Source organism: Phocoena sinus, chromosome 1 (genome assembly GCF_008692025.1).
Source record: "Phocoena sinus isolate mPhoSin1 chromosome 1, mPhoSin1.pri, whole genome shotgun sequence".
In the NCBI taxonomy this organism is placed as follows: domain Eukaryota; kingdom Metazoa; phylum Chordata; class Mammalia; order Artiodactyla; family Phocoenidae; genus Phocoena; species Phocoena sinus.
In genome coordinates this window covers 84336198-84408286 of record NC_045763.1, presented here as the reverse complement: position 1 = coordinate 84408286, position 72089 = coordinate 84336198, and the positions used below count along the sequence as shown (strand labels likewise).

The window sequence follows — 72089 nt, the reverse complement described above, 5'->3', positions numbered from 1 at the left end:
ACCGCAAAAAAAAAAAAAATGTTTAACACAGGCGTTGAGTTTCTCAAAGGATAGGACTTAAATACTTCAATATTTGATTTCTCTGAAATGCCTCATCCCCTGATGGTCCCAGATAAATGAGGTGTTACATATATACCTACTAATCTTCCAAACCTAAGTTCCAGCACAATAATTAAAAAAAAAAAAATCTATTCAAAGTTGCCACTAAACAACGAAAAATTTACAAAACTTCCCAAAAGCCTAAAGTATTTTATTCTATTAAAACAAAAATAAAGTCTTCTTTTCCCAGTAAGCCTCCAAAATTCTCAAATTGTTGGCAATGAATTACATATTGATGTGAATTACTGCTTTCATATGGTCAGTTCAACATTTTACTCTTTTTCATGTCCATGCACCATACTTTCAGTGAGTGCCAGAAGAAATAAACAATATTTTCTGGAGTAAATATGTTTAAAATAAAATATATTCCTAATTCTTAGGGCTGTGAGAGAGTGGAGAAGTCCACAGACCAGCACTCAGTTCCCCACAGCTGGCGGCCAGCCCACAGGGGCCCGCTGGGGAAGGAGACAGGGTCTGGCATCTTGATCAACATTCAGAGTTTTGATTGCTCTCCTGGACTGACATGCTCGTTGCTGAATCAAGTCGATACTTACTGCCTAAAATGACTCTCAGATTGTCCCTTACCTAAAAAATAAGCAACACGTTCTTGGGGCCTGCTGGGAGTACTCCTTCAGGGACAGGGAAGGGTTACCAGTAGTAAACAGATCATAAAGAACGCTGATGGAGAGACTACAAATAAAGATGCATTTGGAATTACTGTATGAGTCTGCTGTGCATCCCACAGGCGACTTCCTGTTGATATGTTGCTGCTCACACAAACACAGCCGCCCTGCAGCAAATCAGAGGCGTGTCCTCCTCAGGAAGGCCTCAGGTGTTTACGGTAGGAGGGAGCCACTTTGAGCTTGAAGATGTCATAAGTAATGTGCCTGGCTGATCATCGGAGGAAGCCGATCCCCCGATGACTCTCTGTTGATTTTTTTCCTTTGGGCCAGTTTCCTTCTAACCCACAAGGAGGCCCAGGCAAGGAGCCCTCTACAGCTGGTTGAGGCTGGGCCCAGGGCTGCTTCAGAAGTAGACCTGGGGGCAACAGTACTGAAGCCTGGTTGTAATATTCCTGAGGTCATGAAGGGTTATGACTTGAGACCCATGGAGCTTCAAAGCGCACACTGGGGTGTTTCCTGTCGAGCTTACAAGAGCTTTTCCCCTTGGAGGACTGCTCATTTCGTCCTTACTCTAGTCGGGGGTAATGGAGCTGGGAAACACCTGCATTTGAGCTGCCTTGAAGGAAAGATCGCAGAAAGGAATTGCTGTTCTTCCCAATTGTCTCGCCTTGACTGCTAACTCTGCCCCAACCCTACCGGACACTCTTCCATCTGGACCAGCACTATGGCTGCCACCACGGGGCACCCGGGGACTTACCTGGCCAGGCTGTGAGCAACACATTCATCACACCTGAAAACAGGGTGTTTTTAAAAATTACAAAGATTAAATAAATAGAAATCAACTAAGAGCAAAGCATCTACACATGGAGAGTGCTACCGAGCACAGGGTTTTTCTGGAATAACCAGCCTCTAGACATACGTTGTCTGGGCTGCTGGTACTGCTTCTGGTCCTGGCTTCTTCCCTTACTTCAATAAGCACCTGACAGACCACATCCCAAAGCCCATTTTTCAGTCCAGAAAGATTATAGATAGAGTTTGGGGGAAGAAGAAGGAGTCCAGTCAAGTCCCAGTTTGGAACAATAGATTGCTTGAGGGGATAACAGAAATGCATACTCTTCTAGGAAGGCAGTGATAAATAGAAGACACCGAGGGAGGTTCTCCCATCCATAGGCAAACAGTCTCTCAATTCCTCTCATCTCACAATGGCTTTTATGTTGACATTCATTCATCCACAAACATCTCTTAAGTACCTAGTGTATGCCAGGGCCTGGGTTAGGCACTGTGTGTTGGAAATAAATAAGGTTCAGCTCCTGCCTTTGAGAAGCTCAGATCTAAAGGGCAAGTCACTGTTAATCTCTGGATTATTTTACCGGCTTTCTATCTAGTTTTCATACTTCTCAACTTTTCCCCTTCAGTACATTCTCAGATAGTAATCAGGGGGATCTCATTAAACGTAGTCACATCTTGTTATGTATTTTGCTACCATGTCTTTCCATCTCAACTTACAATAAAACCAGCGTCTTTATAATGGCCTAACAGCTGAATATAATCTGGCCTCCCTATTGCCTCTCAACCATTACAGCTGCCCAGGACGCTCCTGCTTCAGGATCTTGCTCTTACACTTTTCTTCTTCCTTGAATTATCCTTTCCCACATGAATCCCCTGGATCATTCTGCTACATACTTCAGATATGCCCTTAAAGCTATCTTTTCAGGGAGGTCTTCCCTAAATCACTGCTATGGACTGAATGGTGCCCCCTCAAAAATCATATGCTGAAGCCCTAAATGCTTATGTGACTACATTGCAGGTAGGTGCCTTTAAGGAGGTGATTAAGGTTAAGTGAGATCATAAGAGTAGAGCCCTGATCTGACAGAACTGGTGCCCTTATAAGTAGAGGTGGAGACATCAGAGCTCTCTTGCCACCGTGTGAAGGCACAGAAAGAAGGCAGCCATCTGCAAGCCAGGAAGAGAGTCCTCACCAAAACCTGACTGTGCTGGTACCCCACCTCAGACTTCTGGCTCCAGAACTGTGAGAAGTGCATTTCTGTTGTTAAGCCACCCAGTCTCTGGTGTTTTGTTACGGCAGCCTGAGCTAATTACTATACTCTCCTACCCTATTTAAAATTTTAAATTTCTGTATCATCTCCTAACTTTGCTCCTTTATTTGTAGCATTCATCATAGTCTAATATACTACCTATTTTGTTTATTGTTTGTCTTCCAGCACAATATAATATGAATGAGAACATAAAAATTTTTTTTAAAGAAAGAGCAAGATAGTCATGCACAGAGAAAGTCTAAGGGAGAATGTGGCAGCTGTCCCCCACCCCAAGCCCAGGGAAGCAGACTCTGAGATGGAGCTGAGCATGGAGGTGCCCTTGGAATCAACATCTGTGAAAGGGCAGAGGAGGAAGAAGGATGAGCAGAGGGAGAGGTCCAGCCTGCGATGTAGGCCTGATGATAGTGTCAGTGACCCACAGGGAGCCCTAGAAAGGCCCTTCAGAGTTAGGCTGAGATTCACGTCCACGCTCTGCACTGATCCACCACTGGCTGTGCGCCGCCAGAACGGGGCACCGACTTGGGCAGCTGGGGCAAGCCCTGGGGAGCCCGGACTGCCGATGGCTGTCTGCCGACAGCACTTCCAGCAGCCGGGGCAACAAGCCCAGGGACTAGGGGATCAGGATGGTGTATTGCAGTGCCCACCACAGCACCCAGAGGGCTCTGAGAGCAGGGAGGGGAGGAACAGACTGCCCAGAAGAATCGTGAAGGCTTCACTGAGAAGAGTCTCAGATGATAAGTTGCTTTCAGGCAGACAAAGAGGGGCGTAAGGGCTTCCCTGGTGGCGCAGTGGTTGGGAGTCCACCTGCTGATGTGGGGGACGCGGGTTCGTGCCCTGGTCCGGGAAGGTCCCGCGTGCCTGCGGAGCCGGCTGGGCACGTGGGCCGTGGCCACTGGGCCTGCGCGTCCGGAGCCTGTGCTCCCGCGGCGGGGGAGGCCGCGACAGTGAGAGGGTCCATGTACCGCCAAAAAAGAAAAAAAAAAAGAGGGGCGTAAAATTTGAACTACAGCGCACATGGGTTATTGTTGCATGGTGGACTGGGGAGGGTGTGTTGAGGGGAGGTGAGAGGGTAATTGTCTCCTCACCCACCATGAAGACCTCTGTGTGAAGCGGGGGAGCCTCAGCTTGTTCCATGAACACTAGATGAGCATAACTATGTGGATAAACAGTAAACTCCTGCGGCCAGAAAGAAATCAAATCATGATCGGCTGGTGAGTAACTCAACAGGATTTTTTCAATCTGCAAATATTTCGTCTGTTAATGAACACCGGTACCTGTGTAGTGGCTGCCGCACTCCTGCCCCACAGTGCTGCCAAAGTCCAGCAGCTGCAATGGACGCCGAGGAATGGCCCTGCACCCCTGACTGAGCAGCTCGTTCTCTGTGTGATCTTAGCTCAGTCGGTTCACCTCTTGGGGTCAATCATCTGTAAAGCAGAGCTAACATCCTCTTCCCGGGGATCGGTGGCTTAAAGGCAATACCGTATCTAAAGCTGGTGCTGTACGCGGTGGGCCCCTGGTACTGCTCTGCTGCCCTGGACAGCTCACGAGGGCTGCAGCAAGTGCCCCCAGCATGCCTTGAGGCCACCGCTGATCTTGGCCGCTCTGTCACCAAGACAACATTAGGGCCAGAGCAAGCCCGAGGACATCGTTACGTAAGCCGTCTGCTCAGGCAAGGCCGGGACTGGTAATGAGCAGAGACGGGGAAATGAGCAGCCTTGGTGCTTCTCCTCTTGAGGGCCCTCGGCTGGGGTTAGGGATGGTTGTTTAGCGACAGCCCTAATTCATCCAGGGGACCGTCGAGCCAAGGCCCCCAGTTCCCACCAGGGAAGGAGTGCTGAACTCCTCAGTGCCGGTCAGAGCTTTCATTTGTGAGGATTTATTTGGACACTTTTTCTTGAAGGGGGTTTTGTTCTGAGGTAAACTAGGGACATTCCTCTGATGGGAATTACCACTGGAATGAAAGATGAGCTATGAGAGGTGGGGGGGGATGGGATGGGAGCTGCAACTTGGGGCTCCTGCCCACCCTATTCATGGATCAAATTATTCCAGAACAGAGGCAGGATGACCAAAGAGAAGCTGCAGAAATGGGCCTTTGTTTCATACTTGGCAGAGAGTACAGGAGGCCTTTTTCTCTTTTTCTTTTTAAATTAATTTATTAATTAACTTATTTTTGGCTGCATTTTGTCTTTGTTGCTGTGCGTGGGCTTTCTCTAGTTGCAGCGATCGGGGGCTACTCTTCATTGCGGTGCTCGGGCTTCTCATTTCGGTGGCTTCTCTTGTTGTGGAGCACGGGCCCTAGGCATGCGGGCTTCAGTAGTTGTGCCGCACAGGCTTAGTTGCTCCGCGGCATGTGGGATCTTCTCGGACCATGGGCTCGAAACCCGTGTCCCCTGCATTGGCAGGTGGATTCTTAACCACTGAGCCACCAGGGAAGTCCCATTTTTCTCTTTTTCAAGTCTTCCTAAGTCCCAGCCATTGTGCTGCCCCCCGACATGATCCGCTCCTGAGCCCCTCAGAAGTGGGGCTGAGGGAGATGAGTCAGATTGCCTGCAGGCACCTGCCCTGGCTTGTTGAGTTAGGAATTTCTGCACTGTTTCCATTGAGCTGCCTCCCAGAGCTGTCCTGTCCCATCCACTCTGGGGAGGGAACACACCGTTTAGTCCTGCCAGTTGCTTTTGACGGTTGAAAGCACTAAGCAGTAAGGCCATAACAGTCTGATTTTCCATAAGATTAAAAGAAATGAGCTGCAGCATTTTAAGGAAAACATGATTTCCTCGGTCAGTTACTTCAAATGCTTTTCAAGGAGGAAAGCAATGAAAGAAGCAGAGCCTGGCTTGTTTTAAATTCATCTCACAATGTGAGTTTACAATTAGAGGACCTCTTCTTAAGGGCAACTAAAGAAATCAATTTTCAGTGAACTTCTAAGTGGAAAAAAAAACCATAAAGCATTCAACTGCACAGTAAACCCCACCTTGAAGATAGAAGAATGCTGAGCCCACTGGGACATATCCCGGTAGCACAGGTCCTGGCAGCCCTGCCCTTAGCAGGTGTGGCACTCTGCTTTCCCTGCTCAGGGTGGAATTTATACCCATTCAGCTGGGACTGTCCCTGATGGATATCAGTCTGATCTGTAGGCACCAGGTGAGCTGAAACTGCCCAAAGTTCACAGCTTCTACCTGAGCCTTTTAAAAATTTTTTAATAATGTCCAACAGCCTGATATACAAAATCAAAGACTAGTCTGTGTCATGGGGTGATGAGCCTTTTCTAGTTTCCATCTCCTATAGTCTAGAAATCCAAAATGCCTTCTTGAGGAATTTCCTCCTCTTCTTTCTTAAAAATCCCAAGGAGAAAAAATCGGCTGGGGTTCAAGATGGTGGACTAGAAGGACGTGCGCTCACTCCCTCTTGCGACAGCACCAGAATCACAACTAACTGCTGAACAATCATCGACAGGAAGACACTGGAACTCACCATAAAAGATACCCCACATCCAAAGACAAAGGAGAAGCCACAATGAGATACTAGGAGGGGTACAATCACAATAAATAAAATCCCATAACTGCTGGGTGGGTGACTCACAAACTGGAGAACACTTATACCACAGAAGTCCCACCCACTGGAGTGAAGGTTCTGAGCCCATGTCAGGCTTTCCCAACCTGCGGGTCTGGCAATGGGGGGAGGAATTCCTAGAGAATCAGACATGAAGACTAGCAGAATTTGATTGCGAACCTTCGACCAAGACTGGGGGAAACAGAGACTCCACTCTTGGAGGGCACACACAAAGAAGTGTGTGCGTTTGCAACCCCGGGGAAGGAGCAGTGACCCCAAAGGAGACTAAACCAGACCTACCTGCTAGTGTTGGAGGGTCTCCTGAAGAGGCAGGGGTGGCTGTGGCTCACCCTGGGACAAGGAACTGGCAGCAGAAGTTCTGGGAAGTACTCCTTGGCATGAGCCATCCTGGAGTCCGCCATTAGCCCCACCAAAGAGCTGGGCTAGGCTCCAGTGCTGGGTTGTCTTCAGGCCAAACCAACAGGGAGGGAACTGAGCCACACGCATCAGCAGACAAGTGGGTTAAAGTTTTACTGAGCTCTGCCCACCAGAGCAACAGCCAGCTCTACCCACCACCAGTCCTCCCATCAGGAAATTTGCACAAGCCTCTTAGATAGCCTCATCCACCAGAGGACAGAGGCAGAAGCAAGAAGAACTACAATCCTGCCAGCTTGTGGGGAAAAAAAACATATTCACAGAAAGATAGACAAGATGAAAAGGAGAGTGTTATGTACCGGTGAAGGAACAAGATGAAACCCCAGAAAAACAACTAAATGAAGTGGAGATAGGCAACCTTCCAGAAAAAGTATTCAGAATAATGATAGTGAAGATGATCCAGGACCTCGAAGGAAAATGGCGGCAAAGATTGAGAAGGTGCAAGAAATGATTAGCAAAGACTTAGAAGAATTAAAGAACAAACAACAGAGATGAACAATACAATGACTGAAATGAAAAATACACTAGAAGGAATCAACAGCAGATTAACTGAGGCAGAAGGACGGATAAGTGACCTGGAAGACAGATGGTGGAATTCACTGCCATGGAACAGAATAAGAAAAAAGAATGAACAGAAATGAAGACAGCTTAAGAGAACTCTGCGACAACATTGAACACAACAACATTCACATTTTATGGGTCCCAGAAGGAGAAGAGAGAAAGGACCTGAGAAATATTTATAGAGATTATAGTCAAAAACTTCCCTAACATGGGAAAGGAAATAGCCACCCAAGTCCAGGAAGTGCAGAGAGTCCCAGGCAGGATAAACCCAAGGAGAAACATGCCGAGACACATAGTAATCAAATTGACAAAAAATTAAAGACAAAAGAAAAATTATTCAATAAAAATTGAATAATTATTAACAAGGAAAATTATTAACAAGGAAAAATGACAAACAACATACAAGGGAACTCCCATAAGTTTAACAGCTGATTTCTCAGCAGAAACTCTACAAGCCAGAAGGAAGTGGCATGATATATTTAAAGTGATGAAAGGGAAGAACCTACAACCAAGATTACTCTACCCGGCTAGGATCTCATTCAGATTCAATGGAGAAATCAAAAGCTTTACAGACAAGCAAAAGCTAAGAGATCTCAACACCACCATACCAACTCTACAACAAATGCTAAAGGAACTTCTCTAAGTGAGAAACACAAGAGAAGAAAAGGAGCTACAAAAACAACCCCATAACAGTTAAGAAAATGGTAATAGGAACATACATATCGATAATTATCTTAAACATGAATGGGTTAAATGCTCCAACCAAAAGACACAAGATCGCTGAATGGATACAAAAGCAAGACCCATAAGTACGCTGTCTACAAGAGACCCACTTCAGACCTAGGGACGCATGCAGACTGAAAGTGAGGGGATGGAAAAAGATATTCCATGCAAATGGAAATCAAAAGAAAGCTGGAGTAGCAATACTCATATCAGATAAAATAGACTTTAAAATAATGTTACAAGAGACAAGGAAGGCAACTACATAATGATCAAGGGATCAATCCAGGAAGGAGCTACAACAATTATAAATATATATGCACCCAACACAGGAGCACCTCAATACATAAGGCAACTGTTAACAGCTATAAAAAAGGAAATCAACAGTAACACAATAATAGAGGGGGACTTTAACACCTCACTTACACCAATAGACAGATCATCCAAAGAGAAAATTAATAAGGAAACACAAGCTTTAACTGACACAATAGAACAGATATATTTAATTGATATTTACAGGACATTCCATTCAAAAACAGCAGATTACACTCTCTTCTCAAGTGCACACAGAACATTCTCCAGGATAGATCACATCTTGGGTCACAAATCAAGCCTTGGTAAATTTAAGAAAATTGAAATCATATCAAGCATCTTTTCCGACCACAATGCTATGAGATTAGAAATCAATTACAGGGAAAAAAACTTAAAAATACAAACAAATGGAGGCTAAACAATACGTTACTAAATAACCAAGGGATCACTGAAGAAATCAAAGAGGAAATCAAAAAATACCTAGAGACAAATGACAATGAAAACAGGACGATCCAAAACCTATGGGATGCAGCAAAAGCAGTTCTAAGAGGGAAGTTTATAGCAATACAATCCTACCTCAAGAAACAAGAAAAACCTCAAATAAACAATCTAAGATTACACCAAAAGGAACTAGAGTGAGAAGAACAAACAAAACCCAAAGTTAGTAGAAGGAAAGAAATCATAAAGATCAGTGCAGAAATAAATGAAATAGAAACAAAGAAAACAATAGCAAAAATCAATAAAACTAAAAGCTGGTTCTTTGAGAAGATAAGCAAAATTGATAAACCATTAGCCAGACTCATCAAGAAAAAGAGGGAGAGGACTCAAAACAATAAAATTAGAAATGAAAAAGGAGAAGTTACAACAGACACCAAAGAAATACAAAGCATCCTAAGAGACTACTACAAGTAACTCTATGCCAATAAAATGAACAACCTGGAAGAAATGGACAAATTCTTAGAAAAGTATAACCATCCAAGACTGAACCAGGAAGAAATAGAAAATATGAGCAGACCAATCACAAGTAATGATATTGAAACTGTGATTTAAAATCTTCCAACAAAGAAAAGTCCAGGACCAGATGGCTTCACAGGTGAATTCTATCAAACATTTAGAGATGAGCTAACACCCATCCTTCTCAAACTCTTCCAAAAGATTGCAGAGGAAGAAACACTCCCAAACTCATTCTCTGAGGCCTCCATCACCCTGATACCAAAACCAGACAAAGATACTACGAAAAAGTAATATTAAAGACCAATATCCCTCATGAATATAGATGCAAAAATCCTCAACAAAATACTAGCAAACAGAATCCAACAACACATTAAAAGGATCATACACCATGATCAAGTGGGATTTATCCCAGGAATGCAAGGATTCTTCAATATACGCAAATCAATCAATGTGATACACCATATTAACAAATTGAAGAATAAAAATCATATGATCATCTCAATAGGTGCAGAGAAAGCTTTTGACAAAATTCAACACCCATTTATGATAAAAACCCTCCAGAAAGTGGGCATAGCGGGAACCTACCTCAACATAATAAAGGCCATATAAGACAAACCCACAGCCAACATTGTTCTCAATGGTGAAAAGCTGAAAGGATTTCCTCTAAGATCAGGAACAAGACAGGGATGTCCACACTCACCACTATTATTCAACATAGTGGCTGAAGTCCTAGCCATGACAATCAGAGAAAAAAAAAGAAATAAAAGGAATACAAATGGGAAAAGAAGAAGTAAAGCTGTCACTGTTTGCAGATGACATGATACTATACATAGAGAATCCTAAAGATGCCACCAGAAAACTACTAGAGCTAATCAATGAATTTGGTACAGGATACAAAAGTAATGCACAGAAATTTCTTGCATTCCTATGCACTAATGATGAAAAATTTGAAAGAGAAATTAAGGAAACACTCTCATTTACCATTGCAACAAAAAGAATAAAATACCTAGGAATAAATCTACCTAGGGAGACAAAAGACCTGTATGCAGAAAACTATAAGACACTGATGAAAGAAATTAAAGATGATACAAACAGATGGAGAGATATACCATGCTTTTAGATTGGAAGAATCAATATTGTGAAAATGACTATACTACCCAAAGCAATCTAGAGATTCAATGCAATCCCTACCAAATTACCAATGGCATTTTTTACAGAACTAGAACAAAAAATCTTGAAATTTGTATGGAGACACAAAAGACCCCAAATAGCCAATGCAGTCTTGAGGGAAAAAAATGGAGCTGGAGGAATCAGACTCCCTGACTTCAGACTTTACTACAAAGCTACAGTCATCAAGACAATATGGTACTGGCACAAAACCAGAAATATAGATCAGTGGAATAGGATAGAACTCCCAGAGATAACCCCACTCCTCTATGGTCAACTAATCTATGACAAAGGAGGCAACGATATACAACAGAGAAAAGAAAGTCTCTTCAATAAGTGGTGCTGGGAAAACTGGACAGCCACATGTAAAAGAATGAAATTAGAACATTCTCTAACAGCATACACAAAAATAAACTCAAAATGGATTACAGACCTAAATGTAGGACTGGACACTATAAAACTCTTAGAGGAAAACATAGGAAGAACACTCTTTGACATAAATCACAACAAGATCTTTTTTGACCCACCTCCTAGAGTAATGGAAATAAAAGCAAAAATAAAGAAATGGGACCTAATGAAACTTAAAAGCTTTTGCAAAGCAAAGGAAACTACAAACAAGATGAAAAGACAACCCTCAGAATGGGAGAAAATATTTGCAAATGAATCAACAGGCAAAGGATTAATCTCTAAAATATATAAACAGCTCATGCAGCTCAATAAAAAAAAAAAAGAAAAATACCCAATCCAAAAATGAGCAGAAGACCTAAATAGACATTTCTCCAAAGAAGACATACAGATGGCCAAGAAGCACATGAAAACTTGCTCAGCATCACTAATTATTACAGCAATGCAAATCAAAACTACGATGAGGTATCACCTCACACCAATTAGAATGGAGGTTATCAGAAAATCTACAAACAACAAATCCTGGAGAGGGTGTGGAGAAAAGGGAACCCTCTTTCACTGTTGGTGGGAATGTATATTGATACAGCCACTATGGAGAACAGTATGAAGGTTCCTTAAAAAACTAAAAATAGAACTCCCATATGACCCAGCAATCCCACTACTGGGCATATACCCAGAGAAAAACCGTAATTCAAAAAGACACATGCACCCCAATGTTCATTGCAGCACTATTTACAATAGCCACGTCATGGAAGCAGCCAAAATGGCCCATCAACAGATGAATGGATAAAGAAGTTGTGGTACATGTATACAATGGAATATTACTCAGCAATAAAAAGGAACAGAATTGGGTCATTTGTTGAGACGTGGATGGATCTAGAGACTGTCATACAGAGTGAAGTAAGTCAGAAAGAGAAAAACAAATATTGTATATTAACGTATATATGTGGAATCTAGAAAAATGGTATAGATGAACCGGTTTGCAGGGCAGAAATAGAGACACAGATGTAGAGAACAAACGTATGGACACCAAGGGGGGAAAGCGGTGGGGGGGTGGGAGGGTGTGACGAATTGGGCGATTGGGATTGACATGTATACACTGATGTGTATAAAATTGATGACTAACAAGAACCTGCTGTATAAAAATGTAAATAAAATTCAATTTTAAAAAAAACCATGTGGGCTTCCCTGGTGGCGCAGTGGTTGAGCGTCCGCCTGCCGATGCAGGTGACACGGGTTTGTGCCCCGATGTGGGAAGATCCCACATGTCGCGGAGCGGCTAGACCCGTGAGCCATGGCCGCTGAGCCTACGGGTCCAGAGCCTGTGCTCCGCAACGGGAGAGGCCACAACAGTGAGGGGCTCACGTACTGGGAAAAAAAAAAAAAAAATCATGGGATGCAACAACCTCTATTCCCCTCAGTTGTTTCTCATCCGGAAGGAGAACCCTGTCCTAAGGGAACTGGAGATGAGGGGAGTGAATTATCATTATTCAGTCCCGTAATTTAGAGATGAATCAGTGTGAGGCCTGGAAGGTTTGTACGGTCACTGATGAGTTAGCAAACCCTATTAGCACTTAGAATCCATTACAAGAATAATGTGAGATCGTCCTCCCCACCTCACCCCCAACACCATGCCAATCACTGGAAAGAAGGAAGGGTGGAGGAGGGAGTCGGGCATCTGCTCTGACTCTTCCAGTTTGGAGTGCAAGAAATAAATATTTATCCAGGTCAAATCAAAAGAAGACAGGTTTATTATAAGAAGTGCGCAGTAACCTTGGAAAAGAAACAGAATATGCAGGGAATGTTCTCAGCTACTCTTCTTCTGCTCTTCTACCTTTTACCATGTTCTTCCCTCTGTTCAGGTCTTATTTTTGCTCCTGGCTTCATGCTTTGGGTTTTACCTCCCCCTCCTACCACTTAACTTTGGATTCTAAGACCACGGACCCTGCGTGGTCCAAGCTTCATCTGCTTCTGAATGTGCCCCTTCCGGGTTCCACTCCTGGTGCTAACTTAGCCTCTCGATATTTTTAGTTGAAACTCCTGGGTGAGCCCATCATCTTGAACTAGGTCATGTCAGAGTTTGCTGGACAGACTATATGTGACCCTGAGTCAACCGCCTGTCCTGGGCCATTTCCTGTGGCTGGAGGAGAGCCTTGGGGAGGGGCAAGAGAAAGAGAATCCTGTGTATCAGGTATGACTAAGGTGGACCCTTTAGCAGAAGCCCCCAATTGTCTAGTGTTTAATGTGAACAGCCCTTTGGCCCTGGCTGAATAAGACAGCACCAGTTTTTGGCAGTCTGTATTGGATTGTAGGCAAGCATCCTAAGAAATTATTTCATTTTGCATGAAATCTGTTTCACATCCAAGGGTACAGACGTGGACAAACTGAAATGCTTTTCAGTGTTCAGTGAATTGACCGTCTTTGGGAAGGACCAAATCTAAGTGAGGCGCTAGTTTGGGTAGTCGCACAGAACTAAAAGGCTTAGAGTGTCTCAACTTTTGACGTAGGAGTCCTGGTCCTGCGGGAAGGAGTCTTCTAGCTCTACTTTGGATCCAAGGAATTTTGGAGAAATAAGAAGACCTCTGGGTCAGGATCAAGGGAGAGAAACTGTCAAAGCTAAGGGTCCGGCCAAAGGAGAGCATGATGTGCTGTGCCAGACAGCCGGGGCTCTCCCCACCCTGCCCCTCCTCTCACTCCCACATGCCACACACCCTCGTCAGATGACTTCATCCATCCTTAAGGAAGGTTCTGACTATGACAGTTTGTTCTTTTAGAAAAATCACATTTGGGGGCTGTAAGTCCTAGCCTCCTTGTAGAGTTATGCTCTCACACTTCTCAGCCTGGTCCCCACAAATAAAGGAGAAAAACCTTGTGCTTCATAAAGGAGAAAAACCTCCTGTGTTTCTCCTCTCTACACTCTGCTGTCAATACTTCACTTCTGACACTCAGAACACTTCCTTTCTGGTCACTTCCCTTCCTTGCTGTGTGGGTTTTTCCCCACACCAAGAAATTCTCAGACACCAGCTGGGTGTCTACAATTTACTCAGTTCTGACACTCTCTCCCTGGAGATAGCGTCAGATCCCACAGGTTAAGGACTCAGTCCCCCGCTTCAAATACCAATCGCAAGTCCGGATTGTTACCTGTGTGTTACCTGTGCTAAACCAGAGGTTCCCGTGACCCCTACTCGGGTTCACTTAATTTGCTAGAGTGGCTCAGAGAACTCAGGGAAACAGTTCACTTACTGTTTACCCATTTATTAGAAAAGGATATTATAAAGGGTACAGATGAATATCCAGACGGAAGAGATGCATAGAGCAAGGTATGTGGGAAAGGGTGTGGAGCTTCCGTGCCTTCTCTGGGTGTCCCACTCTCCCAGCAACTCCGTGTGTTCACCCCAGAAGCTCTCTGAGCCCCCATACATTTGGGATTTTTATGGAAGCTTCATCACATAAGCATGACTGATAACTCTATTTCCAGTTTCTCTCCCTTCTCTGGAGAATGAAGGGGTGGAGCTGAAAATTCCAAAGTTTCTAACACATGGCTTGGTCTTTCTGGTCACCATCCCCCATCCAGGAGCCCACCAAGAGTGACTTCATTAGAAAAAAGATGCTCCATCACCCAGGAAATTCCAAGGGATTTAGGAGCTCCATGTCAGGAACTGGGGTCAAAGACCAAATATTAGATCAAAAGATGTTCCTAATGCTTTTCTCACTGAGGAAATTAAAAAGGTTTTAAGAGCTCTGTGCCAGGAACCCAGGACAGAAACCAATATATATTTTTTCTATTATCTCACACTGTGCTTCTGACCACTGGCTATAGATTGGAGGTTCCCATTGCCCCCTCTTTGGGTTCAATCATTTGCTAGAGCTGCTCACGAAACTCAGGAAAACAATTTACTTACTATATTAACAATGTATTATAAAAGGATACAACTCCGGAACAACCAGATGGAAGAGATGTATAGGACAAGGTGTGTGGGAAGGGGGCACGGAGCTTCCATGCCCTCTCCAGGTGCACCACCCTCCAGCACCTCCAGGCGTCCACAAACAGGAATTTTTCCAAACCATGCCTCTTGGGTTTTTATGGAGGCTTCATTCCAAGGCAACAATTGATTAAATTATTAGCCATTGGCAATTAATTAACCTCCAGCCTCTTTCCCCTCCCTGGAAGTGGGAGGGGAGGAACTGAAAATTCCAACCCTCTAATAGTGTGGTTGGTTCCCTTAACAACCAGCTCCCATCTTGTGTTATCTAGGGGCTTTCCAAAATTCGTCCCATTAACATAAAGTCAGACGTGGTTGAAAGTAGTTTGTTATGAATAACAAAAGATATTAGTTTCATGTTTTTACTCTGAAAGCTATTTCAAGAAATGAGGACAAAAATCAAATATTATGACAAAAGATACCAGGACTTCCCTTGTGGCACAGTGGTTAAGAATCTGCCTGCCAATGCAAGACACACGGGTTTGAGCCCTGGCCCAGGAAGATCCCATATACCGCGGAGCAACTAAGCCGGTGTGCCGCAACTACTGAACCTGCACTCTAGAGCCCATGAGCCACAACTACTGAGCCCGCATGCCACAATTACTGAAGCCCGCGTGCCTAGAGCCTGTGCTCCGCAACAAGAGAAGCCACCACAATGAGAAGCCCGCGCACCGCAAGGAAGAGTAACCCCCTCTCGCCACAACTAGAGAAAGCCCTCGTGCAGCAACGAAGACCCAACATAGCTATAAATAAATAAATAAATAAATTTATTAAAGAAAAAAAAAGCTGTAAATCATTAGGATTCCAAGAACCACAACCACCTGATTGTGTTTGCCAGAGAAGCCATCATGGAAAAGTTTGAAAAGTCTTAAAGGGCTTTGCCGCCACATAAATTGTAAATGCAGAAAGGGCAAAAGCATAAGTGGGGGACTGAATGCAGAAATGAATCTGGCCAGTGAATTGAGATACACTTTCCATATATCCCATTTTTTAAAAGAGCTTGCTTCTTAATTAAATGAAACGTACAGAAAGGGTGCATATTATTAGTGTATAGGTGGACGGCTTTTTACAAAGAAACACGGCTGTGTAACTGGCACTCAGAACAAAGAAAACCAGATTATCACCAACTGCCCGGAAGACCCACTTAGACTTCTTTCCCAAAGGGCGATCCCAAACTGATTATTTTGCCTGTTTTTATGTTTTCTGTAAAAGGAAGTACATAAAATTCCCCCTTTAGTATCTGTCTGCCTTCACTCACCCTCATGTTTGAGAGTCACCGTATTGATGCACCAGTGAGGGCTGTTCCTTCCAACCCCTGTAATGCACTCTCCACTACGGGGAACATGCCCCAGATAATTCACTCTATTATTGATGGGTGTTTGGGCCATATAGTGTGAACCAATGGTTATTGTTTGGTCTGGGAAAGTTTTAAAAAAATAATCATGTATTTGAGAGAGACAAGTCAAGCTTTTTTTTTTTAAACAGTCATTTTTAATTATTTTACTTTGGCTACATTGGATCTTCTTTGCTGCTCACAGGCTTTCTCTAGTTGCGGTGAGCGGGGCTACTCTTCATTGTGGTGCGTGGGCTTCTCATTGTGGCGGCTTCTCTTGTTGCGGAGCACGGGCTCTAGGCATGCGGGCTTCATAGTTGCGGTGTGTGGGCTCATTAGTTGTGGCTCATGGACTCTAGAGCACAGTTGTGGTGCACGGGCTTAGTTACTCTGCGGCATGTGGGATCTTCCCGGACCAGGGCTCAAACCCATGTCCCCTGCATTGGCAGGTGGATTCTTAACCACTGTACCACCAGGAAGTCCCAAGTCAAGATTTTTATGCCAACGTAGACAAAGAAAATAGAGGGGCCACTTCACTTGCTTAGATCTCTAGCTTTGTTCTGTTCTGCTTCCCTGCTCCAATTGCCAGACCCAGGAGAAAAAAGTGAGTCATGCTTCTGAGAACATAACTGTTACAAGGAGGATGAGATTTGGCATCCCAGAAAATGAGGGGAAACCTTGGGTCTGTAGGAGTGGACATAGGAAGTTGCACATGTGTGTAAACTTCAGAGAAGCCCTCTGGTCCCTGGAAAATCCTCTGCAAACATCTCAGAGAAGCTGGGATGCTTCACTCCACCCCAGGTTACTGTAACTTCAGTCTCCAGTGTGTCAACAAGTGAGGATATCCTGCCACCTCCCCGCTGCCGCTCCAAAACTCTCAAGAGAAAGTGAGATCATGAGATGCGTATTTGATTCAACAAACAATGAGGCTTAATGAGACAGATTTACCTTTCTATTTTCAACATACCTATGGCCAAAACCTTCCCTAGCATACAGCTCATATCTTTCTCCCTTCTTCAAGAACACAACAGTCACCCTGCTGGAGATCTCTTTTGGGAACTTGCTGTTCTCTGCTCACCACGTTTCCAGTAACTTGAGGTCAAGCTAGCTTATTTCCACACAGTTTCTGTCTGGGCAGAGCGGTTTAATATATTCCTAAATGCTTTAGTGAGGAAAACTCTTAAAATTTTACTCTCTGATCACCAGTATGTAAATTCAAAGTGCCTTTGGGATCTAAAGAAAACAAGAGTGCTCATTTGAAGGAGTGAGACTGGGAAAATACAAGGAAGTGTAGTGTTTAGATTCACTGGAAAGACTTTTAAAATATTTATATTAGTATCAAGAACTTACTTATGTTTCATTTCTTGGCAAGGCTTTGAAGAAATTATATGTATATCCTCAAAGATTTTAAGCATTATTTCACAAAGAATGTGTTACGGTTTATAAACACAAATGTATGAGATGACTTCTTTAAGAATTAAGGCTTTAATTGTATTTTTGGGTCTTCGTTGCTCCATGGGGCTTTCTCTAGTTGTGGTGGTGCACGGACTTCTCATTGCAGTGGCTTCTCTTGTTGGGCTCTAGAGTGCAGGCTCAGTACTTGTGGCACACTGGCTTAGGTGCTCCACGGCATGTGGGATCTTCCCAGACCAGGGCTCGAACCCCGTACACCTTTTATACTTGTTTTTTTCCAAACTTTGTAAGCACCCCAATGATGCATTGGTGGTTTCTAAAAGGACATCTGGAAGACAAATTAATGGCTTCTCAGGTTGAGCGGGTACCTATTCCGTGGTTCAGGAGCTTCCGTCTCCTGATAAAGTCCATGGAGGGGCTTAAAGTACAAAAATACAATGATAAGGTTTTTTTCCCAGTTTTACTGAGAAATCATTGGCATACATCACTGTATAAGTTTAAGGCATCCAGCATGACAGTTAGATTCACATATATTGTGAAATGATTACCACAATAGATTCTGCTAACAGTATCTTCTCATGTAGATACAATAAAAAGAAAAGAAAGAAGAAGACAAAAAAAGGAAAAAAAAAAGTTTCTCCTTGTGATGAGAACTCTTAGGATTTACTCTCTTAACTTTCCTATACATCATACAGCAGTGTTAGCTATAGTCATCATGTTGTAAATTACATCCCTAGTACTTAGTTATTCTGTAACTGGAGTTTGCACCTTGCCAACACCTTCTTCAATTCCCCCTCCCTCCACCCTCTGCCTCTGGTAACCACAAGAGTCTGATCTCTTTTTCCATGGTTCTGTGAGTTTGAGATCACATAGTATTTGTCTTTCTCTGTCTGACTTACTTCACTTAGCATAATGCCCTCAAGATCTATCCATGTTGTTGCAGATGGTAGGATTTCCTAATTTTTTTATGGCTGAATAATATTCCATTGTGTATATATATGTGCCACTACTTCTTTATCCATTCATTCATCAATGGACACTTAGGTTGTTTGATGATAAGATTTAGAATAGTTATAATATTGAAAAGAATTATAAAAATATAACAATAATTTATAATGTGCTGTGTGGACCCTGAAAACATAAAAGAAATAGAGAGTTCTCCTTCCTGCCTATGACTGTCAGTTCTTTAAGCCAACATCTTCTGTGCTTTTAACTTTCTGTGCCAGTCACTGTGTACTTTAATGCATTTTCAAAATTAATCTTCACAATGACTCTATGAGGTAGATAATAGTATCTTCCCTATTTTACAGATGAGGAAACTGGGCTTAGAGAGGTTAGCACCTTGCAGAAGTTACGAGGTCATGAGTGACAGAGCTGGAACTTGAATCCCACCCTGGCCTGCAGCTTGCACCTCCACCTCTGCTATGTCCACTGCCCTCGTACATGTAAACTGCCCATGAAGACTGACATTGAGGCCAGATTAGACTGAACACAGAGGCACCACCATGTCCGGGAAAGTCAGAAGCTTAAATAGCTAACTCCGAAGGTGAGGACAACTTCCACTGAATTTATTGAAAATAATGAAACCTAGTTCTCTAACAACTTAGGGGACAATGTCAGTATTAAAATTTGGTTGTTTTGTCTCTCTTTTTAAGCAGGTGACATGAAGGGAATTCCATTTGGAGAACAAGGACTATTATGTCCATTGAATGTCTACTTTGTGCTGCTAGGTGCTAGGAATAGAGAAATTAACAAAACTGGTTCCAACATCAAAACATATAAACATGGGCTATTGCATCTGTGACACTGGGCAAATGATTGTTTTGCCTCTTAAGACTGCATTTACTATGAATACCTAGTCAATCTCCTTAGAAAATAATTCACGATGGACCCCTCTTTGTTTAAACTGCTAACGTGAGTTCTTTCCTACCATTTATGAGTATAAGAATGCAAATATTTTGTTCCTTTAAAGGTTTATTTGCAAGTTTTCTGAGTGAACTATAGGATTAATTTTCTCCTGCAAAGTTTTCCCACATTTATGTAACTCTCTCCTCCCATCTTGCCAGGTAGAGCAGCCTTGAGGTAAAATCAAGCTCAGAAATAAACTTTTACTTAGGCAGGATCCACACTCCACTCCCAGTGAAACAGAATTCTAGAAGGTGAGAGCCAAAGTAGTAGAACTAACCATGTAGAACAGCTGATCCCATTTCTTTTTTTTTTTTTTTTTTTGTGTTACGCGGGCCTCTCACTGTTGTGGCCTCTCCTGTTGCGGAGCACAGGCTCCGGACGCGCAGGCTCAGCGGCCATGGCTCACGGGCCCAGCCGCTCCGCGGCATGTGGGATCTTCCCGGACCGGGGCACGAACCCGTGTCCCCTGCATCGGCAGGCGGACTCTCAACCACTGCCCCACCAGGGAAACCCCCCATCTCTTCTTTAGAAAATGGAATTACTGATACTCTGAGAAGCTAAGTGGCTTGCCTACTGTCAGAAAAAAATAGCCAACAAATCCAAGATTTAAACCCAGGCCATCTTTTTTTCTACAACCCTATAGTTCACATCAAGTTCAATCCTATGGTCAGAAAAGCCCCTGGTGTGAGCTCTGACCCGTCACTTTGCACAGTACTGGGAGCAGGCAGATTCTTAGTGAAAGTTGGTTGAGTAAATACAGGTGAGGGGACTCCCAGCTTCTGGTCTAATCTCAGCTGCCTCCCCATTAGCCCTCTCCTGTGCTGCATCTCCCCTACTTTCTTGGACTAAATTACTCAACAATGTTAATACCATCTTGCCTGAGCAGCCATAGCAAAGACAGCATCCAAAGAGATACATATATCACCTGGGCAGAGGTGGAGACCACTCAGAGCTATTTAACCAGCTCATTTACAAGGATATATTGACCCTTAGACATGCCACACAGATGCTGAAACAAGAATTTTTCAGTAGTAGGGGTTGGTGGCAAATCCAGGGCATAGAAGATAGAGAGAAGTGAAAGAGAATTGGACCAAAGCACCCAAGAATGCAGAAGCTGGAGAAAATTGGTGACTTAACGGACTTGGTCACACAGCTGGTTGGTACCAGAGTGGGGATCTGAACTCTGGCATTAAGATTAGTGTGGGGGCTTCCCTGGGGCTTCCCTGGTGGCACAGTGGTTGGGGGACCGCCTGCCGATGCAGGGGACCCGGGTTCGTGCCCCAGTGGGCACGTGAACCATGGCCACTGAGCCTGCACGTCTGGAGCCTGTGCTCCACAATGGGGGAGGCCACAGCAGTGAGAGGCCCTCGTATCGCAAAAAAAAAAAAATTAGTCTGGCAGCTTCACATGCTGCTGTTCTCCCAATAGACCAGAAGCCATAGTGCCTAGTTTGCGAAGTGCTTACCGAGGGGTAAAATGTGGTACAGAAGTATAAAGGGCAAGGGACAAAATAAGATGCATATAATCAGTGAAAATATTTATGGAGTGTTGGACCCTTGTTGTGGACTAAACTGTGTCCCTCCCAAATTCATGTGTTGAAGCCCTAATCCTCAATGTGACTGTATTTGTAGACAAGGCCTTTAGAGAGATAATTAAGGTTAAATGAGGTCATCAGTATGGGGCCCTAATCAAACAGGAACGGTGTCCTTATAAGAAGAGGAAGACACAACTGGAGCATGTGTACACAAAGGAAAGGCCGTGTGAGGACACAGCAAGAAGGTGGCCATCTGTAAGCCAAGGAGAGAGGCCTCAGGAGAAGCTAGACCTGCTGGCACCTTGATCTTGGACTTCAAACTTCCAGAGCTGTGAGAAAACAAATTTCTGTTGTTTAAGCCACCTAGTCTGTGGCAGTTTGTTATGGCAGCCCGAGCAAACTAATACAGCAAAGATGAACAACAGTGAGGGACTTCTGTGGACAAATTCTATCTCAGTCTCCTTCTGCTCCAGGCTTGCCTAGGCCCATGGAGGAGATGGGGAACTGACACATGTAACTGAACCTTAAGCAGGTATTTTCAAGTTAATCAGGTCCATGCTGAAACAAACAAGTAAAAAGACATAAGTAATGATTCATCAGTAGAAAGCCATGAACAATTTACCTTTTTTCTGTGGCTTATCTGTTTGAACATACTTTAATTGCCTTGTCTCCTTGGTAGTTTTACAAGAACAAATACTTGTCTCAGAAAACTCATTTCTTGAAAACTTAGAACAAATCTAAACTATTTGGGGCTTTAGATCGTCAATGTTTAGAAAATAATAGTTTATGTCAAGAAAAGGATGGATTTCACTGGAAGAATCTGTAGGAGATGTCAGCAAAAATGGCAGAGAAAAGACCTCTGTAATAATCTTTTCTATAAAAGCAATGAGAACACTGGCAAAAAATTGTCAGAATCAACTTTTTTTCAGAACTCTGGAAATTAATCAAAGACTTGTGGCAATCTGAGAAGAGTTTATTTAAGAAAAAGGCTGAATCTCAGAAAGAGCAGCAAGCTTTGTGACATTTTAACTTGCTCTCTTTCCCCTCCCCAACTCAACGGTAGCTTGATAATCAACAGCCCACAAGCACAGTGGCAACCACTGGAGGGGGCAGAATGGGGCTGGAATTCCTTCAAAGCCCTATTCCCAGAGAACTGTTATTATTTGATCTATCTGGAGGTTCTTGGAAGACCCCACTCACAAAGCTGTCTTTATTTAAATTGACTTGGAGCTTATTCATTATGAAAAGCCTTTCCCCAGAGGCATTAGTTGAAAACATTATAGCTGTCTAAGGTGGCAAATAACATTTGGGTCAAACAGTAGACTAACCAAATAGCTTAAAAGAAAAATCTGGGGAATGAGATGTTTGAAAAGCTCTGGCATGTTCCTGGGAACCTAGAATGTTACATGCATGCCCCAGGCTGTGCACATGCTCAGAAAAGACCCAAGAAGGCCCAGGCTGACCTTGAGGCTCTGCACAAGCAGGAAGTGAAGGCTGACAGAGTTGGACTCTTCCTGTTTGAATGTTGAAGGTGTGCCCCAGAGACTCACACAGAGCTCCTCAGCAAAGACTGTGAGACATACCGGTCCCAAGAATTGAATCACGTTTCTGTTCAATCATTAACTGACCATGAAGTTAAATGACCAGAAACTTTAGTAGCCACACAAAACAAAGTATACAGAACTAAACTACAGAATTATTTCAGAAAAGTCACTAAACAAATCAGCAACAACAATAAATGCTGAGAGGGGAGAGAATGATTTCTAGTTATCACATTATATTTTTTAATGTCCAATTTTCAACATAAAAATTATGAAACATGCAAAGAAACAAGAAAATATGGCCACACTTAGGGGGAAAAAAAATAGTCAATAGAGACTGTCCCTGAGGAAGCCCAGATGCTGGGCTTACTGGACAAAGGCTTTAAATCAGCTATTTTAAATATGTTCAAAGAACTAAAACATAACTACATAATAAATACAAAAGACAGTATAACTGTGTTTTTTGTTTTTAACTATTTTTTCCCATTTGACATAAAAGACAACTGCATAAAACAATAACTATAAATTTGTGTCTACAGGCATACCATGTATAAAGATGTGATTTGTATGATGACAGCAAAGGAGGTGGAAGAGAATGGAGCTATATAGGAGTAAACTTTTGTATACTTTTAATATTAAGTTGTTATTAATTCAAACTAGATTGTTATAAGTTTAAGGTGATAATTGTAACCCCCAAGTCAACCATTAAGAAAATAACTTTTGAAAAATCTGTGGTACAGATGATTAAATCCAGCAAAGCCTCACTAGTATATACAAAACAGTGGTAAAATCAGTATGAATTAGTGAAATCACTAAAGAAAGGAAATTCTTCATTGAGGACATCATTTTGTTCATTTCTCAATACACAGTAACTAGAAGAGCATACAAGGTATTCTTTCATTCACTTTAGACCGAGGGTCTTTGATGTGTCAGGTACCATTTGATGCTGCAAAATAGAGGCTTAGCTGAATCTGTATTACTGAAGGGCTTCTTCATGGACCCATAACTTCTAGCAAGTTGTCTATTTCTGTTCTTTAATTTCCTAATGGCTCGGGTCTCCCTTGATAGTCTCTCTCATTAACCATCTTCAGATCTAATCTAATCTATTTATTCACTCAGCAAATATGTGTTGAGCTCCTGCTATGTGCCATCCATCGGCGATAACAGTGGTGAACAAGGCACATGGAGTTCTTGCCCTCCGGGCCTCAGGGAACTTGCATGTACTGTCATGTTGTGCAGTATGTGTAATGTAACAGCAGCAGGTGAATGTGCTAGGAAGAAAAACAAAACCCAGGTATAGGGAGGGGGTGCTTTCAGATAAGCTGATCAGGAAAGAAGGTGACATATGAACAGAGACCTTAATGCAAAGATCTGGAGAAGGAGAGTTTTAGGAAGAGGGAACGACTGCAAAAGCTGAGGCGGAAATGAGCTATGCCTGTGAGGATTAGGAAGGAGGCGGGTGTGAGTGGAGTCTCTTCTTTCGACATATATCTTGGATTCAACCTGCCCTCTGTGCCTCCTACCGCAACCCAGTCCTTAGCTGTAGCATCACATCTAAGTCACTTTGAAAATCTTTCATTGTTCTTGCCCCAAGTCTGTGTCCCGCATAATTCATCCTAAACTCCACTACAGAAAAATTTTCCAGAACACTTTCCTCTTGTCACCTCACAGTCAAGGAGTCCCAGTGACCTCCTACAGCAGCCGAGCCCTCAGCTCCTCCACAGCATTTACTGGTTTACAAACTATGTGCTGGACACTTTTCTAGGCACATGGGGACACCAATGCACCACGAAGACCAGCTTCTTGCTCTCATAGGGCTTAATGTTTCCAAAGGATACGGCAGACACTAGACAAATACCAAGATAATTTCGGATGTAAGTGCCAAGAAGAAAACAGAGAATGGTGACAGAGGGGGTGACATGAGGAGGTCTGAGGTGGTCCGGAAAACCTGGTCTGTTCCAAGAGTGGGAAGATCAGGTGCCTAGGCCCTAACATGGGGCTCTGCAGGGGCTGGCCTCAACGCCACCTCCTTGGGGAAGTGTCCCCAGTACACCAGGGAAACGAGCCACCTCTCCTCTGAGTGACTAAAGCAGCATCCATTCTTCTGTCCAGTGACTCTCAGATGGACAAGTTTGTCTCCCTTCTGTAGACCACAAGTCCATCGAGCAAAAGAACCCTACCTAATTCTTACCAGGCCACATGGAGTACTGTGAGCCACTGATGACCACCTGGGAAACTGAACCGAATCAGGCGCAGTGTCCTAATCTGGCAGGTGGAGTCACGGAGTGTCGAGGTCTAATCCAACATTAATTCACATTCCCAGCTCTTGTTAGGCCAGTATCCTGTCTGCTCCTGCCCCTCTCCGGGAAAACTTGGCAAAGTTTACAAATTTTAACAAATCAATATTACGTGAATATAAATTTCTGGAACACAAGTTATTGTTTGCCTAGTTAGATAATTCTTTCAAGAATGAACATGCTTTACCTGCTGGATTGATTTAGTCAACTCTTTTCAAAAATCGTTTAAACTTTTGAAATTGATATTGACAACAGTGACTTGTGGACAATGCTTTATCTTGACTTAGTAGTTTTGTTTAAAGATGTTTACTGAAAGACTATCACTGATCTATTCATTGGATTAATATTATTAATAATATTATTTTTAAGCACTTCTATGTGTTAGGTATGGTACCTATTCCTGGGTATACAAGAGGGAATAAAATATACACATTCTGTTGCCCCTATAGAGTTTACAGTCTTGTCAGGAATACAGGTTAGGAGACAAGAAAAGAGACAAATAAATGTATAATTATGGCTTGTGATGCATACTATTAAAGAAACAAACAGAATACAGGACAGAGAATAACAGGGAGAATTTTGCATAGTGTGGTCAGGGAACACCTACCTTTTAAACGTTCACTCAGCTGTGCAGAAAAGAGATGGATCTCACAGGTTTTATTAAATTCTAAATAATTTTCTTAATCCTGACAGGTAGTTTCCAATGTCCTGTGGCCATTCTACTTTATACATTCTTTTTAAAAAGATGCTTTAGCTTTGCCCTACAACTAATCACCACTCACTGTGTGTTTATAGTATGTTATCATTATAAAGTAAGAATACTCACCAAGGAGATGATGCTCCGTTCTTCATGTCCCTGAAGCATGTTCTTTACCATTCACTTAAGCTGCATAGAGCGACAGTGTGTTTCCTAATGACATCCATCCCTCTGAGTAGTTGTAAGCATGCAGACTGCTGAGGGCTCACCGGTGGTCAAATCCCACAGCCATACAGAAGAAGCCCTTTAGGTCACACAAGTTCACCTGGTGAGAATATGGTGTCTGTGGAACATCGGGGGGACATTCAGGTTGGAGCTCCGTGACCACGTCAGTCCCATGGCCGCGGGCTTCATTCCACCCTTGACCAGTGGCTTCGCAGCTCTGTGCTATGGGTCCTGTGGGGACCACAGGAGAGTGCAGATTAATTAGAGCAGATGCTTCCTGACATCATGGAGTTAATACAGGAGGGTGCTTATGAGTCCAATTAAATGGTTCCTTCTGAAGCAGCTCCCCTCATCTTCTCAGGAGGAGGAAAAGGAAACACAGGAGCGTGAGAGGCACGAAGCAGCCATGGATAGCTGTGTCTGTGCACGCCCAGCCCAGACAGAAATTATTGTGAATTCCAGCAAGCAAAGAAACAAATGTGGAGCATCCCTCCCTGCATTCCTGAAGGGAATGTGGAAATACTAAGAAACAGAAGGACACTCAGATAGTCACAGAACAGGACTCTTTGACAGAGATTACTGAGCTGGTTTTAAGCAATTTGAGGTGCTATGAGCAGGAGCTATAGGGTTGTTGGACGACTAGCAATTGGTGGTTCATCAAATAAAAACAAAGTGTTTCTAATCTAGGTCTGTAACAGGTGAGGAATGACAAGAAGTGCAATTCAGGGAGCCGGGCAGAGACCCCTGCGTGGTGCTGAGTGACCAGCTGTGCGGCCATTGCATTTCTCTTCAAATAAGGACCTTAGATATAAATCTGTCATTGGTATGAGAGCCTATAATTCCCATAAACATTCCTCACCAAGGTTGGATTCTTCCCTTTATTCATTCATCAAAATTAGTTGAGCACCTACTATGTTGCCAGTACTATTGCTGCTTTGTCTCAGTGCCTCTCAAGGTAACAGAGGCAGTCTCTGCCCTCACAGAGCTCACATTCTAGTGGGGGTGGACGGGGAAGACAGAAAATAGACTAATAAGCAAGTGCTATGAAAAGCAATAAGCAGGTAGTAAGGGGTGGAGGGTACAGGGTGATGAGAAGGGGGCCTTCAGAGAAACCCTTTTTAAGGGCTATTATATAGAGGTCAAGAAGGGCCTTTCTGATAAGTGACATTGTATAGAATTACCAGGGTAAACCTGGGAAGGTGTAGGGGAGAGGATTCTGGCAGAACAGAAGCAAGCATAAAGTCCCTGGTCAAGACGTGTTCTTGGCACGGTCAAGGAACAGCAAGAAAGCTGTGTGGCTGAGCAAATGAGGGAGAGAATGGTAGGAAATGTGGTCGGAGTTGTAGGCAGGGGCCAGATCATGTGCGGCCACAAAAAGCCTGGGATGGGAGCTGTGGAAAGGTTTTGAGCAGAGAAGTGATGATATCTAATTCAGATTTTAAAGGGGTCACTCTGGCTGTGTGTGCAAAACAGAGAGGAAGCAGGAATAGCCCAGGGAGGAGACGAAGGTGGTAGATCATTAACATGTTATTAACATGAGATTCCCAATCCATACCAGGAAGCCAGGTCAAGGTGAGTAAGAATGAGTTCCTGAGTCACATTTCAAAACTGTAGAATTTCAGTTAATCAGAAAGTCAGTGGGATGCAATAGTCTTATATAGTAGCCACTAGCCACAATGTGTATACTGACAACTTGAAATACAGCTAGTCTGAATTGAGATGTTCTATGAGTATAAATCACACTGAGTTTCAAAGACCTGGTACCAAAAAAGAAAGAAAAGAAAAACCCCCAAACCAGAATGTGAAACATCTCATTAAAATTTTATACTACACTAATTACATATTGAAGTGATAACGTTTTGAATATATGGGGTTAAATAAAACATACTCTTTTCTTTTTCTCTCCTCAGAATCTTTATTATATAATAGCAGGCATACCACATGTTAGCCTTTTATTAGATATCGTATTGTTATAGGGCCCAGTACCCTGTTAGCCCCAGAGTGTAAATGCTTGATCTTGGATTGAAAGGAAGGTCATGAGTGCCAAGCTGTTGGCAAGTTGCTCTCAGAATTATCAAGTTCGTCTTAATATGGTCATTCATAGACCTGCAACCTGTAGACAAGTTGTGATAAAAGAATAATGGGCTTCTCTTCTCAAATGAGATAATTTAGCAAAGTAATGACAAAGGAAAGTAATCTCACTTATATTAGGACCACATTTTCCAAATAAAGTCAAAGCCTTTGGTTACAGGCTCTTCCTTTTTTTCCTGTTACCTCTGGCCCCAAGGCCTGCAAATCACTTTCCTGTGACAGAGTTCAGTCCTGAATATCCCCTGTTGTTGATGGATGTAACACATGACTTGCCTTAGGGCTCATGGAATCCAGATATTAGGACTAAAGTTTATCTCCTCAACGGGAGGAAGCAAGTCTCCCCAGACTTGGAAATATCTACTCTGGAAATTAACTTCACCTATTTCTTTTTACTTTATAAAATGGAGCTACTAGAAATTTTAAAATTAAAATTTGTGGCTCACATTTATATTTCTATTGGACATCACTGCTATTAGGAACTGAATTATACAAAGAAAATCCTTTGTGATTTAAGACTTGAACATTTTTTCTAAAATGTGTTGTCCATTTTCTGGTTTTAATAAACAAAGTTATGCAAAGTATAGCTAATGTAATTGGATTTACCTTAATTAATGGGGTGAGTGTGTCAGTGATTCTGCATCACCAAAGCTTTGTTCTAAATGTCTCTCAGTGGTCCCGTTGTCCGGAAGACGGTTTAAAATGGCCCTTCCACACTGACTTTTGCCCTTGGAAGGGCGCCTGGCCTGGGGTCCTCAGCTTCACAGGTTCAGGACACAACCTTGATAGGTCTCCTGGCTGAGATCCTAGGGACACACTTCTCAAGAGTTGATATGAGAACAGTGACTTTCCAGAGGGACAGGCTTTTCTGGGCCACTCTATCTGGCTTCTTGCTAATTTATCTTTTCACCTCCCAAAGGTATCTGTGTCATGGGTTGGGCCCCAGAGCCAGGTGGGGCAATGCAAAGCTACAGTGCGGATCCACTGCACAGGGGCCAAGGGGTTCTAAAGACGAATGGCTTTACACAAGCGAGGCTGTGGCATGGGAATGGAGTGGGCAGACCTCGCAGAGACAGCCACTAATGTGAGCTCACCTCAGTCTGCATCTCTCCCAATCCTACCATGACTTCCAACATCTCATTTCCCAGGAGTGGATCAAGCTCTAGAGGGACAAGGCAAACTGTTCAGGTTCTCTAGAGGTGGCCACACACACTCAGAAAACAACTTACCGATTTATAGGAAGAAACAAGTCGTCAGGAATCAGAATATTTGGGTCAGAGCATCACTTAGCTCCTGCTCTCCGTGAGAGAGACTGTACTCAGGGAGAGCAAATCCATCAGTATTTGGAGGTTGTTTGGTAGGCAAAGACTGAATAGGGGAGATAGAAGGGTGTCCCGAACATTTGGAAAAGGGAGAAATGGGTACCCTTCTGAAGGGTTAAACCGTAAAGCCAACTCAGTGGGTCAGAGAAGCGCCATTTCTATTGCTTAGCTTGGAGTAAATATTCAAGAAATATTTATGGTCTGCATGCGTGTTCCAGTCTAAGCGTTAGTGAGACAGAATGATTCCCAGGGCAGAGCAAGATTTGTCGGAAGTATTAACATACTTCACGGACTGAGATTCCTGTGTGTTACTGAATTCCACTGCCTTCCAGTATAGTCCTCAGCAAGTGAGTACAAAGAATCACGTATCCAGTCTAAGATGACCAATTTGGAATCTGAGAGTCCAATCAGCTGACCACAGCCTCACACCTTGGACAGTTGTGTGGACTATAGGTTGTAGAGAAGAGAAAGACACTAAGCTGAATGTTTACTTACCCAAAGACAGCTCTTGGATGTTTTTTAAATGTAAGTCTCTATTTATCAGCATTTTAATGTGTAAAAATATAAAACCAGTGTTGTGGTTTTATTCACACATGCTGTATGATCAGGCCACTCAAGATGGCTGTTCTCTTGTTTCTCTGTACATCCTCTGCTCGACCACTGCCTGCTTCACTTATGCCCCACTCACATCACTGACCTTCCTGCATGCTGACCCAGGCCCCAGCTACTGATTGTTTTTGTAATCAGTATTTCATATAACTTAAAAAAATGTTTTATTATTTCTAAATTTATTTTATCTTTATGAAGTATAGTTGATTTTACAATGTTGTGTTAGCTTCAGGTGTACAGTATGTTCTAGCTTTAGATCAGAATTCTCCACTATGCTTATCAATAGGGGTGGTGAGGGGCACGGCCCTCTGCTGGTTTCCCTGGTAACTGATGAGCCAATCGGTCATCAATTCCCCCTATAACTGATAACCATCCCTTCCCCGAAGGCTACCTCCCGGTCTGCCGCACACAATGGGGTGTCGCTCCAGGACCTTGCTTTCAGGCGTGTAAACTCCTCCATCCTTTAAACCACTGATGTCTATGTCACTGATCCTGGGCTCTTTCTTCTGAAGCTGGGCAAGTACAAGCCTTGTAGGCCTGTGGGGTGCAGCCCAACACGTGAGTTCCAGAAATATTTATTGAACATCTGCTATGTTTCAAGCCCTGTTTTAAGTGCTAGGGACATATGTTAGTGGAAAAAACACACAGAGATATCTATTCGCAAGGAAGTTACAGTCCAGAAGGGTGTGTAGGAAAGAGATGATCGTCTTTTAAGATGTCTCTAATAAATGTAAGTTTTAAAAATTATGTAGTATTTTGGAAAGAGATAAGTGTTAGTTTAAATTTTTAAATGACAACAGAGTAGGGTAAGGAGAATCAAGGTCCTTGACGGACAGATTGCAAGAACTTAAAAGGCTGGATTGAGTGCTGTCCAGCTTATTTCCATTTTTGAGCCAGGCCCAATGAGAGTAAAACAGGTGACCACACATGTTCTTTAAGGCTAATTTGCAAAACCTGCAGACCAGGGAAGAAAGCTGAAAAGAGAAGCTAAGTATATTGATCACATCTATTCTAAATAAGGGCAATTTCCTGTGGGTCCTCATTGCATTCTCATTAGGAGCTGCTTTGGGACCAGTCCCCACATACATGCTGCTTGTTGAACTACTGTTCAGAGTCAGAAGTACTTTGTCTCTGCTGCTATTTATCCATTTGCATTCTGACAGACCAGCAACTCCTCACACCTGTGGCCCACACTTTCCCACCTTCCCTTTTCAAAGGATAGGAAAGGGAAAGGCTCATTTCAGCCTCTGAAAAAGTCCCTTGACCACCTCCCATGGCTAAAGCCCCTCTTTGATGAGGGTTGAAGTTCTGTGCCTCTTAATCTCAGAACATCTCAGTCCTTATATCTGTGATAGCTCATTGATAAAGCTGTGCTCCAGATTATTTCCTAACCATGCTTTTCAAATCTATGCAAACCAGCACTTAATCATGTGGTCTGAGATAAAGGATTCCTCTTCTCCCACATTTCCCATTCATCTTCGTGGGTTTGTTTTTTAGAAGATCATAATGTGAGCTGACTGGCTTACATTTTCCCTTTTAAGAAGTAAAAACAATGGCTAAAAATATTTCAGAGTTATTAAATAAAATTAAGTGAATGCTATAACTTGCCCATTCCCCCAAACAGCAGCAATTAGTTCCTTTCAAGGGAAACTCAAAACAAAAGCATAACCCTAACGTGATGCTTTAGAGGTTTGGTTCAAGCTTGATCAAGCATATACTACCTCTCATAGTGGAAAACACCTGTCTAGTCCCTCAAGGTCAGACATTCAGGACCTGTATTGCTGTCAACACCATCCAATACTTATCAGACCTGAGCTCAGAGCTATGCAATTCTGCATAGCTATGATGCATTCCTGATCACTTCCTTTTATATCTACCCTGAACCTAGCTCTGGGTGCACACAGGTGGTGCTACTACATCCTGGGAGCAGGACTGCCTCCCTGGGTCCATGAAGGAGGGGCAGCCGACAGTGGGCACACTAGCCAAAGTGGGGGCGGGGAGGGTGGTGAGGAATACCCCAGCTTCTCCCTTCCTCTTGCCCGCTGGTCTTCTACCAGTTCCTCCCAACGACTGAATTTAGCAGCTAGAAGGCAAGGGAGCCTGGGAAATATACGTCCCTACCTTAAAGGGCTGCACAGAGAAGGACCAATCTTGAATCTAAGCGCAAACATGCGCTGTGCAAAAATCAACAACGTGGTGGTAAATACGCTGCAAATATGGCAAGGGGCGGGTTGGGATGGGGAAGGAGGGGCTGAAAGTTCTACTGTAGCCGCTGATTCGAGAGGAGTAGGTGGCACACAAAGCCTCTCTTCTTCTCATCCCTAGCAAAAGTGATTATCAAATACTTTAAAGCATTTTTAGGAAAGTGAGGAAGAGTGTCATAATGGGCTAAAATCCAGGAAGCATAAGCTCCAAGGAAGTATTAAAGAATAACGCATGCTTGGTGTGCAAAATAGAAGATTTAGAAGCAGAACAGAACTAACTGCTTGTGGATACAACTCATTATAATAAAGCTGGTCTAGAAGGTTGGAGACTAAAAGCAGCAGCTGACTGAGGAGGAGTTCCCAAATTAGGACAGAGTCAGCCCCGGCTCCACAGAGACTGGAAGGATATATGTCAGGACCCCCACGCGTCTCGCTCCAGGTTTGCAGAGGGCACTTCCCAGGCTGCCATTATGCAAGGCCTTCCCATCCCTGGGTGAGTAATCATCATTTAGTCATTCATTCCACAGACATTTCTTGAACCCCTGCAATGTACCGGGCACTATCCTAAGCACTGCAGAGAAAAAAGCAGACAAATAATAGGAACACCCCAAGCCTTAATGGGAGTCAGATCAATATAGTCCACCCTATATTGAGGGGAGGGAGGGGTGTTCCTGAAGGGTGGGGTCAGAGAGGACCCTCCATCCCTACTTCCTGGGTTACTCCTCATCTGGTAGACACATTTATGGCAGTTAAACATGCAACAGGGGGCTTCCCTGGTGGCGCAGTGGTGAGAGTCCGCCTGCCGATGCAGGGGACACGGGTTCGTGCCCCGGTTCTGGAAGATCCACACGCCGCGGAGCGGCTGTGCCCGTGAGCATGGCCGCTGAGCCTGTGCGTCCGGAGCCTGTGTTCCGCAATGGGAGAGCCACAGCTGTGAGAGGCCCGCGTACTGCAAAAACAAAAACAAACAAAACAAAAAACATGCAACAGGGACACATCTGTGTCATTAATAGAGATACTACTATAAAGAACAATATTTCCTCCTGGGTTCTAGTTTATTCAGTTTAATTCAACAGACGTTTATTGTGTGCCAATTCTACGCCTGGAACTGGAGCTACAGAGACAAACATTTTCTTCAAAAAGCATTGCTCCTGCCCTCAGCAGAGTAGGAATGGCAAATCCATGCCGTTTCAGTCCAGAAACTGCTGCCAGACACCTGAGTCCTCTGCAGGTTCATGCAGAGGGTGGGAAGTGATCTCCCCACCAGCTCGGAGTGGTGGCGATACTGGCCAGTGCAACGTGAAGCTGACCTGTGCCGGTTCTGCAGCCCTCTGCTCACTACGTCTGAGGGCTGATTTTCAAGAAGGGAAAGGCTTTTTGACTTTGCCTCATAAAAAGAAGTCCAGCGCTCTCTTCGGCAGCACATACGGTAAAATTAGAGAGATACAGAGAAGATTAGCATGGCCACTATGTAAGAATAACGTGCAAATTCAAACAAAGCGTTTCATAGTTTTGTAAATAGGTGGAGCACAGAGGATTTTTAGGGCAGTGAAATACTCTGTATGATACCATAATAATGGATACATGGCATTATACACTTGTCCAATCCCACGGAATGTACAGCATCAGGAGAGCACTGTAATGTAAACTATGGACTCTGGGTGATAATGTCACTGTGGATTCACCTGCTACAACAAATGTCCACTCTGGTGGGGCATGTTGATCACAGTGGAGGCTGGGGGTGGGAGCAGGGGGCTTATGGGAAATCTCTGTACCTGCTGCTCAATTTTGCTGTGAACATAAAACTGCTCTTTAAAAAAAGTCTTAATTAAAAAAAAAAAGGACTAAAAACAAACAAACTAAAAAGAAGGTCAGGCAGCTGAGTAAACTCCCTGGAACAGCCAGCCAGCCAGAGACAGACAGGCTCCTGAACTGCTCTGCAGGGGCCTGAGGAAGTTGGAACAGTTCCACATGGGGCAGGGGGGGCCTCCTAGTCCAGCTCTGTCTCCCCATCTGGCAGGGGCAGGGAGTGCAGGCCAGTATACTGTAGTCTAGTTCTCTCCTCTTACACTAATGCTTTGCAAAAAGCACCCGAGTAATTTAACTTAGTCCAATCTTTCTTTTTCTTTTTTTTTTTTTTTTTTTGCGGTATGTGGGCCTCTCACTGTTGTGGCCTCTCCCGTAGCGGAGCACAGGCTCCGGACGCGCAGGCTCAGCGGTCATGGCTCACGGGCCCAGCCGCTCCGCGGCATGTGGGATCTTCCCGGACCAGGGCACGAACCCGTGTCCCCTGCATCGGCAGGCGGACTCTCAACCACTGCGCCACCAGGGAAGTCCAACTTAGTCCAATCTTATCATTTTCTTTCTGATTTATTAATAAGTAGGGGAAAATATATCTGAACAAATTTCTTTTTTTTTTTTTTTTAGAATGTGAGCACATTATCTATATTCTCTGCATTCCTAGTTTTCAAATCACTGGTACATTTTATTTTATTTTAATAAATTTATTTATTCATTTATTTATTTATTTACCTCTGGCCGCCCGGGTCTTCGACGCGGTGTGCGGGTCTCCCATGGCAGCGGCCTCCCCCGTAGCGGAGCACAGGCTCCAGGTGCATGGGCCCCAGCAGCCGTGGCTCGCAGGCTTCAGAGCGCAGGCTCAGTAGTTGTGGTGCACGGGGCCCAGCTGCCCCTGCAGTGTGTGGGATCTTCCTGGACCAGGGCTCGAACCCGTGTCCCCTGCATTGGCAGGCGGACCCTCAACGACTGTGCCACCAGGGAAGTTCCTAAGCAAATTTCTTACATTGTAACTGTTTTCTTTTTTACACATTTGTAAATTTTTTTTTTTTTAGTGCGTTCCTCCGTAGTTTTGATTTGCATTTCTCTAATGATTCATGATGTTGAGCATCCTTTCATGTGTTTGTTGGCAATCTGTATAACTTCTTTGGGGAAATGTCTATTTAGGTCTTCTGCCCATTTTTGGATGGGTTGTTTGTTTCTTTTGTTATTGAGCTGCATGAGCTGCTTGTATATTTTGGAGTTTAATCCTTTGTCAGTTGCTTCATTTGCAAATATTTTCTCCCATTCTGAGGGTTGTCTTTTTGGCTTGTTTATGGTTTCCTTTGCTATGCAAAGCTTTTAAGTTTCATTAGGTCCCATTTGTTTCTTTTTGTTTTTATTTCCATTACTCAAGGAGGTGGGTCTAAAAGGATCTTGTTGTGATTTATGTTATAGAGTGTTCTTCATATGTTTTCCTCTAAGAGTTTTATAGTTTCTGGCCATACATTTAGGTTTAATCCATTTTGAGTTTGGTTTTGTGTATGGTGTTAGGAAGTGTTCTAATTTCATGCTTTTACATGTAGCTGTCCAGTTTTCCCAGCACCACTTATTTGAAGAGGCTCTCTTTTCTTCATTGTATATTCTTGCCTCCTTTATCAAAGATAAGGTGACCATATGTGTGTGGGTTTCTCTCTGGCTTTCTATCCTGTTCCACTGATCTATATTTCTGCTTTTGTGCCAGTACCATACTGTTTTGTTTACTGTAAGTTTGTAGTATAGTCTGAAGTCAGGGAACCTGATTCCTCCAGCTCCATTTTTCTTTCTCAAGATTGCTTTGGCTATTAGGGGTCTTTTGTGTTTCCATACAAATCGTGAAATTTTTTGTTCTAGTTCTATGAAAAATTCCTGTGGTAGTTGATAGGGATTGCATTGAATCTGTAGATTACTTTGGGTAGTAGAGCCATTTTCACAGTGTTGATTCTTCCAATCCAAGAACATGGTATGTCTCTCCATCTGTTTGTATCATCTTTAATTTCTTTCATCAGTGTCTTATAGTTTTCTGCATACAGGTCTTTTGTCTCCTTAGGTAGGTTTATTCCTAGGTATTTTATTCTTTTTGTTGCAATGGTAAATGGGACTGTTTTCTTGATTTCACTTTCAGATTTTCATCATTAGTGTATAGGAATGCAGGAGATTTCTGTGTATTAATTTTGTATCCTGCTACTCTACCAAATTCATTCATTAGCTCTAGTAGTCTTCTGGTAGCATCTTTAGGATTCTCTGTGTATAATATCCTTCCATCTGCAAACAGTGACAGTTTACTTCTTCTTTTCTGTTTTGGATTCCTTTTATTTCTTTTTCTTTTCTGATTGCTGTGACTAAAACTTCCAAAACCATGTTGAATAATAGCAGTGAAAGTGGGCAAACTTGTCTTGTTCCTAATCTTAGAGGAAATGGTTTGAGTTTTTCACCATTGAGAACGATGCTGGCTGTGGGTTTGTCATATATGGCCTTTATTATGTTGAGGTAGTTTCCCTCTATGCCTACTTTCTAGAGAGTTTTTATCATAAATGGGTTTTGAATTTTGTCAAAAGATTTTTCTGCATCTATTGAGATTATCGTATGGTTTTTATCCTTCAGTTTGTTAGTATGGTGTATCACATTGATTTGCATATATTGAAGAATCCTTGCATTCTTGGGATAAACCCCACTTGATCATGGTGTATCATCCTTTTAATGTGCTGTTAGATTCTGTTTGCTAGTATTTTGTTGAGGATTTTTGCGTCTATGTTCATCAATGATATTGGCCTGAAGTTTTCTTTTTTTGTGACATCTTTGTCTGTTTTTAGTATCAGGGTGATGGTAGCCTCGTAGAATGAGTTTGGGAGTGTTCCTCCCTCTGCTATATTTTGGAAGAGTTTGAGAAGGACAGGTGTTAGCTTTTCTCTAAACGTTTGATAGAATTCACCTGTGAAGCCATCTGGTCCTGGGCTTTTGTTTGTTGGAAGATTTTTAATCACAGTTTCAATTTCAGTGCTTGTGACTGGTCTCCTTATATTTTCTATTTCTTCCTGGTTCAGTCTCAGAAGGTTGCGCTTTTCTAAGGATTTGTCCATTTCTTCCAGGTTGTTCATTTTATTGGCATAGAGTTGCTTGTAGTAATCTCTCATGATCCTTTGTATTTCTGCAGTGTCAGTTTTTACTTCTCCTTTTTCATTTCTAAATCTCTTGATTTGAGTCTTCTCCTTTTTTTTCTTGATGAGGCTGATTAATGGTTTATCAATTTTGTTTATCTTCTAGAAAAACCAGCTTTTAGTTTTATTGATCTTTACATTGTTTCCTTCATTTCTTTTTCATTTATTTCTGATCTGATCTTTATGATATCTTTCCTTCTGCTAACTTTGGGTTTTTTTTTTTGTTCTTCTTTCTCCAACTGCTTTTGGTGTAAGGTTAGGTGGTTTATCTGAGACTTTTCTTGTTTCTTGAGGTAGGATTTTATTGCTATAAACTTCCCTCTTAGAAGAAGGGGAGTTTTTGCTGCATCCCATAGGTTTTGGGTCATCGTGTTTTCATTGTCATTTGTGTCTAGTTTTTTTAAAATTTCTTCTTTGATTTCTTCAGTGATCTCTTTGTTATTTAGTAGTGTATTGTTCAGCCTCCATGTGTTTGTATTTTTTACAGTGTTTTTTCCTGTAACTGATATCTAATCTCATAGTATTATGGTCGGAAAAGGTACTTGATATAATTTCAATTTTCTTAAATTTACCAAGGCTTGATTTGGTACACAAGATATGATCTATCCTGGAGAATGTTCCATGAACACTTGAGAAGAAAGTGTATTCTGTTGTTTTTGGATCAAATGTCCTATAAATATCAATTAAGTCCATCTTGTTTAATGTGTCATTTAAAGCTTGTGTTTCCTTATTAATTTTCTGTTTGGATGATCTGTCTGTTGGTGTAAGTGAGGTTTTAATGTCCTCCTCTATTATTGTGTTACTGTTGGTTTCCTTTTTTTTTTTTTTTTTTTTTTTAAACATCTTTATTGGGGTATAATTGCTTCACAATGGTGTGTTAGCCTCTGCTCTACAACAAAGTGAATCAGCTATACATATACACATGCTCCCATATGTCCTCCCTCCTGCGTCTCCCTCCCCCCCACTCTCCCCATCCCACCCTTCCAGGCTGTCACAAAGCACCGAGCTAATATCCCTGTGCCCTGCGGCTGCTTCCCCCCAGCTATCTACCCCACTACGTTTGTTAGTGTGTATATGTCCATGACTCTCTCTCGCCCTGTCAAAACTCACCCCTCCCCCTCCCCATACCCTCAAGTCCGTTCTCCAGTAGGTCTGCGTCTTTATTCCTATCTTACCCCTAGGTTCTTCATGACATTTTTTTCCCTTAAATTCCATATATATGTGTTAGCATACGGTATTTGTCTTTTTCTTTCTGACTTACTTCACTCTGTATGACAGACTCTAGGTCTATCCATCTCATCACAAATAGCTCAATTTCATTTCTTTTTAAGGCTGAGTAATATTCCATTGTGTATATGTGCCACATCTTCTTTATCCATTCATCCGATGATGGGCGCTTAGGTTGTTTCCATGTCCTGGCTATTGTAAATAGAGCTGCAATGAACATTTTGGTACATGACTCTTTTGAATTTTGGTTTTCTCAGGGTATATGCCAAGTAGTGGGATTGCTGGGTCATATGGTAATTCTATTTGTAGTTTTTAAGGAACCTCCATACTGTTCTCCACAGTGGCTGAACCAATTCACATTCCCACCAGCAGTGCAAGAGTGTCCCCTTTTCTCCACACCCTCTCCAGCATTTATTGTTTCTAGATTTTTTATGATGGCCATTCTGACTGGTGTGAGATGATATCTCATTGTAGTTTTGATTTGCATTTCTCTAATGATTAATGATGTTGAGCATTCTTTCATGTGTTTGTTGGCATTCTGTATATCTTCTTTGGAGAAATGTCTATTTAGGTCTTCTGCCCATTTTTGGATGGGGTTGTTTGTTTTTTTGTTATTGAGCTGCATGAGCTGCTTGTAAATTTTGGAGATTAATCCTTTGTCAGTTGCTTCATTTGCAAATGTTTTCTCCCATTCTGAGGGTTGTCTTTTGGTCTTGGTTATGGTTTCCTTTGCTGTGCAAAAGCTTTGAAGTTTCATTAGGTCCCATTTGTTTATTTTTGTTTTTATTTCCATTACTCTAGGAGGTGGGTCAGAAAGGATCTTGCTGTGATTTATGTCATAGAGTGTTCTTCCTATGTTTTCTTCTAAGAGTTTGATAGTTTCTGGCCTTACATTTAGGTCTTTAATCCATTTTGAGCTTATTTTTGTGTATGGTGTTAGGGAGTGATCCAATCTCATACTTTTACATGTACCTGTCCAGCTTTCCCAGCACCATTTATTGAAGAGGCTGTCCTTTCTCCACTGTACATTCCTGCCTCCTTTATCAAAGATAAGGTGTCCATATGTGCGTGGGTTTATCTCTGGGCTTTCTATCCTGTTCCACTGATCTATCTTTCTGTTTTTGTGCCAGTACCATACTGTCTTGATTACTGTTGCTTTGTAATATAGTCTGAAGTCAGGGAGCTTGATTCCTCCAGCTCCTTTTTTCGTTCTCAAGATTGCTTTGGCTATTCGGGGTCTTTTGTGTTTCCATACAAATTGCGAAATTTTTTGTTCTAGTTCTGTGAAAAATGCCAGTGGTAGTTTGATAGGGATTGCATTGAATCTGTAGATTGCTTTGGGTAGTAGAGTCATTTTCACAATGTTGATTCTTCCCATCCAAGAACATGGTATATCTCTCCATCTATTTGTATCATCTTTAATTTCTTTCATCAGTGTCTTATAATTTTCTGCATACAGGTCTTTCGTATCCTTAGGTAGGTTTATTCCTAGATATTTTATTCTTTTTGTTGCAATGGTAAATGGGAGTGTTTTCTTGATTTCACTTTCAGATTTTTCATCATTAGTATATAGGAATGCCAGAGATTTCTGTGCATTAATTTTGTATCCTGCTACTTTACCAAATTCATTGATTAGCTCTAGTAGTTTTCTGGTAGCATCTTTAGGATTCTCTATGTATAGTATCATGTCATCTGCAAACAGTGACAGCTTTACTTCTTCTTTTCCGATTTGGATCCCTTTTATTTCCTTTTCTTCTCTGATTGCTGTGGCTAAAACTTCCAAAACTATGTTGAATAAGAGTGGTGAGAGTGGGCAACCTTGTCTTGTTCCTGATCTTAGTGGAAATGCTTTCAGTTTTTCACCATTGAGGATGATGTTTGCTGTGGGCTTGTCATATATGGCCTTTATTATGTTGAGGAAAGTTCCCTCTATGCCTACTTTCTGGAGGGTTTTTATCATAAATGGGTGTTGAATTTTGTCGAAAGCTTTCTCTGCATCTATTGAGATGATCATATGGTTTTTCTCCTTCAATTTGTTCATATGGTTTATCACATTGATAGATTTGCGTATATTGAAGAATCCTTGCATTCCTGGAATAAACCCCACTTGATCATGGTGTATGATCCTTTTAATGTGCTGTTGGATTCTGTTTGCTAGTATTTTGTTGAGGATTTTTGCATCTATGTTCATCAGTGATATTGGCCTGTAGTTTTCTTTCTTTGTGACATCCTTGTCTGGTTTTGGTATCAAGGTGATGGTGGCTTCGTAGAAGGAATTTGGGAGTGTTCCTCCCTCTGCTATATTTTGGAAGAGTTTGAGAAGGATAGGTGTTAGCTCTTCGCTAAACGTTTGATAGAATTCACCTGTGAAGCCATCTGGTCCTGGGCTTTTGTTTGTTGGAAGGTTTTTAATCACAGTTTCAATTTCAGTGCTTGTGATTGGTCTGTTCATATTTTCTATTTCTTCCTGATTCAGTCTTGGCAGGTTGTGCATTTCTAAGAATTTGTCCATTTCTTCCAGATTGTCCATTTTATTGGCATAGAGTTGCTTGTAGTAATCTCTCATGATTTTTTTTATTTCTGCAGTGTCAGTTGTTACTTCTCCTTTTTCATTTCTAATTCTATTGATTTGAGTCTTCTCCCTTTTTTTCTTGATGAGTCTGGCTAGTGGTTTATCTATTTTGTTTATCTTCTCAAAGAACCAGCTTTTAGTTTTATTGACCTTTGCTATCGTCTCCTTCATTTCTTTTTCATTTATTTCTGATCTGATTTTTATGATTTCTTTCCTTCTGCTAGCTTTGGGGTTTTTTTGTTCTTCTTTCTCTAATTGCTTGAGGTGCAAGGTTAGGTTGTTTATTCGAGATGTTTCCTGCTTCTTAAGGTGGGCTTGTATTGCTATAAACTTCCCCCTTAGAACTGCTTTTGCTGCATCCCATAGGTTTTGGGTCGTTGTGTCTCCATTGTCATTTGTTTCTAGGTATTTTTTTATTTCCTCTTTGATTTCTTCAGTGATCACTTCATTATTAAGTAGTGTATTGTTTAGCCTCCATGTGTTTGTATTTTTTACGGATCTTTTCCTGTAATTGATATCTAGTCTCATGGCGTTGTGGTCGGAAAAGATACTTGATACAATTTCAGTTTTCTTAAATTTACCAAGGCTTGATTTGTGACCCAAGATATGATCTATCCTGGAGAATGTTCCATGAGCACTTGAGAAAAATGTGTATTCTGTTGTTTTTGGATGGAGTGTCCTATAAATATCAATTAAGTCCATCTTGTTTAATGTATCATTTAAAGCTTGTGTTTCCTTATTTATTTTCATTTTGGATGATCTGTCCATGGGTGAAAGTGGGGTGTTAAAGTCCCCTACTATGAATGTGTTACTGTTGATCTCCCCTTTTATGGTTGTTAGTATTTGCCTTATGTATTGAGGTGCTCCTATGTTGGGTGCATAAATATTTACAATTGTTATATCTTCTTCTTGGATCGATCCCTTGATCATTATGTAGTGTCCTTCTTTGTCCCTTTTAATAGTCCTTATTTTAAAGTCTATTTTGTCTGATATGAGAATTGCTACTCCAGCTTTCTTTTGGTTTCCATTTGCATGGAATATCTTTTTCCATCCCCTTACTTTCAGTCTGTATGTGTCTCTAGTTCTGAAGTGGGTCTCTTGTAGACAGCATATATAAGGGTCTTGTTTTTGTATCCATTCAGCCAATCTGTGTCTTTTGGTGGGAGCATTCAGTCCATTTACATTTAAGGTAATTATCGATATGTATGTTCCTATTTCCATTTTATATATTGTTTTGGGTTCGCTACTATAGGTCATTTCCTTCTCTTGTGTTTCGTGTCTAGAGAAGTTCCTTTAGCATTTGTTGTAAAGCTGGTTTGGTGGTGCTGAACTCTCTCAGCTTTTGCTTGTCTGTAAAGGTTTTCATTTCTCCATCAAATCTGAATGAGATCCTTGCTGGGTAGAGTAGTCTTGGTTGCAGGCTATTCTCCTTCATCACTTTCAGTATGTCCTGCCACTCCCTTCTGGCTTGTAGGGTTTCTGCTGAGAGATCAGCTGTTAACCTTATGGGGATTCCCTTGTGTGTTATTTGTTGTTTTTCCCTTGCTGCTTTTAATATGCTTTCTTTGTATTTAATTTTTGACAGTTTGATTAATATGTGTCTTGGCGTGTTTCTCCTTGTATTTATCCTGTATGGGACCCTCTGTGCTTCCTGGACTTGATTAACTATTTCCTTTCCCATATTAGGGAAGTTTTCAACTATAATCTCTTCAAATATTTTCTCAGTCCCTTTCTTTCTTTCTTCTTCTTCTGGAACCCCTATAATTCGAATGTTGGTGCGTTTCATGTTGTCCCAGAGGTCTCTGAGACTGTCCTCAGTTCTTTTCATTCTTTTTTCTTTATTCTGCTCTGCAGTAGTTATTTCCACTACTTTATCTTCCAGGTCACTTATCCGTTCTTCTGCCTCAGTTATTCTGCTATTGATCCTATCTAGAGTGATTTTAATTTCATTTATTGCATTGTTCATCGTTGCTTGTTTCATCTTTAGTTCTTGTAGGTCCTTGTTAACTGTTTCTTGCATTTTGTCCATTCTACTTCCAAGATTTCGGATCATCCTTACTATCATTATTCTGAATTCTTTTTCAGGTAGATTGCCTATTTCCTCTTCATTTGTTAGGTCTGGTAGGTTTTTATCTTGCTCCTTCATCTGCTGTGTGTTTTTCTGTCTTCTCATTTTGCTTATCTTACTGTGTTTGGGGTCTCCTTTTTGCAGGCTGCACTTTCGTAGTTCCCGTTGTTTTTGATGTCTGTCTCCAGTGGCCAAGGTTGTTTCAGTGGGTTGTGTAGGCTTCCTGGTGGAGGGGACTAGTGCCTGTGTTGTGCTGGATGAGGCTGGATCTTGTCTCTCTAGTGGGCAGGTTCACGTCTGGTGGTGTGTTTTGGGGTGTCTGTGGCCTTATTATGATTTTAGGCAGCCTCTCTGCTAATGGGTGGGGTTGTGTTCCTGTTTTGCTAGTTGTTTGGCATAGGTTGTCCAGCACTGTGGCTTGCTGGTCGTTGAGTGAAGCTGGGTGCTGGTGTTAAGATGGAGGTCTCTGGGAGATTTCCACCGTTTAATATTATGTGGAGCTGGGAGGTCTCTTGTTGACCAGTGTCCTGAAGTTGGCTCTCCTACCTCAGAGGCAGAGCCCTGACTCCTGGCTGGAGCACCAAGAGCCTTTCATCCACACAGCTCAGAATAAAAGGGAGAAAAAGTAGGGAGAATTAGTAGAAGTATGAGTAAAGAAAGAAGGAAAGGAGGAAAGGAAGGAAGGAAGAAAGAAGCAAAGAAGGAAAGAAAGGAGGGAGGGAGGAAGGAAGGAAGGAGGGAAAGAAGGAAAAAAGACAGAAAGAAAGATGATACAGTAAAAATAAAATAAAGTATAATATAGTTATTGAATTAAAAAATATTTAGAAAAAAAAAAAAAAAAAAAAAAAAAAAAAAAAAAGGGACGGATAGAACCTTAGGACAAATGTTGGAAGCAAAGCTATACAGAGAAAATCTTACACAGAAGCATACACATACACCTTCACAAAAAGAGGTAAAGGGGGAAACATCATAAATCCTGCTCCCTGAGACCACCTCCTCAATTTGGGGTGATTCGTTGTCTAAAGGAGGGAAGGAAGGAAGGAAAGAAAGAAAGAACGAAGGTAAAGTATAATAAAGTTATTACAATTAAACTTAATTATTAAGAAAAGAATTTTTAAAAAAAAGTCATGGACGGATAGAGCCCTAGGACAAATGGTGGAAGCAAGGGTATACAGACAGGATCTCACACAGAAGCATACACGTACACATTCACAAAAAGAGGAAAAGGGAAAAAAATCATAGATCTCGCTCCTAAATTCCACCTCTTCAATTTGGGATCATTCCTTGTCTATTCAGGTATTCCACAGATGCAGGGTATATCAAGTTGATTGTGGAGCTTTAATCCGCTGCTTCTGTGGCTGCTGGGAGAGATTTCCCTTTCTCTTCTTTGTTCTCACAGCTCACAGGAGCTCAGCTTTGGATTTGGCCCTGCCTCTGCGTGTAGGTCGCTGGAGGGCGTCTGTTTTTTCGCTCAGACAGGACGGGGTTAAAGGAGCCGCTGATTCGGGGCCTCCGGCTCACTCAGGCCGGGGGTTGGGGGATGGGGGTAGGAGGGGCACTACGTGCGGGGCGGGCCTGCGGCTGCAGAGGCAGCGTGACGTTGCGGCAGAGGCCGGCGTGATGTTGCACCAGCCTGAGACCCGCCGTGCGTACTCCCGGGGAAGTTGTCCCTGGATCCCGGGAACCTGGCAGCGGCGGGCTGCACAGGCTCCGCGGAAGAGGGGTGTGGAGAGTGACCTGTGCTCGCACACAGGCCCCTTGGTGGCGGCAGCAGCAGCCTTAGCGTCTCCCGCCCGTCTCTGGGGTCCGCGGTTTTAGCCGCGGCTCGCGCCCGTCTCTGGGGTTTGCGCTTTCAGCCGCGGCTCGCGCCCGTCTCGGGGGCTCGCGCCCTCAGCCGCGGCTCGCGCCCGTCTCTGGGGTTCGCGCTTTTAGCCGCGGCTCGCGCCCGTCTCTGGAGTTCCTTTAAGCAGCGCTCTTAAACCCCTCTCCTCGCGCACCAGGAAACAAAGAGGGAAGAAAAAGTCTCTTGCCTCTTCGGCCGGTGCAGGCTTTTCCCCGAACTCCCTCCCGGCTAGTCGTGGTGCACTAACCCCTTCAGGCTATGTTCAAGCCGCCAACCCCAGTCCTCTCCCTGAGCTCCGTCCCGATTTCCTTTTTTATAGCTGTTATCAGTTGCCTTATGTATTGAGGTGCTCCTGTGTTGGGTGCATATATATTTATAATTGTTATATCTTCTTCTTGGATTGATTCCTTGATCATTATGTAGTGTCCTTCCTTATCTCTTGTAACATTCTTTATTTTAAAGTCTATTTTATCTGATATGAGTTTTGCTACTCCAGCTTTCTTTTCATTTCCATTTGCATGGAATATCTTTTTCCATCCCCTCACTTTCAGTCTACATGTGTCCCTAGGTCTGAAGTGGGTCTCTTGTAGACAGCATATTTATGGGTCTTGTTTTTGTATCCATTCAGTGATCCTGTGTCTTTTGGTTTAAGCACTTAATCCTTTCATGTTTAAGATAATTATTGATATGCATGTTCCTATTACCATTTTCTTAACTGTTATGGGGTTGTTTTTGTAGGTCCTTTTCTTCTTTTGTGTTTCCCACTTAGAGAAGTTCCTTCAGCCTTTGTTGTAGAGATGGTTTGGTGGTGCTGAATTCTCTTAGCTTTTGCTTGTCTGTAAAGCTGTTGATTTCTCCGTTGAATCTGAATGAGATCCTTCCCAGGTAGAGTAATCTTTGTTGTAGGTTCTTGCCTTTCATCCCTTTAAATATGTCCTGCCACTCCCTTCTGGCTTGCAGAGTTTCTGCTGAAAGATCAGCTGTTAAACTTATGGGGGCTCCCTTGTATGTTATTTGTTGCTCTTCCCTTGCTGTTTTTAATATTTTTTCTTTGTGTTTAATTTTTGATAGTTTGATTAATATGTGTCTTGGCGTGTTTCTCCTTGGATTTATCCTGTATGTGACTCTCTGCACTTCCTGGACTTGATTGATTCTTTCCTTTCCCATGTTAGGGAAAATTTCAACTATCATCTCTTCAAATATCTTCTCAGACCCTTTTTTTTTTTTCTGTTCTTCTTCTGGGACCCCTATAATTCAAATGTTGGTGCATATAATATTGTCCCAGAGGTCTCTGAGACTGTCCTCTATTCTTTTCATTCTTTTTTCTTTATTCTGCTCTGTGGTTATTTCCACTATTTTATCTTTCATGTCACTTATCCGTTCTTCTGCCTCAGTTATTCTGCTATTGATTCCTTCTAGAGAATTTTTAATTTCATTTATTGTGTTGTTTATCATTATTTGTTTGCTCTTTAGTTCTTCTAGGTCCTTGTTAAGTGTTTCTTGTATTTTCTCCATTTTATTTCCAAGATTTTGGATCATCTTTACTATCATTACTCTGAATTCTTTTTCAGGTAGACTGCCTATTATCTCTTCATTTGTTAGGTCTGGTGGGTTTTTACCTTGCTCCTTCATCTGCTGCATATTTCTCTGTCTTCTCATTTTGTTTAACTTATTGTGTTTGGGGTCTCCTTTTTGCAGGCTGCAGTTTCATAGTTCCCATTGTTTTTGGTGTCTGCCACCATTGGGTAAGGTTGGTTCAGTGGCTTGTGTAGGCTTCCTGCTGGAGGGGACTGGTGCCTGTGTTCTGGTGGGTGGGGCTGGATCTTGTCTTTCTGGTGGGCAAGGGTGTGTCTGGTGGTGTGTTTTGGGGTGTCTGTGAACTTAGTATGATTTTAGGCACCTCTCTGCTAATGGGTGAGGTTGTGTTCCTGTCTTGCTACTTTTTTGGCATGGCATGTCCAGCACTGTAGCTTGCTGGTTGTTGAGTAGAGCTGGGTCTTAGTGTTGATACAGAGATCTCTGGGAGAGCTCTCACTGATTGATACTATGTGGGACCAGGAGGTCTCTTGTGGTGCAGTGTCCTGAAGTCGGCTCTCCCACCTCAGAGGCTCAGGCCTGACACCAGGACAGAGCACCAAGACCCTGTCCACCACATGGCTGCTAGTGCTAGAGGGTCTTCTGCAGAGGTGGGGGGTGGCTGTGGCCTACTGCGGGGACAAGGACATTGGCAGCAGAAATTCTGGGAAATACTCTTTGGCGTGAGCCCTCCCACAGTCTGCCATTAACCTCCCTGAGTTGTCATTTTAATATACCTTAATTTAAGGACGTCAAGTGCGATTGAAAAGATAAAATAGCTCTCCACCCAGAACTGACCACTCCTGTCTCGAGCACCAGCAGCACTTTTTGTTCTATCTTCGTCTAGGACAGCGTCTTCTGCGTTATAGCACGTATTTTTGCTTTCACCTCCCTAGGTCCCCTTGAGGGTAGGGGGAATATCTTGGTCTTCCTGGTGCCCCCGCAGTACCTTGCCCTGAGCTGGCGCATAGTGGGTGCTTAGGGTAGGGTGCTAGCAGGCTGGATCATGGTCAACTATACATGCTCTGGATTCAAATGACCTGCTTTGAGCCGCCAGCTCTGATGCATCCCTGTGTGTGATCCTGAGCAAGTTTCCTTAGCCTTGCTAAAGGCTAAGGTGGAGGACTTACAGTACCTGCTTCTCAGGATTTTCATGAGAAGTAAGTTAGATAATCCTAGTGCACGGTAAGCACTCAAAACCTCCTGTGGCTAAATCATGATGACGTAGACAGAAAAGTTTATCAATGCTGGTAAAACAATTAGTACTTCCCTGTGAAATGTTCAGGCAAAGGGAAACCTACTCATTTTAGACCGGTGTTTAGTACCGATGGGAGTGTTAGGAGGTGGGTATGAGGAAAAACTCCACTACGTATCCAGTATTGTCAAGAAGGCTTTAAGGAATTGAGGTTTCAGGAGCTCTTAGTTGAAGGGAGCTTGCCTGGGAAAGTCTTATAGGTAAGTGAGAGGATCCCAGAAAATTGCTCTTCGCCGCGCTCTCTGAACTCTGCCTCTCAAGTTCTCTCCTCCCCAAAGCCCTTCCCAGAACAGCACATTGCTGCTGAACTTGAAAAGGGATCAACACCGAGGAGCAGGTTCAGAGACTGTCATGCAGTCATCTGCCTCCCGGTCTTGCCCTAGGGCATTGCCCACCCTGTCTCCAATGTGTAATGTGCCCCACAGGTGTACCTGATTACGTTATTCTGCCCTGGGAGCTGTGTGCTCATTGTGTGTCGACTGCATGGCTGGATCTCAGTAATAATGGACATTGCTAAGCCTGCAATATCTAGAATCAATGCATTTGCCAATGCGGAAATAAAATAAGCAGACCCACAAGCGAATGGCCCGTAATATCTGAGTTAATTCTAGTGACAAAGAAATGGTGAGTCTGGGTGCTTTGAACCATGTCAGTTTAGAAGGTATATTCACAGAAACTATGAACTATAATCTTAGAAGATAAATATTAAAAACTTTAAAAAGTAATTTGAAAAGAGTAATATTTGATACAACTAGTATATATCAGCCATGAATATAAGCTCTGGCCCACATTTCCAAGTCTCTAAGAAAATGAAAAATGGACTATGAGGTTTGGACCACTGTTCCATTGTGCCCATTTTACAGGTAGGAAAACTAAAACCCTGAGAAATCAAATGGCTTACATACCTGCATACATGCAGACACAACACATAAATTTCTCTCTCCTGGGGGAAGGAGTGCATGCCACTTTTCCATGACCACTTTTGATTTTTAAGACTCAACCATTTCATGAGGCCTCAAAATCCAGTGTGCTTTGCTCTTGGATTAACTGTGCTATTTGAATTAAAGGCTTAACTTGTTCTTAATCTTCTTTTTGAAATGCTGACTTAGAGAATCAGCGCCCTGCCCATCAGGTCCCAGGCACAGATGAAGCAAACAGCCAGCATGCACACTTTAGCAACAGATAGAGCCTGGGTCGGAGATCTGGGGACCAGTTTGTCATGGCGCCTGTGTCAGAGCCAGCATACCAGGGTTAGAGATCAAGGCAGAGACAGAGATAGTGGAGGTTATCTGAGGAGGCACCAGATAGGATCAAGAAAGAGCATCGTGGCCACAACCAAGACTTCAGTGACTGCAGCAGCCCTCTTGGGTAATTCAGAGTGGGTGGACTTTTCCGTGAAGGAGAACCAGAGATGGTGCCTTTCACACACTTGCTGTTATTGTTATCCCTCACTGATGAGGCTGTGGTAACCTTCCCTGCCCCACTGGGTTAACAAGCAGCTGGGAATCAGAATCTATGAGTATTGCCCGGCAGAACTGGATTAATATTTCCAGTCATAACATGACCTTTCTGCCCTATGTAGACAGAGGTAAAGTGACTTTCTCAGGCATGGGGACAAGGCGCTCCTTTCCCTCTCTCGGGGTATTTGGGGGCAGCTGGTGAGAGCTTATAGTTCATGGCCATACAATCAGCTCCCAGCTCCTCTCCATTATGACAAGAAAATTCTCTCCATGTGATCCCACAGCTCCCTGACATCCCATACACTATCTCACTCAGCTCCTGCTGCCCCCGTGGGGTTTTTCTCTCCTGGCTGCCCTTAATGATGATTGGAACATTATTGCCACGTGTTAATCATGTTTCTGATGGGAGGAAGGGAGAGGGCCCAAGGTGATTTTTCCTAGCATCAGCCTCAGTCATGGGTTCTCAGGCACCATCATCATTTTTCAAAGCAGCTTTAAAGGTGATGCAGAAATGACCACATAGGCAGGGCACAAGACTAGTGACGGTTTAATAAGCAAAGCCCAGACACCCCTGTGCTGGTGCCACCTGACCTGCTCCCAGAGGCAGGCTCAGAGATTGGCATGAGGCAACCTAGCCTGGGTTTGGGGAAGTGACGCCCACAGAGGAGTCAGGTCTGTGATGCAGGCAGCCCCTGGATCCCACAGGGAGGAACTCAGCTGAGAAGCCTCCCTCCTGGGCTCTCAGGTAAGGAGCAACCATCCTACACAGACAAGTGGAAATACAAGGGAGTCCAACAAGTTCCCTCTTGAGCCTGGACATTTGCATCATGTGTGAGAAAAGGCATGTGGAAGGCAGATAAGTGGAGGTGATTATGGTTTAAACGAACTCATCAGCTCCATTATGCCACAGCAAGAAGTAGGTCAGAAGGGTCCTCGTGACCCAAACTCTAGTTTATTCATCATAATCATGACCCATGTTTCTTAATGAGTAACAGAAATGCTGAGGGACATTTATTTCATGCTGTCAAGGCAAGAAGAAGCCATTTTCAGGTAGAATCTCTTTTTATTCTGCTCTAGAGAGGGGAAAAAAATCTGAATGTGGAAAAACATTAAGGACCATATGAGTTGGAAACAAAGCAAAAGAAGGAGCCCTTTATTCTTGAATAAGACCAGGTTTTGGCTTAGCTTTCATTTGGAAATTCCCTTTTTTTCGAAGCCTGGAACTTCAGAGAGGGCCAGCTTCACAAGGTAGGAAACGCTGAGGAAAAAGAGAAAGGGACTTGAATTCAAGCGTTGGTTTCCATGGAGATTTCATAGGACCTGTGCATGCTTTAGTACTGTCCTTGAGGAGAGTAGCATGTGTGGTGGTTAGGGAGTTGCACTCCGGAGCTCAACTGCCTGCTTTCAAATCCCAGCTCTGCCTCTTCTCAGCTGTGCAAACTTGGGCAAACTCCTTAACCTCTCTGGCCTTTGGGTTAACTCATGTTATAAAATTCTATCTACCTCTCACGGGGTTGTCATGAGGATTAAATCAGCTAATACCTAGAGGATGCTAGAATGATATCTTCGGCCATTTTCACTAGTTGCAAATAATAGAAATAGATCGCTGAATATTTCCAAATGATCATTTGCTTCTCCACTGGCATCATGACATCAGCTAAGAAGAAATAAGAGGCTACTTATAGAGGGAACAAAGTTAGTTTGCAGATTTCCTGGATTCTCAGAAAGTGACATCATGTCAGAGCTATGTCTAGTGTGTTGTCCATTCATCTAGCAAATATTTGATGGGTCCTGGCCTTCTGTGGAGGAGCAAAGGCAGACATGTTCCCACCTGTGTGGTGCTTAGACCAGGAAAGAACAGAATATCATCATAATAACCTCAATACAGGGCAATGGAGGTGGCAAGAGGGTAAGTACGGGATTCTGGCTGCTGACCAGGTGGAAGACTGTGTCTTTAACAGCCCCAGCCCCCCAGGTGCCCAGCACAGGCTAGACACATAGTAGGTGCTCAATAAACATTCAAGGAACTAATTCACACAGTGCTTATTGCGTGGGACTGTGTGTCTCATGTTGCCCTTTATCTCCTACTCTTCAGAGTAGGAACACATCTCCTTTATTTTTGCGACCCCAGCACCTAACGTCACGCCTAGCACATAGGGTAGGGGGCTATAAATATTTGTTGAATTGATATGAATGATTGATAAGCCTGATGTGTCTCTCCCCCTGTTCAACGGTGGAGGCCTTTCTTGCTTTAACCCAAAGAAGTGAGAAACTTGACAAGATGGGTAGCCAAGTTACTTTTAGGAGCTGAATCTTTTCATACCCATTAAAATTATATATGTAACTGGTTTTCTGCTCACAGCTGCCACGACCTCCTCTTTCTTATGAAAACTCTCTCTCTTTAGGGTTAGGGTCCCACCTGCCCTCCCCCATCTCTCTGAAAATTTCTCATTTTTTCCCTATCATCTCCCTCCTCCAGCTCCCAGCCTCAGTCCTAAGCCCAGCAGTCGCCATTGCAGCTGCCGGGCCACTAACACTATCAACCCCCTCCCTCCAAGAGCAGACCCACACCCTGGCCCCAGGAGCCGACACATGTTCCTCTGGCAACGCTGACTGGCCCAAGGAGTGGGCATGAGCCTCAAGCAGGGACAGTCAAAGTCCTTCCCTGGCATGACGGCTGCACCCTGGGGTGATGAAGCTGACAGGACGTGGCCCTGGGGCTGTTGGCAGCAACCAGGCCATACCACGTGGAGTCTCCCTGCAGAGACAAAGTGGAGGCCAGCTGAAATGGGAGATGGGAGAGAGAGCAGACAAGAATGAGAGAGAGACCCAATCTCTGGGACTTCCCTGGTGGTCCAGTGGTTGAGACACCAAGCTTCCAACGCAGAGGGCACGGGTTTGATCCCTGGTCAGGGAACTAGGATCCTGCATGCCATAGGCACGAGGCCAAAAGTAAATAAATAAATAAATATGACCACATACATTAAAAAAAAAAGAGAGAGCGTGAGAGAAACCCAGCCTCAGAGAGCTCTGGTTTCTCTAGCCCTTGCACTGGGCAGTGAGCTTCCCAGACGTATAAACCCGTGCCTTCTCCTTTAACTGAGCTGGGCAGACTGGAGTGCTGCTGTTTGCAGAGGGATTTGCTGCCACCCTAACCCTCCTTGGGGGCCTTGTCCACTTTTACAGCTTTGACCAGACTTCTAAGCAAATGTCTCCCAATTTCTATCCTTAACCTCAGTCTCTCCACAAGCCTGTGTCCCGGTGCCAGCGTTCCGTGCAGGGCACTGTTCCTGGATGGCCACTGCCCCCCTCAACTTCAACTTGTGTAAGGCTCTTCGCTGCTGAGCTGCTGACCTTCTCCATGCTCTACCTTGAACTGTGGTGCCTCGTTTCTCTCCCCCGAGGGCTTCCTCCTCTCTCTTCTTCCTGCCGCCACCCACAATCAGGCGCTAAGTCCTGCAGCTTCCTCCTTCGCACTGTTTCCCACGGCTGCCCTTCTTTTCTATTCTTTGACCACCACGTGGGTTAGGGGCTTAGCTTCTTGACGTGGCCCCTAACTCAATTCTTCTGGCACGGCATGATCAGAGGAATAAGCTTCTTGAGGTTCTCTCTGCTGAATCAAGTCCAGGCTTCTTAGCGGAGCCCACAAAGCTGCCCGCCAGCCATCGTCCTAGCTTCTGGCCACACTCCTCACCCACAGGACCCCTGCGCCCCAAACCCATCGCACATAGCACTCTGCCCACGCAGGCCTCAGCCCTTGCTCACCCCTCCTCCGCCCTGCCATTCCTCTGCGGTCCAGCTCAGATATTGCTTTCCTCCAGGGAACCTTCTCTCTTCCCCCGGAAAAGTGAACTCTCTCCTCAAAGGTCCCAAATACATTTTAGGTCTTTAAACAAAGTTTTATGGCTATGGAGGAACTATTACGTACCAGGCCCCGGGGACCTGACTTAAGGATAACGCAGTCTCCGCAGGCACCGAGCCGTCAATGGACTAGCAAGAGATATGGCGACACATCCCGTTTCACTTATACCGCCTCCTCCTGTGGAAGCTTCCATATTAGTCTCACTCCCCTGATTAGCTTGAAAGACATTTTAGAGAAGGGACCCATAGTATAGTTCCTGGCACACGGCCCTACACATAGGAATTCCTCAATAAATACTAACCTATATAAAGCAGCGTCTAGGTTAAAAAATCCATAAAGGATAAGAGATGTAAAAGAACACTATTCTTTTTAAAAATTAATTTTATTGAAGTATAGTTGATTTACAATGTTGTGTTAATTTCTGCACGCACACACTCTTTTTCATATTCTTTTCCATTATGGTTTATCATAGGATATTGAATATAGTTCCCTGTGCTACACAGGAGGACCTTGTTGTTTAACCATTCTAAATATGAGTTTGCATCTGCTAATCCCAAACTCCCAACCCAGCCCTCTCCTACCACCCCCCCACCCCCGCCGGCAACCACAAGTCTGTTCTCTATGTCTATGAGTCTGTGTTTCACAGGTAGGTTCATTTGTGTCATATCTTAGATTTCACATATAAGTGATATCAGATGGTATTTGTCTTTCGCTTTCTGACTTACTTCATTTAGCATGATAATTTCTGGGTCCATCCATGTTGCTGCAAATAGCATTATTTCATTCTTTTTTTTTTTTTTTAACAAATACTATTCTTAAAATTAAGGTCCAGGCTTAAAACTGATCCTTTCAGTTTGGTCATTTTAACAGCTGTGTATAAAATTTACCAAATTCTGAAAACTACTGCCTTGGTACCACAAACACCCTCTAGAGTATATGTCCTGTTAACTCCCCTGACCACAGGGAATAGGAGCCGTTTCATGGTTTGTTTGTAGCTGATTTAGAACTGTGAGTTGCTACAATATAGTAACTTAAAGGGTGATAGTTTAGGACAGCAATTACAACTAGCCAAACATTATAAACGTGCTTCCACTGTGGAAATAACTTGGCTTATTCAGGAATTACTTACAGGCTTGAAAGCTCTGTTTTCAAGAGTAATTGGTGTCATAGGACAGAGCATCATTCACTAAAGGCAGCACGTGAGTGATGGGCTAAAATTTTGGAGCATTTGTGACCTATGCTATTTTATAAAATGTCAGCAAATGAATTATCTAAAAAAGAATGAATCCTCCTATGCAAATGGTTTTAAACTGGTTATATCATTATTTTTAAAATTTTTCATCTGAGGTGGTTATTTCATTATTTTTAAAAATTTTTCATCTGAGGAATTCCACACCCAATTATCTTTTTCTATTAGACTTGCCTTTTAATAGGGTTGTCTTTCTATATTGGAATTCATTTTTTTCCATGTACAAAACTTTGAGAGTTCATCGATACATCCAACCTGTTAAAGTATATATACTTCAAGCCCACAGATAATCTTCTGAGTTAAAGACACCTGTTTGACGGACTGACCATGACATACCTAAAGGTTATTTATTTTAATTTGCATGGAACAAAATTTATTAATAAATAACATTGTTAAGATTGTTCATATCCAAACTAAAATGCTGGCAGAAAATCGTACAAATCATTACATAGGATGTAATGAATGTACATAGGAAGGATTCTTTTTGTTTTATATCCAAAGTCTAGCAGAGAACTCAGCATCAGGCAAGATACTCACGCATTTATTAAATGAATAGATTTCTGTTCATCAAATTAGTGCATATGTCAGGGTAAGTCCAGGCCACTCAAGACGGCTGGTCTCTTGCTCTCGGTACATCCCCTACTTGACCAGTGCCTGCTTCACTCACATGACTATCCAGTCCTTACTTATAGGGCTTAATTTGTCCCTGGTAACTGATGAGACAACCTGATGTCAATTCCCTCTATAAATGGTAGCCTCCTTCTTCCCTAAGTAGTAAAGACTGCTGCCATTTCCTGCTCACTGTCTGCTGCACACGGTGAGGTGTTGCTCCAGGACACTTTGGGTGAGATTCCCCCATCTATTAAACCATTAATGTCTCTGTCGCTGTCTCCAGGCTGGGCAACTGCAAGGCTTGCAGGCCTGTGGGGTTCAGCCCAACAGCCAGGTATAAGGAGATATAGAAATGGGGAATTAAGGGATGTTTTCATAACATGGTACCATATAAAAACTTTTAAATCATATGTGTTATATTACTAAGAACATATGTTAAAGGCTTTAATTTTAAATGACTTTTTCTTACTAAAACAATGTCCACAATTTACATTTATGATTTATTTATTTTGTCAACATTGTATGTAGATAATGTATGATGAATATTTACTGTTCATCAAAATGAAATTTGGCAGGAAGTCTGGTAAGTCTTAAGCTTATAAAGATAGTTGTGTGCTGAAAATAATAATCCAGTCTAAGATTTGAACTGGAAGCTTTTTCTCTAAAATTATACTTTTCAGAATACTGGCGCTACGGGATAACATTTGGCAAAGTTTCTTGTAAACTCTTCTAGGCAGCTAGTAGAAGTATTTTGAATGACCAGGACAATAGATTTCATTTTATGGACTCTCAACTATTTAATTTTGGTCTAAAGGTTAACTGTTAGACTAGTGTATAATTATTTTCACAAAATGCATAATCATGACTGTCAACTTTTCCATGACTAACTATACCCTGCCAGATGTTTTTTAGGTTCTGCTAAGTCACATTTTTTTTCCCGCCGGACTCTGTGTTCCCACACTTATTCCCTCTGGTCTTTTTTCATACTTTGCCTTTTACCTGAATTTTGGGTAAATGGTTTTATTGCTCTTTTTACTATTTCATATGAATATAATAGTTTCTTATAAATTACTCTCAATTTCACCTTCTCTCATAAAGCTTAACCTATCCCTTTCCTTGGGAGAGATACATTTTGTGCAATTTATTCTGAAAAGTTATTAAGCCTTTTTCTAAGCAAGGAAAGCTAGCAACAGCTCATCAGATGACTGAAAATCTGCTGAATCACTCTAATATCGAGTCTTTTAGGAAAATGCTAACCATTTCCCAAACTTTGACATTTGTTTTCTGCTCTTCAGCCACTGCTCCTGATTAGATTTTCTGGCTGTAGCAAGGATCATTAATCATTAGACAGCTGGGGCTCACTGTCAAGTGAGACCTTGTAACACATGGTGGATTTGTATTTTCTTACCAAGTTGAGCTTTTAGGGAACATTCGCTGCTGGCCACTAGCAGAAGAATTTCCATGACAAATTTCATCTCTTGAATGCCAGTGAAAATATCTGGCTGCATTGCATGGTTTCAAAGTGTTTATTGATTCAAAATGTATTAAAGCCTACCAGGTGCTTGTAATTGTGTGAGAAATGTGAAGAAAAAAAACCCAGTTCTTATTCCCCGAAGGAGCTCTAGTGGGAAAGACAGACGACAAACACACAGTTGAAATCAAGTAAAGTATTCAATGAGGTCAAGTCTGTGAAACAGGTGGGGAGTGCTATAAAAGTACAGAGGAAGTGCTGCAACATTGCCCCAGTCACCTTCAGACTCTTCACCAACCACATTTCATCACTGGTTATGCAAAGGCAATGCAACCCTGCTACATGACTCCATGCATGCATGTTGGAAGGAGAAACCATCAGAATATTTCTGCGGGAGAACAGTGAGGTCTCCAAACTGCAAATATTTTCTACACCAATTGCAGAGCATTGTTGAGCACCTACGGTTGAATAAACTAATTAAAGTGAGCTTGGGTTTACGACCTAATCTTACTTCCATGCATTGGGAGAAGAAAGCATGGTCGTGCAAAGAAACCTCCTGGGGTCAGAAAACCAGATGTGTATTGTGAGATTAGGCAAGCGGTGTTCACTCAGGCCAGCTGAGCACAGGATCGTCATCTGTGAAGGCATGTCTGTCGGGTCCCCCCAGTCATGTGACATTCTAAGATCTAATCATAAGGGGATTGGTCAGGCCAGCCTGATTATCATTATAGTTTAGGACCATTTCAAACATCTGAATCTCCAAGGTGTATCATATAGGAGGAAACTCTGGTAACTGCTGAGCTCCACTTTATTGAAGGGGGTTAAAAAAAACTGTTTTAATAATCAATCTGTTTCTGTGCAAAAAATTATCAATAGTGAAATTTTAACCGTGCAGAGCAGCACTAGAAAGCATGTGGCCACAGTCTGATCAACAAGGAAAAACACTTTACCATGAAATGTTACTTACCGTAGCCAGTTTTCTTCCTCTTCTTGAAAGTGGTAATGCTTTTTTAGCATTTTTCAAATCTTTTATTTTTTTTTTTTACCTTTGATAATTGACTTTATTTGTGGAGTTTTTTGTATACACAAAAACTTTAATTTTCGCATATTCAAATATGCCTTCACATTCTTGCATAGCTTTGGGGTTTGCAGTTTTAATTAAAAAGGTATTACTAACTCCTATATTGTACGTGTGTTTTAGATTTGTCTACATTTAACTCTTTTTTTGAATTTATTTATTTATTTTGAACATCTTTATTGGAGTATAATTGCTTTACGATGGTGTGTTCGTTTCTGCTGTATAAGAAAGTGAATCAGCTATACATATACATTTATCCCCATTTCTCCTCCCTCTTGCGTCTCCCTCCCACCCTCCCTATCCCACCCCTCTAGGTGGTCACAAAGCACCAAGCTGATCTCCCTGTGCTATGCGGCCGCTTCCCACTAGCTATCTATTTTACGTTTGGTAGTGTATATATGTCCATGCCTCTCTCTCACTTCGTCCCAGCTTACCCTTCCCCCTCCCCGTGTCCTCAAGTCCATCTCTAGTCTGCGTCTTTATTCCTGTCCTGCCCCTAGGTTCTTCAGAACCATGTTTAACTTTTTCTTAGATTCCATATATATGTGTTAGCATACAGTATTTGTTTTTCTCTTTCTGACTTACTTCACTCCGTATGACAGTCTCTAGGTCCACCCACCTCACTGCAAATAACTCAATTTCGTTTCTTTTTATGGCTGAGTAATATTCCATTGTATATATGTGCCACATCTTCTTTATCCATTCATCTGTCGATGGACACTCAGGTTGCTTCCATGTCCTGGCTATTGTGCATTTTTCAAATCTTAAAGAATGTCATTCTATATTCACTCAAAAACCTATGCTAACACCCGACAGATTCTTCTCTTTCCTGCCTGATAACTGTAGTGAATATGCAAAATAAATATTCTTCTACTTTGTTGACATTTATGGCACCTTTGGTATCACAATATAATGTTAAACATATTTTTCTTATCAAACTGCTGATCTTGACAATTTAAACAATGCTGATTGTTTAAAGCCCTTTATGATTTCAGGACAGTCAGTGGCTCCAAATACAATCAGTTACTCTGCGGACAGAGCAACACACCTCCTCGGGTCTTGTAAGGCACTTGATTGAAGTGTAACATTTTCCCCCAGCTACCTTCAACTCCAGAGCACAAAGAATCACAACCCATGTGGGGCTAAAGATCTGTTAGGAAAAATGACTCAGGCCAGAGACTGCAAAAAGGAGGATTGCATGGCTTAGTTTTGCAAATATAAATTTTGTTTTAGAGTTGGAGGAGAACTCAAAGAGGAAACCAGCAAGCGCAGCTTTCAGCCTCCAGGAAGGAAGGACTACAAGAGCTAAACCTGGATGTGCTATTTCAGTTCAAGGAAAGGGGGAAAGTTTAATTTTGCAAAGTTTCATTTCTTTTAAAATAAGTGTAATGCTATGGCTCAGCAGGCTATATGGAAATGTGTATAGAGTGTGCACTAAAATGCAAGGCTAATTTCCCTAGAAAAAAACTGGGAGAGAAAGAGAGAGAAAACAGACTCCACTCTCCTAAAAACTCTCCAGTCTGTCGAGGAGGCAACTACAGAGTACAGTAAAAAATGACGGCAATACTTTGACAAGAACGCCTACAGAGCCGCTCAGTAGAATAAGAGTTAACATTCTCCTGCCTGACAACCTTACAGCAAAGCCCAGAAGAGGAAGCCAGAAAATTCAGAAAAACCAAAGCTTAAGTCTGGACTATATTTTTAAATTTCATTTTTTGGTTTCTTTATACTTGAGCAGAACTCAGTCCCGCAAACGTCTTCTTCAACGGCGGCAGATGTCACCTTGGAATTCTCCCAGAGGCAAAGTGCTAGATTTGGGGCAGTTCTTCCTCGGTCACTAACCCGAGGTGGGCTGGGTTGTGCCTGAGCTGACTGAACTTCGGACCCGTAGAAACACCTGCATTGGCACCATCTCATAGGATGCTCCCCGGGCGAGCCAGGTATCATTGCCTTCGGGGCGAAAGCCGAAATCACAGCTAGGAGAGGACTCTGCTCCTCATCACGCTGTTACTTGGCCGCAGATTCCAAGGCTCAGCCTGACGCGCGCAAAGCGCCCGGGAAATGCCCTGGGGGCCGGAGAGGAGCCCGGAGCCAGTACTTTCTATTAAACTCGGTAAGTACTGCGCTCCCGCTGGCGGGGACACTGCATCGCCAAGTGGAAGGGAGGGTTCCCTCTCCTCCACCTCGAACTCCTTCCAACCTCCACCTTTGCCTTCCCAACAGACCTGCCGCCCATTCAGGCGGGACATCTGGGTCGGTGGCCTGAGGGCCAGAGCTGGGAGTCAGGGGGTCTGGGCGGCTGGGACCCTGGTTCCCCTCAGCACCTGGAGCCGCCAGTGGCCGAAGGACACTCGCGCTTGACGGCCGATTGAATCACGGGTGAATCAGCCCCTGCAGGGTTTCGGAGTTTCCTACTGGGAGGAGGCGGGGCCGGGGTGTGGATTCGCCGGGAGCAGCCCAGGGAGGCTGATGGAGCCTGGCTGGGGGCGGGGAGTCGGGAGGAGAGGCGGGGTCGGTCGTAGGGCCTGCTGAGGCGTGGGCGTGCGAGGGGCTCTTTAAAGCGCGCCGGGCACGGGCTCCCACACACTCGGGCTTCCTCGCGCCCCTCCTGCTCCATCCCGCAGCCCCAGGCGCCTCCAGTCCAACCTCCGCAGCCTCCCCGCCTCCCCAGCCTCCGGGGCGCAAGGAATCCTCCCGACCTCGCCGTCAGCTCGTGAACATGGCGACCCCCACCGGGCCCCGGGTACCCTGCTACGAGGCCGCCGTTGCTCGGGCGCTCCTATTCGGCTGGGTCCTGGTCCGGGTGGCCGGAGCCACAGGTGAGTGGCACCCTCCCCCCCCCGCCCCCCGAGCCCTGGGGCCAGCCACCGGGAAGAGGGAGGACAGTCCTGGCTGGCAGCAGGCTCGCCCTGCCGCCCTGAGGTGCCACCCGCCCGGGACCCGCCGCCCCTTCTGCTAGAGATGCTTGTTCGTGGCGTCCAGCGTTGCCTACGTGCGTTCGGGGCTCTCGCTTGAAGTTTAGGAAAAGAGCTTCCCAGGGAGCCGACACCTTGAAGGTGGTGGGACGTGGCTCCTCACCTGCACGGGTCGGCGTGCAATGTTTGAATGTTATCCTTCATTATATATGCACTTTCCATAATAAAAAGCGGCTCTCGGTCTTATCTTGATCGTCTTGTGTTTTAGATTGCGTTAGAGGCAGTCATTGCAAAATGTCGCTTGCACTGGAGCAGGCACCACCACATTGTGCATGCCCTGTAAGCCTGTTCTGTGTGCGGGCAGGGCAGAGGCTGATCTGCTGAGAACTGGCCAGGCAGACCTTAACACTAAGGCATCCTAACCGAATACATCCGACGGTGTTGGATGGTTGTCTGTGGAAGTTTCAGTATAGAGACATTTTAGATACAAACGAAAAAAGTCAAGGTTTGGTTTTTTATTGGATGCAGTCCTAACTCTTCTTACACATGTGGGCTTTGTCCTTTAACGTAATTTATGGAAAACCCTTCCTAGCCGGCTTTCCCTGCTAAGTTGAACCTGGAGTCCTGCCCTTCCTGAGTTGGGCGGTGGACACCCTGGGCCACTGATGGCTCCTGGGCTGTGCTTCCAGGTCATTATCACAGGGCTTCCCCCATGAATAATTTCAAACAAGGGTTTCAAGATCCTTGTGTGTTTCCTCAGATTACCCGGTCAATCTTGCCATGAGGAAATTCTGGGTTTAGGAAAAAATTGCAGATTTTTTCTTACGATAATTCAGTTAAAGCTTTTGTGGTTGGAAAAATATTAATGTGAGGTTTATGATGGTGTTGGGGAGTGGGAAGATGTTTTATACCATCAACATGAAATCGTGTGCTGAGAAGTTCATGTAAACATTAATAGCTGTTTCTCTGTTGTTTAAAGGCACTACAGATGTAGTAGTAGCATATAATTTAACTTGGAAGTCAACTAATTTCAAGACCATTTTGGAGTGGGAACCCAAACCCATTAATCATGTCTACACTGTTCAGATAAGGTAAGCTAGGTACCAAAAAAGAAAAATAAGATTTTTGCTGTTTCCTGTGCTGAATATAAATGTCTTTAAAGCTGATTGATGGATGAGATTATTTAACAGATAACAAAGAAGAGGGCATTCATCGTAATTTGCTGGCCAGAGCCATACTCTATCAAGCCTGCAACATTTCCAGAACTTAAACTGATAGAACATTTAAATTGTTTTTGGAGATGATGGGGAAATTTATAAGTGGAGTATACGCTATGGATAGGAGAACCTTCTTGAGCAATCCACGGTGGCAATGATCGCTGATAATTCATCTCATCTAAGTACACAGCTCTTTTTCCGTGCTGTCTAGACTGCTAGCGGGATTTAACATGTTAGAGAAGAGGTGGGGAGGAGTTTGGATGTATACATTGCCTTTAAACAGTGTTTGAGTCATTACTCTTTGGACTCATGATTCAAAATTCGGTTGCATACATGATCTTGGAGGGGGTCAAATTCATGACTCACTGAGCGGGAACGGAATACTCCTCTGTCTACACCCTGAGCTGTCAGGGCTGCTCCGCTCATCCGTTCCCATCCCTGATTGGCAGCTGTCCCCAAGAGCCCCTAATTCAGCATATTCAGTCTCAATGTCCTCTTTTTGATGGTTGTCACCATATTCTTAGCAAGTTTTTGGTTTCTGAAATGTTCTAGGAAGCTTGGTAGAGCTCTTATTAAGTAGAGGAGAGCAGCTGTGGAAATTAACACTGCTTGTAAAAGGCACAAAAGTATCGCTGGCTAAAATTAAAGGTGCTTTGCCATTTTGTTTAGCTTGTGCCAAGCCTTTTGTAGCATTTGGAATGCAGCTGCTAAGAATGGAGTGGGGCTTTTAGGTGGTTTTTTGGGATTTTTTTTTTTCCAAAATCAAGTTCATGACAACCATTGCCAAGGCAACACGGAAGAGAATTTGTGTGTGCATGCATGCTTGTATAGATACATAGAAAGATTTAAAGGAATTTCATAACTCGAGGTAATAATTACTATTATGGTCAAACTTGTCAAATCAGATTCTACTGGTTGAGAGTTAGTAATTCCACTGATACAGAGCTGAAGTTTACCTTAGTAGATGCTTTCCTTATGGGTAGTGAAAATAAGATTTTAGGAGGAATGCTTACCTTCGAAATATATTGTTTGGTGAACACGAGGAAACATATTTCTGAGTTACCAGCTTTTGAAACATAAGCCTTTGTCCACTCAAAGTTCTTGGACTTTGCAAGGCTGTTGTTACTTAAGTGGACGCAGTCCCCTTGTGCAAACATCCTAGCGCAGAGCTGCCTCTTGGGGGCGCCCGCGGACCCGGGCTGGGGGTGGTTCCCGCCGCACCGGCCGTCTCCACACCTGTGCTGGAGGACTTGTGAGCAGTCCCTCGCCCCTGCCGGAGACCCGCACTCTTCGGCGACCAGCCCACGGGTAAATGGGATTCCTGGGTGAAGGGACCGTAGCAATCATTTTATAGAAGAGGAAACTGGCCCTGGGAAGGTGACTGCGCTGATGGGGCTCGCCCAGCAGGGCCAGGTACCACGGTCTACCCAGCGACACGCACCACCACCCCTCAGTGGGTCTCCCCCGGGTGTGATGTGGGGCTCCAAAGCCGGGAGGAGGAAAGAAAGTCATTCCCACTGGTCTCCTCAGTGCGCCTTCCTCCCTCCCGGTTTCCTTCCCTAGAGAAAGCGTCTTGACCTGCTGCTCCTCCTGACCCACCCACCTCACCACCAGCCAGTCCTCAAACACAGGGTGCCGCTGCTGTGTCTGAAGCCCCTCCTTGGAGCGCTAACTGCCTTTTTACCCTTTGGAAAGTGTTCACCGGTGGTTGCAAAGTGTTACTGGCTCAAGCCTTAGCACCGACCATCCCTTGTAGTATTGATTCCATGAAACGTGCTGAATTCTAAAACAGAACTCCCCAAGCTTGTAGAAAACAACTTGCTTCTTAATTGGTGAGTCTGGGATTTTTTAGAAGTTCAGGCGGAACTTTTATTATTTCCAAATCAGGAGATTTTGCAATACCCAGAGGAACCTTGGAGGCGTTTATATTGTTCATGCTGATTATAGCATTCAGAGGAAATGAACTGCAGAATTGCCCCTTGTTAACCTGTTCACAGCACTTCATGGCTTTATTACTTTTGATGATTTAGTTGCTTGTGCTAAATTTTGTCAGAGGACTGTGGTTGCTATTGTGAGCCAGAAGGAACCAAATGCTATATCTCTCAGACAGAGTGTAGCCTCAGCACCCAGCAGTGTTGCTCCTGTTATCTGAACCATTTGTTTGCCGTTGCAGTGGAGAAAAACCATCAGGTTCTCATTCACTTTTTAAAATAGAAATGATGTAATTTAAAAAAATGCGTTCTGGTCATTCTGGAATTAAGACTGCATCTCTACTTTTATCACAGAAAATTAGAGAAATCTAAGAGTATGTAAACTGATATTTCTGTATCAATCTTTATTTGTGAATTTAAGGACCAAGAGTGTGTTTACTCACACCCTCTTAGCCCGATTACTTAGTTCAGACTTTTAAAAAAAATACTTATTTATGGTTCTCATGCCTGGATTTAGACAACTGAATCCATATGGCAGCTTGTTTTCCCCTGGTTCAACCTGGAAATGTAAACCATCTAATATCCAGCAAGGCCTGGCCATGTGCAAGCCCTAAAGCCCCACTGCGTGATGGGGGAGCGCAAGCGTGGAGCCCTGGTACCACCCTCACCTTAAGTGCTTTAATGAGATGTCAGTGCTGGGGGATGGGGAAGGGAAAGATTAATTCTGAGCAAGGAGATCTGGAGATTCCTGCAGAAGGTGGGATTGGAACGTGGCCTTGAATGAAGGGTAGGGAACGCTAGTGGTTGATGATGGGGAAGGTCAGGGTAGCTGTCAACTTATGTGGGACAGATGTGTGTGGATCCAGCTGCAGTGACATTTGTCTAGGAATTGTCTTGGTTCTGTAGAATAATTTCATTTTTAGAAGCTCTTTATATCATTTCAGGATACTTTCATTTTTGGCAGTACTTTAAATCATTTCCTCTTCAATGACATCTTACAAAAGAAAGCTCTGTCTTTCGTCAGATCTGTCTCTTAGTCTCAGACTTTGACAGATAACCACCTGTGTTGTTGCTCTATAGTTTTTGACAGCACATCTTGTGAAAGTGAGGGAGGCATGTCATATAATGAGAGGAACAGACCCAGCTCTCACCGCATAAGCTGTGCGACCTTGTACAAGTTACCTAGCAGCTCTGTGCTTCAGGGTCCTCATATGTAAGAAAGATCCAATACCTTCTTGGAAGGATTATACCAAACAAAGTAACATGGCTGAGGGTCCAGTACAGTGCCTGGCTTATAGTAGATTCAATAACTGTTAAATAACCACACCAAGAATGGTCACAATAGAATGTAATAGGATAGAATATATTACATAGAATATAGAATGTGGTAAACAGAACATAACAAGTGGACTGTAATAAATAATTGGGTCTTGATGGAAAATTGCCCTTTATCCCACATAGTCATGACAAATCATCTACATTTTAAGGAAGATATTTAACAAAACGGTTCAGAGCACAGACCCAGTAGTCAAATTGCTATCTGGCTCAAAATCCAGCTGTGTGACTTGGAGCTGGTCACCCAGTCTCCCTTTGCCTCCATTGCCTTATCGGTAAGAACAGAGACAATTACAGAGCCACCCGCAGGTTGCTGTGAGGATTCAGACTCATCTAAAGTGCTCAGCATACCAAACGCCTCCTCGGGATTGCTTGTGGGAAGCTGCTGTTGTAACAAGGCACCCCAGCCAGAAAACAGTTTGTCTTGTTGGATGCAAATCATAATGTTCCATTTCTCTTCCTTCAGCTCTAGATTAGGAAATTGGAAAAACAAATGCTTCTACACAACAGACACAGAGTGTGACGTCACCGACGAGATCGTGAAAAACGTGGAAGAGACATACTTGGCCCGGGTCTTTTCCTACCCATTGGATGCCATCGGTTCTACTGGGGAGCCTCCGTTTACCAACTCCCTGGAGTTCACACCTTACCTAGAGAGTAAGTAGCTCGGTTTGTAGTAACCGGTCATTCTTGTTTTCAAAAACTTCTGAATATTCTTGTGAGCTTGTGACCCTTAGGAGCCATGACATAAAAAAATATTTATCCATAAACACATCTTCTTTCTCAGAAACTGGTAAGTGCCACAGGCCTCTTCGCTCATTCCGGATGTGGCAGGAGGTTCACGGAACGTGAACTTTGGAGTTGATAACAATGTCGTCAAGTAGGTTTCTCCACCAGTCTGTCCCCAGACCCTACCAGTAACTGGCTGGATGAGGGGCAGGGAGTAGGAAATTCACCAAGCCTGGGGTTCCAGTATTATTTCCCCATATATATTTAGGAGATTCTATATACCTCCCTTCTGAATTTTCAGAAGTCCCAGTTGAGGGTTTTTCACAGGTGGTCACGAGTCCATGGGGAAGAGTTCCGTCTTCCTCCAATCTCATCATTGGGCTTGCTGACCTTTTTAATCACTTGACCATGATCTGAGTCCTGTGATGTGCTGGCACTTGCCGGGCCAGCTCCCATCCTGCTTCCTTCATGCTGGTCTTGAAAACGCAGAGTGCTCTTCTCCCCAGCCTTTGGCCCAGGAAACTGACTTGAGCGTCTACTAAGGGAGAGCACTGGATTCCTGCCAAGTAGGAGATGTACATTTTTTGTCATGGCTATGGTTCTGAACGAGGTATTTTAAATAAACACATGTAGCACATTGAGAAGAGTGAAATCAGCTGCTCTAGCAAGAAGACTTGGAATGAAAGTGTTGTGTTATTGGTGCTTTTATATTTACCCTTCTGACACCCAGAGGGGAGTTTCTCAAAGCAGGGATGGAGAGAAGGGGCCAGAGGGACAGGCAGCCGCCTTTCCCCTTAGCACCTACTCTGAGGGTGGAAATAGGGCCAGCCTCACCCCAGGTAGCTGCCTGCCCTGAGCCCCCGTGTGCCAGAGCCCGTCTTCAAACTCCCCTAGTGCTTCTACCTGTGTGCCTCTCCCAGCACTTAGCTAGAGTAGTGACCCTACCCACAGCCGCCTGCAGTAACTGCAGGGTCCCTGACATGTATTCTCCCTCCACTGGCAGCATCCTCACGATTCCTTTTAATAGTTCTTGAGTTTTTTGTCAGCCACTGCAAATCCTTTCTCGGTGCAAGAGGGAAAATAGTTTATGGTTTTGCATGTGCTCACACACACACATACTTGCATGTAGTTCCTGTTAAGTTATCGGGATTTGTTTTACTGTTCTTCAACCAAAGCACATGAGATAATTGAGCCATCAAAGAGACCTGGTGGTTAAAACTGGTTCCTTGAGGTACCAAGGACAGACATTTCTTGGGCTTTCCCACAGCCTCTAATTTATTGTATCTAAGATATGGAATCTTATGCAGCTGTTTGGTTAACCACATGTGGCTGCTAAGCACTTGAGATATGGCTAACGCCCTAAGTATAAAATACACGCTGGATTTTGAGAAAGATCTCCTGAAGTTTTTATACTGATTAAATGTTAAAATGATAATATTCTAGCCATATGGGGTTAAAAGAAATATATTATTAAAATTAACTTCACCTGTTCCTTTTTACGTTTTCTAATGTGACTCCAAGGAAACTTAAGGTGACATCTGTGGCTCCCACTACATTTCCGCTGGACAGCACTGCTGTAGAACGTCTCGGGGCCCAGGTCTGGGGCTAGGGAGTTGGTTCTATGAGCTGTTTCGTGAGGGATGACCAAGTTGTTATTAACCGTGATTAATGGGATTCTACTTTGTCTAGAATTCTTTGATTCCAACAAAGCTCATTTTCTGTGTTTTAGCAAACCTTGGACAGCCAACAATTCGGAGTTTTGAACAAGTTGGGACAGCACTGAATGTGACTGTACAAGATGCACGTACCTTAGTCAGAGTGGGCGGCACATTCCTAAGCCTCCGCGATGTTTTTGGCAAGGACTTGAATTATATACTTTATTATTGGAGAGCTTCAAGTACAGGAAAGGTGAGCGTTCTTTTGTTTTTATGACTCGTTTTAAATTGCAGATCCTTGATTTTACAGCCTGCTTCTTTTCCAACTCAAATATCAGAGCGGGTGGTTGAGAGGACAGGGTGGCGGAGTGGGAGGGGCCGCTGTCCTGGTTTTACCTGTGACTTCCAGCTGCCTTGGTCAGGGCCTCCTCGGATACTCAGGTTCCTCAGCCAAGGGGCTGGACCGGTCATCTCCAAGGTTCCCAGCAGCTCCCACATTTCTTCCTCTATGGAGGATCCCAGAGACAAGATTTGTTTTCCATTCAACAATTAATACTTCATTCCTATTTTCCTTTACTGCAGGTATCTTTTTAAAAAATTAATTAATTAATTAATTAATTTTTGGCTGTGTTGGGTCTTCGTTTCTGTGCGTGGGCTTTCTCTAGTTGCGGCGAGCGGGGGCCACTCTTCATCGCGGTGCGCCGGCCTCTCACTATTGCGGCCTCTCTTGTTGCGGAGCACAGGCTCCAGACGCGCAGGCTCAGTAATTGTGGCTCACGGGCCTAGTTGCTCCGCGGCATGTGGGATCTTCCCAGACCAGGGCTCGAACCCACGTCCCCTGCATTGGCAGGCAGATTCTCAACCACTGCGCCACCAGGGAAGCCCCAGATATCTTCTAAAGGGGCTAAAAACTGGGTTGGATGTGCCCAAACTGGATATCTTTATCCTTGGGAAAAAAACATCCTTAGCAGTTATCGGGGGAACTTGATGAGCCAACTCACTTCCAATCCTTTATGTCAGATGTGTCCATGTAGGCTTTGACTACCACAGTGACTTAGTAAAGGGGGCAGAATTCACTCTGAGCCCAGATGAATAAAGGACTCTATCTTTTAACAGAAAAAGGCCACGACGAACACTAATGAGTTTCTGATTGATGTGGATGAAGGAGAAAACTACTGTTTCAATGTTCAAGCAGTGATTCCATCACGAAGAGCCAACCAGAAGAGTCCAGAAAGTCTCATCGAGTGTACTAGCCGAGAGAAAGTTCTGTCCACGGGTGAGTGGCTCTACCCCTGATCCATCTGGGAGGGAGGGAGGGGTGCCTTCCAGGACGAGGATGTACTTTCTTCAGGGGAAAACTGCCTTGGTTTTTTGTGGTTTTGGGGGTACTCATAATTTTAGGCATTTAGAGATGTTTCTATGTTGTTCCCTTGTATTAGCAAGTGTTTTTCTGAGCACGTACCATGCGCTAAGCTCTCTGCTGAGCCCTGGGCCCATGGTACATGTTTAGGATTTAGCATCAAATGCAGATTTCTCTGAGCATTTCTTCATACTTAAATTCTGACTTGGGGAGCTTGGGGGGAGCTGCTGGGCCAGGTGCAGCGGCACCTGATGCACATTTATGAGCACCTACTGTGGGCTGTTGCCACAAAGGTTTTAACCCACGAAGGGAAGGGAAGGGAAGGGATTGAGTCTATCAGGTATACCACGTGCATGTGTGTGTCCCTGGCCGGCACGTGTGTGTGTACATTATGTGCCACACCAGGGCCCTGACACCAAGTGAGGAGTGGATCTTATCTGGAGATGCCATGGAGGCTCAGACACGTGCATGAGGGTGAGAGCCCAGGAATCTCCCACCAGCCTTGAGCGGGTAGTGCTCTGAGTACTTTTGGGAACAAAAAGTCAAAGGATAGCAATAATGACCTAGGGCCTTGTTAAGGTGTAATTTAAGCCTTTTAAAAACACTTCTAAAATTCCCTCCCATTTATTGACACTGACAGAAGGAAAGGGCTCTCCTTCCCTCTGGTTCTGCACCGTCTGGGCCCTCATACCCACAGCCCTCAGGTCCATCCTCCTAAAGCCAGCCTGAGTTCCGCTGCTCTCTGACTTCACGCACACCTAGATCGCTGCTTCCCCTGCCTCTTCTCTATCTGCTGAATTGGGTCCTCTGAGAATCATTTCAAATGCCACCTCCACCAGGAAGCCTTCTTATTGCCCCAACCAGTTATCATCTCTTCTTTACTTGAATCTTGGTAGTGCTCTGTATCTCTCTTTGCACTGAGAGTTCAGCTTCTATAATCGTTGCCACCCAACTCAGCATCATTTTCAGCCACTTGTTTCTAACAGCCGTTCCTGCTTTCGTCTTCATGCATCTTTCTAGACTGTGAGCATGATCCAGTTTATTAAATCGTTTTCACTATTGTCAATTGCCCGCAGACATCTAGGGTTTGACAGATTCTTTCCTAATCGAAATATGTTGTGATGGAAAGAAATTTCAAGTTACGCAAAAGCAGGATGGTGTAATTTGGGGTTATGCCTTCAGTTCTGCCCACTGATAAATGGGATTCAAGCTCTCTCTCTGAGTTGACTTGGTACCTTTTATTTTTCAGAAATGCCCTTCATCGTTGTAGCAGTGATGCTTGTTGTTATCATCTTCATCATCGTCCTGTCTGTGTCTCTGTATAAGTGCAGGAAGGCGAGAGCAGGGCGAAGCGGGAAGGAGAGCTTGCCCCTCAATGTTGCATGAAAGATCCTGCTCTTGGATCTGCCAACTCTGCAGAACTCGTGTTGCACTGTGACCAAGAACATTTAAGGCAGTAGAATACATGGAAACACAAATGAGTGTGTGTTTGGAGCTTAGAGACCCTTGGGCTCAAAGAAAGCTCTTATCTGACCTATTCTCACGATTAGCATTCTGGTTTCAACATCAGCATTAGACACCTTGGGACGTAATGAGCGGTACAACCAATTCCAAGTTTTTTCAATTTCTGTTTATTTTAATGCTACAGCACCTTTTGCACGTATCATGCTCTAGACTGTATATTTTCTACACTCAAGTTGAAGCCAGATCATCTAAGGAAAAACAAATGAACAAATGCCCTAAAAAATCCTGGGTGGATTTTTGGAGAACTTTTGAGAGGCTGACTTCAAACCATGTGGGAGAGTAAAATGGAAACTGGGTGGACTTTCTAACGTATGTCTGTCCTTTTGTAATACGGTGTTTAGGGTTTTTTTTTTTTTTTTTTTTGAGTACTTTTGGAGGTTCGAAACAATTAGCAAACATTTATATGAATGTGTTAAAAGCAGAAGACTTGTATTTGGGGCACATTCATAACATGCATTACAGTTTAGCACTTTAACTGACTTAAATGCTGTTGATGAAACACTTGACAGATAGATAGCTGTATTTTTATAAGACTACTATACCAACAAATTACATAGAGTTTAAGATTTAAGGTACTTCACACTTTATGATCAACATTGTACATATTTATATAATTTGAAAAAAGGTTTTATATATGGGGATTTTCTATTTATAGAGGTAATATTGTTCTGTTTGTATATATTGAGATTATTTATTTAATATACTTTTATATAAATAAAGGTAACTGGGAATTGTGACTGTTTATTATATCTTATTTATCTTATTTAGTTATTATTTAGGGTTTGGCCTTTGTATTAGTTGGCTCTGCTGCAGTAACAAATGACCCTGGAATTCTCAGTGCCTTATGACAATGGTATCTTTACATTACACTTACAGTTTGGTGGCTGTGGGTTGACTACAGCTCTTCTTAATGTCTTCTCATTCTAGGACCAAAACCAAAGGTGAAGCCCCTATTTGGATCAGGGCAGAGGGAAAAGCAAAAAACTAGTAGAACGGGCAGCCATGTCTTCAAGCTTTACGCCTCCTCCTAAAACTTCCACTCCAGAGTGGCTCAGTGTCACTTCTGATCACATGCCACTGGCCTAAGCAAGACATATGACCAAGCCTGATAACACTCTGCCTGCCGGGAGGCACCATGAGTCACACAGCAACGGGCAGGGATGTATGGTTTCCAGGGAAGGGAGGATCTTATACCATCTACTGCAGGCTTAGCGGGAGAGAGATCTTCCCATGGGCATCAGTTTGAGTTGCAGATGAGGGTTGGAGAGGAGAACAGAAGAAAAATTCTTCAGATTATTGAAAGAAAATTTGATAAAAGGACAATGTAAGATAAGAAGAGAGAGAAGTAGAGTTTCTAGAGTTATTAGAAGCAAACTAGGTTGAGAGCTCTTTGTGGGCAGGATGGGGTCACCGTCTGCTGCTCCTTGAGGGTGACCGCGCCAGTGGGCTCTTAGACATGGCTGAGTCGAACTACTTCACTTCGTCTAGAATGTAGAAATAGTGAGTTCTCCATTCAAATGCAAATAAAATCTAGCAGAACAGTCTTGATCTCACAACTGCACTGAAAGAGGATTCTAAGTAGAGATGAAAATGAGGCTCCTGGCACCTGGGTGAGCCCAGCCGTGTTTGCCTCCTGTTGTGGAAGGCTGGGCCAGTGCGGCCTGAGAAAGGCTTCCAGAGGCCACCCCCGCTTGGACATGGTCCCGCCAAGGAGACACTTAGCAAGCACTGAAAGCCAAGACTCAGCTCACTGTCCAGCTGTTCATGAATTAAGTGCATTTTGTTCCTTTGCTCCGAAGAGCTCAAAGCATTGTCAATAAAAATCTAAACATGAAATGTTAAGTATAACACCATATTCTTAGGAAGAATGGGGCCAAACAACCTTTCAGGTCCTCAGAAAGACGGCAGCCTGAAAAAAAAAAAAAAAGAAAATATATTTTGGAGAAATTAAGGGAAACAGACGAGTGGTTGGTTTATTGGCTGGTTCTGATGGGTTGTTTGCCAGTCTGTGTCAATGCTGGAGTGGCATTCAAGCCAGAGAAAGAGGGCGTGCATTTGCAGCAGAGTCAACAAAAGAGAGGTTGGCATGGGAGCATGTCCCAAAAGAAGTATGCTTTGGCTGTTATCTTGAATTCCTGCTCA

At 43.4% G+C, this 72089-nt stretch overlaps 1 protein-coding gene and 1 non-coding gene across 2 annotated transcripts; both read left to right on the top strand.

Annotated features, from left to right (window-relative positions):
* The first annotated feature begins 33441 nt into the window (after positions 1 to 33441).
* Positions 33442 to 33550, top strand: LOC116745274. The gene has a single exon (XR_004347360.1). It is a non-coding gene; the product is annotated as a U6 spliceosomal RNA (small nuclear RNA).
* Positions 33551 to 58276: 24726 nt separating this feature from the next.
* On the top strand, positions 58277 to 70392 carry F3 (coagulation factor III, tissue factor). Its single transcript, XM_032650246.1, has 7 exons — positions 58277 to 59394; positions 59505 to 60100; positions 61176 to 61287; positions 65146 to 65336; positions 67138 to 67316; positions 68180 to 68339; positions 69673 to 70392. Exons 2-7 carry the CDS (start codon positions 60001 to 60003, stop codon positions 69807 to 69809), a joined length of 879 nt encoding a protein of 292 aa, XP_032506137.1. The 5' UTR covers positions 58277 to 59394; positions 59505 to 60000; the 3' UTR covers positions 69810 to 70392.
* The last annotated feature ends 1697 nt before the right edge of the window (positions 70393 to 72089 follow it).

What these genes read in the sequence shown, in the direction of transcription:
- F3 (XM_032650246.1), top strand. Translation starts at nt 60,001, where the DNA reads ATGGCGACCCCCACCGGGCCCCGGGTACCCTGCTACGAGGCCGCCGTT. An exon ending in GAGCTTCAAGTACAGGAAAG is followed by an intron (nt 67,317 to 68,179) that starts GTGAGCGTTCTT and finishes ATCTTTTAACAG; the next exon opens with AAAAAGGCCACGACGAACAC. An exon ending in AGAGAAAGTTCTGTCCACGG is followed by an intron (nt 68,340 to 69,672) that starts GTGAGTGGCTCT and finishes TTTATTTTTCAG; the next exon opens with AAATGCCCTTCATCGTTGTA.